Genomic DNA, 72,089 nt, shown 5'->3' on the forward strand with positions numbered 1-72,089 from the left:
GTTTTTCCAGGATAACCTTGTCTGCGACTTGATTCATACGTCCTTCACAAAGTTTAATCTGCTGAATTCCAGCCTTGCTGAAGCATCCCTAGATCATCACCAATCCTCCACCAAATTTCACAGTGGGTGTAAGACACTGTGGCTTGTACGCCTCTCTAACTCTCCGTCTAACCATTAGATGACCTTGTGTTTGGCAAAGCTGAAAATTAGACTCATCAGAGAAGATTGTGTGACGCCCTAGCAGCAGTCGGACTGCTCGGCAGACACTTTGATGAAAAACAAAAAGGTTTTTTACGGGGGAGAATATTTGTGACGCCACCTGCGGTGTGCGGTAATAAGGAATACCGCCGCTGCTGTATGGGAGTGCCGGGGCTGATGGTGTTGGGGCAGCCTGGTGGTGATTCCCTCCGCAGGTAGGGGCCCCGGGACTCAGGGTAGGGAATAGGTAGGAACAGCCTATATTGATATAGGGCCGGCAGGGCGCTGGGGAGCCAGGGTACTCACTCAGGTGTGATGACGCATTCAGTGGACACAGACTCTGAGGTAAACAAAGTCTCTTGGTACTGCTGCACTCGGTGACTGCACGTGCGGTGGTCTCTTTCAGTGATTCTGTGGTGGACTGGAGCCTTCCTCCATACACTGTATACTGTGTGTGTCCCTGGCCCCGTTGGCTTGAAACCTTCGGGTCCCGTCCCTCTTTTTAATTGGGACCTGCTCTTAGCAGCTGGCACGTGGGATTTTCTGTGACTGCTCTGTGTGGGAAGTCCTATCCCTCCGCTGTGCTGACGCCGCTAATCTCTGAGCCGTCAAGTACAGGCCACTGTCTGCGACCCAGCCAGGCTCTCCTCAGGGAGCTCTTAATCACCAGGTCCTCTCTCTTTTTCAGTTACTACCAACTGTCTAACTGACTCCTCCCACCAGCCTGTCTGACTCATAGGTGGGCGGTTCCTTTCCCAGCTGGAACCACGCCCCTGGTGTGCCTGACAAGTGTAGTGTTTGGGTGACTAGGATTTGTGCTGTTAGTACAGAATCACTGTTGCGGACCCCGGAACCAAGGAGGGTGGGCCCTGCACCAAGGATAGAGAATAGTGCAGTTCCCTGTGACACCCTGGACTAGTCCAGGGGCGTCACATTCCCCCTTGGTTAAACGTAGCTCGTCCCCGAGCTACAGTGCACCCAGAGTGTTTATTTTTATCTGCAAAAAGTGAACATTTTAATAAGAAAAACATATCTATCCATCCCACGCAGGGGAGGCACTTGAACCCAACGTTTCGCTTTCCCAATCCTTCATCCCACCCCCAAAGTTCCAAAAGGAGGCAAGCCACCGCTCCTGTTGGTGGCCAGACCTGGGCCATATGTCTCCCAGGTCTCTCCTCCACCTGTGTCTTCTCCTGTAGGTGGGGATGCAGTCCGTGGCTATGAATGGGAAATAACCATTTACAATAGCACCAGTTCGTGCTGGCTACCACCAGTCCTGTAGCCAAAGGTCCATTTTCAATAAAACTTATCATTGGTCGTCAATCAGGTCATGAATCCAGGTAATTAAAATAAAATCAACATTCTTCTTATCAACACTCTATATCAACATGTCTTACATGACTATCTTTAGCATGGAAAATAGTAGAATTAAAAGCATGGAAAATACTAAACATTTTTAAATTTACTCTATATTTAGACTATTTACATTAGGGTAGAGTAGCCGGGTTCCGCTACCATTCCTCATCTCTGAACCTATGTGGGGGCTGACCAAAGTTCACACGGGTGGACCTTCTCAGCTCCTGGCTTCCCTCTAACCCTTGTACTGTGGTGTTTGCTACTACCTGTTCCCCACTACTGGTGCTAGGTGTTGTAGGTGGTAATCTACGTGTTCGTGGTGCTGGTATGGGTACTTCTCTAGGTGCAATGATTTCAGGCCTCCTTGGTTCTGGTTCTTCCGCGGGTTGCGGGAATGTGAGTACAGGCACAATCACTGCTCCATTGTACATAGGCCAATCTTCCGGGAAGTCACCTAGGATGGTGTGGATCACTCTCTTCTTTTTCTCAGTCACTTGAGGTTGGGGCTGTTCTTCCTTCTGGATGTTCAGGGGTTCAGGGCACTTTTTCAAGTGGTCACGGGAAATTACAGCTGTGGTTCTTCCTTGGTCCTTGCTGACAAGACAGGTCTTCTGGTTGTTGAAATTGGAAGGCTGGACCACATATGGCTCTCTTTCCCACTGGTCGTCCAGTTTATGCATCTTTCTTTTTCTTTTTAAGACCACTTCTCCTGGTGAAAATGGAGGGGCTTGGGCTTGCTTGTTAAAGCTTCTTTCTTGCTTTTCCCTACTTTGGTCCAGATTCTCCTCGACATACTCTTGAATTTGCCTGTATTGAGCTCTACGCTTGGTATCCCAATCTGCATTTGGGGAATAAACTTCAGGCATCTCAACTTCCATCTCCAGATCCACTGGCAGTCTCCCAGGTCTAGCCCTCATGAGATAAGCGGGTGTGCATTTAGTGGAACTCACAGGAATACTATTGTACATGTCCACAAGATCTGGCAATTTTTCAGGCCACTCGTTCCGCTCCTCAAGGGGTAGAGTTTTCAGCAGGTTGATGACTACATAGTTCATCTTCTCACACATCCCATTTGTTTGTGCGTGGTAGGGGGCAGTGCGTATCTTCTTACACCCATACAATTTACAAAATTCCTGGAAGATTTCTGCTTCAAAAGCGGGACCTTGATCTGTTAGGATGTGATCTGGGTAACCGTGGGGTCTGCAGAAATGTGCCTGGAAAGCCTTCGCCGCAGTGCTGGCAGTTAGATCTTTGACAGGTACCACCACCAGGAATCTTGAATAGTGATCTACTATGGTGAGTGCATAGGTGTACCCATTCCTGCTTGGTGTGAGCTTGACGTGGTCTAAGGCAACGAGTTCTAGAGGCTGGGTAGTTACTATTGGTTGCAATGGCGCTCGCTGACTGGTGCTATCTTTTCTCCTTAATGTACATGGACCACAGTTCCTGCACCAAGCTTCTATGGTATCTCTCATCCCAGTCCAATAAAAGCGACTTCTCAGCAACATTTCCAACTTCTTCCAACCAAAGTGCCCAGCTCTATCATGATAGGCCTCCAACACCACTGGTGCATATGCTGTGGGTATTACTATCTGGCATATTCTCTCATGCGTTTTTGGATTAATGAGACTTCTGCACAACTTGCCTCCATGGAAACACAGACGACTTCTTTCTTTCCACAATTTCTTAGCTTCTTCTGGAGCATCTGGTTCAAGGTGTGAATCAGCCTCGGATATCAATGCCTTTATCAATCTGATTGCAGGGTCATTATCTTGGTCTTCTTGCCAACCATGGTGGGGCAATGGGTTGAAGGTCGCCTCTTGCTGATCACTATAATATCGGGGTTTCACTCTATCAGTAGGGCGATGGAAAGCAGGTATCTCAATCTCCTCCAGGTCATCTTCATGCCTCCCATCATCACACAACTGGGGCATCCTGGACAACGCATCAGCGTTAGCGTTCTTGCGACCAGCCCTGTACTTTATAGTGAAATCGTAATTTGCCAGTCGTGCTACCCACCGCTGCTCCAAAGCTCCAAGCTTCGCCGTGTCCAGGTGTGTCAACGGGTTATTGTCTGTATATACGGTGAATTTTGCAGAAGCCAGGTAATGCTTAAACTTCTCTGTCACTGCCCAAACAAGTGCTAAGAACTCCAGCTTGAAAGAACTATAGTTCTCAGGATTTCTTTCTGTTGGACGGAGTTTCCTGCTGGCGTATGCAATCACCTTTTCCTTGCCATCCTGTACCTGGGATAGAACAGCTCCCAGCCCCACGTTGCTGGCATCAGTGTACAGCACAAATGGGAGGTTATAGTCGGGATATGCCAGAATCTCATCTCCTGTCAAAGCTGACTTCATCCACTTGAAGGACTTCTCCTGCTCCTCACCCCATGTGAATGGAGAGCCAGAAGTCTTGCCGTGCTTTCTTTGTCCGACTAGGAGATCTTGTAAGGGGGATGCCATCTTGGTATAGCCTTTCACGAACCTCCGGTAGTACCCCATCAATCCCAGGAATTGGCGCACCTCTTTGATGTTCTGAGGCCTGGGCCAGTTCTGGATAGCTGTGATTTTCTCAGGGTCCGGAGCCACACCTTCGGCACTTACCACATGCCCCAGGTATTGGACTTTGGGCTTCAGCAGGTGACATTTGGAGGGTTTTAGTTTCATCCCGTACCTGGAAAGGGCTTCAAATACTTCTGCCAGATGTCCCAGATGCTCCTCATAGGTCTTGGAATATACAATTACGTCGTCCAGGTACAGCAGGACAGTCTCGAAGTTGCAATGGCCTAAACAGCTCTCCATGAGTCGTTGAAACGTACCAGGTGCATTGCACAGCCCGAATGGCATGCTGTTAAATTCACATAATCCCATCGGGGTGGCAAAGGCGGTCTTCTCGCGATCCTCCTCAGCAACGGACACTTGCCAATAACCACTAGTGAGGTCAAGGGTAGAGAAGTAATTTGCAGATCTTAATGCAGTCAAGGACTCTTCAATTCTGGGCAGTGGATAGGCATCCTTATGTGTGATGTTGTTAATTCTCCTATAGTCCACGCACATCCTCATAGTGCCGTCTTTCTTCTTCACTAGGACTAGCGGGGCTGCCCAGGGGCTGCAACTATCACGGATGACCCCAGCCTCCTTCATACTTCTCAGCATGTCTTTGGCACACTGGTAGTGAGCAGGTGGTATGGGCCTATACCTTTCCTTTATAGGTGGATGAATGCCTGTGGGCATATGATGCTGAACCCCTTTCACCCTCCCAAAGTCTAATGGGTGTTTACTAAACACTTGCTCATACTCCTGAACCACCCTGTAGACCCCTTGTTTTTGATGTAGTGGAGTGGAGTCAGTACCTACATGTAACTCTTGACACCACTGTTCTTGCTGAATCTGGGAACTGTCTGTGGCTGACTGATCTGGTGTGGCTGAGGACTTTACTGTCTGGATGAAATTCTCACTCACAGTGTACAATTTGGCTATGGTAGCATACCTGGGCAGTCTAACCTCTTCCTCCCCGCAATTCAACACTCGCACGGGCACTCTCCCCTTACGGACATCGACTACCCCTCTGGCTGTCAGTACTGTAGACCAGTGCTCTGAAGGCAGGGCCTCTACCACTGCCTGGTAATTCTGTCCACGGGAGCCTACAGCTGCCCTGCACCATATCATCATCTCACTCCGTGGGGGCACTACCACAGGAGCTGCATCCATTACCCATACACCGCCAATTTCCCCACCAGACAAATTTACCTGTTGCCTCTGCTGGAGGTCTCGAATCTCTCTTTGCAGGACCCTCTGGCGTCCCGTTCCTGCAGTTTCAGAGAGCTGTTGGAGAAGAAACAATACTTCCCCCATACAATTCTCAATAACATTAGTCCCCAAAATCATCTTAGGGTTCCGGTCACTAGGGTCATTCTGCACTACTATGAGTCCTTGGCGTGCTAACTCCACCCTGCCCACCTTGATGGTTACCTCCTTGAACCCGAGTTGTGTTACTGGTAAACCATTTACAGCATAAATGGTGAGGTCATTGTCCGGTGGGGCGAGTTCCTCAGTTGACCAGAATTTGGTATACAGTACTTGGGGTATAGTTGTTACCTGGGAGCCGGTATCAAGAAGTGCTGAAGTCGGAATCCCATCCAAGGTGATGGAAACGATGGTCCTTCCTCCAACATACCGCTCCCGCCAGTCTGCTGGGCCTTGTTGATTTAGTCCTGGGGAGTGGCCCTTGGCCCCAGGGGTGGCCCGTTTAAAGGACAATAACGGGCGTAGTGACCAGTCTTGTTGCACCTATAACAAACAAGGTTTTCATACCGGTCACGGTTCCTTCCTCTGTATGTCGAGGTCCTCCCTCTCATCCAAGGGACGTCATCTGGGCAGTTAGCAAGCTGGATCTTCTCCGCCGGCTTGGTCTTGGGCTTGAGCTGCATTGCCTCTAGGATCCTTGCAACATCACTGCTCAGCTGCTGCACCTGTAAAGACAAATCACTGGTATCGCCTGCAGGCGCTGCTGGGGTCTTTGGCTCTGGCAGTGCTCTAACAGGAGGTGGCACATGTAGAGGAGAAGTGCCGGCTTGCCAGGACGTAGCAGGAGAATCAGTTGGCTCTGGGGTTTGCAAAGCCTTGATGGCTCGGTCTTTTAAAACAGCAAAGTCCATTGCAGGATATTCCAGAGTCCACAGCCGTAGCTGCTTGCGGTCCTCCACTGACCCCAGGCCTTGCAGAAACTGTTCAACAAGCACCTTGTTTCCTTCAGCTTCACTGATGGGAATGGTTAGTTTGAGAGTCCGTAGCGCTGATTGCAGCCTCAGAGCATAGTCTCTAATGCTTTCTTGTGGGCGCTGCTTGCAGTTGTAAAACTTTATCCGGAGTTCTGCCTCAGTGCGGTTTTCAAAGGAAAGTCGCAGACGTTCAAAAATGGCAGTTACTGAGGCCCGGTCCTGATCTGTCCAGGTCTCCGCCTCCAGCTCTGCGGCGCCTGATAACTGGCCGAGTAGTACAGACGCTTGCTGCCGGTCATTCATCCCAAACATATCCAGGAGTGTGCGGATTTTTCTTTTGAATCCTTGCAGAGTGTCAGGGGAACCATCATATTGTGGTAGCCAGGTAGCGCCTGGCACATACGGTAAAGTCATTGGCATTATCTGCGCGGTCGCTCGTGCGTCCATGTCACCTTGATCTTGAGGGGGAACTGCCGCTGCGCTCGCTTCACCCGGCGCCGACATCTTTCTATGCCCCCTTGGTTTTCAGCAGCAAGATGGCGGCAACTGAATTTTTTTTTTTTTTTATTCACTTTGGGCTCAACAGTTTTGGAGAAGGCGCACGTCACCCAGGTTAGTGGGTCCAGTCCAATCCTGTTCGTGACGCCAAAAATCAATGTGTGACGCCCTAGCAGCAGTCGGACTGCTCGGCAGACACTTTGATGAAAAACAAAAAGGTTTTTTACGGGGGAGAATATTTGTGACGCCACCTGCGGTGTGCGGTAATAAGGAATACCGCCGCTGCTGTATGGGAGTGCCGGGGCTGATGGTGTTGGGGCAGCCTGGTGGTGATTCCCTCCGCAGGTAGGGGCCCCGGGACTCAGGGTAGGGAATAGGTAGGAACAGCCTATATTGATATAGGGCCGGCAGGGCGCTGGGGAGCCAGGGTACTCACTCAGGTGTGATGACGCATTCAGTGGACACAGACTCTGAGGTAAACAAAGTCTCTTGGTACTGCTGCACTCGGTGACTGCACGTGCGGTGGTCTCTTTCAGTGATTCTGTGGTGGACTGGAGCCTTCCTCCATACACTGTATACTGTGTGTGTCCCTGGCCCCGTTGGCTTGAAACCTTCGGGTCCCGTCCCTCTTTTTAATTGGGACCTGCTCTTAGCAGCTGGCACGTGGGATTTTCTGTGACTGCTCTGTGTGGGAAGTCCTATCCCTCCGCTGTGCTGACGCCGCTAATCTCTGAGCCGTCAAGTACAGGCCACTGTCTGCGACCCAGCCAGGCTCTCCTCAGGGAGCTCTTAATCACCAGGTCCTCTCTCTTTTTCAGTTACTACCAACTGTCTAACTGACTCCTCCCACCAGCCTGTCTGACTCATAGGTGGGCGGTTCCTTTCCCAGCTGGAACCACGCCCCTGGTGTGCCTGACAAGTGTAGTGTTTGGGTGACTAGGATTTGTGCTGTTAGTACAGAATCACTGTTGCGGACCCCGGAACCAAGGAGGGTGGGCCCTGCACCAAGGATAGAGAATAGTGCAGTTCCCTGTGACACCCTGGACTAGTCCAGGGGCGTCACAATTACCTTACTCAAGTCCTCTATGGTCTAATCCTTATGGTCTTTGACAAACTTTAGCATGGCTCTCCTTTCCTTCTCATTGATGAAAGGCTTTTTTCTAGCTTTACATGAATTGAGCCCTTCCTCTAGGAGACTATTATGAACTGTTCTTGCCAAATACTTCACCTAAGCTGCCATTTGCCATTCCTTTTCTAGGTCACTTGATGTCATCAGGCAGCTGCTGAGTGAAATTCGAATAAGATGACAGTCATCCTGGAAAGTGGAGAGTCGCTTTCGCCCTCTGCCAGTCTGTACTCTGATTGGAATTCAACTTACACTGGAATGGAATGGCTGTCAGACACGTAGATAAGCTGATTTTTATAAAAATGTGCTGTGGTCTCTTAATTTTTGCTAGAGCTCTGTGTATATATATATATATATATATATTATATATATACACATATATTTTCCTCCATAATTTCTTGAACAACTATCAATATAAATGTAAATATATGCCTCAGACATTTTTGTGACTATATATTTGGATTTATAAAGCCATGTGGGCAATATTTTGTGTAATACATATTTATTGTATGTTTTAAGTGTCATTACTAACAATATATGTAGTCACTACTGGATTTTATTTTTAATTATCTGATGCATGACGCGTTATGTTTTTTTTAATATTTTTAACAAAATTAAAAAGGTTTTTTAACAGATATCTGATCAACCAACTTTTGTGGGAGCGCTGCCATACCTGAAATTGTTTAATTGGTCTCTCGGCTACAAGGAATACTCGATGTCCTTAATAACATATTTATGTTGTTGGAAGAACAGTTTGTATATGTTATAATATTCTTAATTTCTGGCCTCAGAGATCTGTGCCTCTGGCATCTATTACAAAGCTATATCTTCATAACTTCAGAACAGTAGCTGTCCAGTGTGGAATAACATGTGCTTGTCTGAACTGGTTCAGTGGGACCAATGTGAAAATATGAGAGCTGAGCATACCAAGAGAACCTTGCAGTTACACTGTGCATTTCCAAAAGAAGTGCATACCCATGCATTAGGAGCAGACAGGGACCTGTCCCTGATGGCTACATCAGCTCTAACTTAATAGCATTCTTTATTATTGATTAACACCTTTGTAAAATGCCGGAGGGGACAGTTGTAACCTTGCATTAATTAAAGGCTGATCAGACTCTGCAATGAGTAAAACGATACTGGCTGGTGGAGCCATTTTTAATATTTTAAGTGTGAGAAAGCCATTATATATTGCATTTTAGTATATTTTGCCTATATGTGATATTTTAGAAATTAATATTATGTAACTTTGCATCATTTTTCAGTATATTGCATATCCAATTAATTTATTTATACTGCATTTACCAGGGTTGATACTCCCTCAGTCAAGCAGATGTAAAAATGAATTATCTGAATGTGGGGTTGAGCTCTGCTTTTACATGCCGCTGTTGTGGTAATCGCAGTGATTAGATCACCAATTTATTTTATGAAAATTACACAATGATTGCATCTAATGAAATTTTGCATGAGACTAAGTGTAACCTCATCTTTAAAACTTATGCACATGACTTATCCCAGATCCATATCGCACAGATCCTGAATATGGTGGTAAATTTGTAATGCATTTTTATGAGGATATATACTAATGTTTAAACATTTGCAAAAGATCGTGGAGATTATTTTTTGTAATATTTAGTGTTTTCTGCCATGTTTAAAGTCCATTTGAGAAGCCTATTGAAAAAAAACTGAAAAGATAAAATAACTTAAAGAATTGCAACTATTTTACCCACAAAACATTGCAGAAACCACAAAAATGTTGTGCATGTAGCCATTTCAATATGTTTCTGCAAAATTTTAAATAATATCTGGTTACAGTGTTTTTTGAGTGAAAAAAAATCATTAAAGAAAAGGTTAACAGCAAGACTGCGAAACCTAAAGGGGCATTCTCACTGCAAGATAATTGTGAATAAGCGTTTTTAACACTCATTTCAAGATTCTTTTGCTTGTAAACATGCTCGTTCATTAGGTGAAATTATCTTTTTTTGCAGCATAAAATATCATGGTTCAGGGTGATGCATCGTCTTCTGTAACCAGGGCCAGCACAGCTGCAGCCTATAGTAGAGATCGCTCAGTGCATATTGGTTGCTTTGCTCCGCCTGCATTGTTACTGTTTTGCCCCTACAAATGTAAATATAATTTTAATTATTTTCTAAATCCAGTTTTGACTTTCAACACCGCTTGAATCTACCTGGGTATGCCCCCTATCAGATTCAAGAATATCTCAACTGAAATCTGATCCCAGGTCTTTTCAACATGTTTACCAATGTTGGTGCATACTGGTCAACTCAGTTAGCTATAAATTCAGCTTTTTCTTCAACTCTACCCATTAGTCTTTGATTGTATTGAGATCTGGGGATAATGGGGACCAATCTAGCAGGTCTACCTCATTGTCAGTTAACTATTTCTTTATCAATCTAGATGTATGCTTTAGGTCATTGTCCTGCTGGAACACTATGTCGTCCTTTTCATACCCATATTACTTAAGTGTACAAATTGTCTCTTCAGTGAGGATGTAGCCGAACTCTAGTTCCACCTATTGGAGATTGCAATCTTAAAAGTCAAAAGTGACGCTTTTGCGAGCCTTGTCATGTGCCATAGGATTTATGCCAATCCAAAGTCATATAACAAGGCTCGTTAACGGATCACTTTTGAGTTTTAGGATTGCTACCTACAATAGGTGGCATTAGAGTTTGTCTACTTCCTCACTGAAGAGACAATTTCCCAGAGGAGCATTCTGGCTTAAAGTCTCCTCACCACTGGCTTGCTGGAATAGTGTGTCTATCTCCACAAGGAGAACAGCTTTCCCTCAAGTGTAGAAAGTAACTCATCTTGTAGGATAATCACATAGAGCTCAACATTGAACCCATCAATCCTTGTCAAGTATCCAATGCCTTTGTCTGTGAAACAGTCACATATCATTAGGCTTCCGCCACTGAATTTGATAGTTCCTTCAATTTTTAGATTCATTAAATCCTTTTTCCTTTGTTTCTTCCAGACCCATTTACACCCATCAGAGCCTAGTCTATAAACTTTCATCTCATCGCTCAAAATCACCCGTTTCCAATCTTCTACTAACCACTTTAAGACACTTCTTAAAACTATATTGAAGTCAAGGCTTCTTCCTCTTTTTTCAGGACATGATTCCAGACCTGTGTGCAACTGTGATCTCACTATGATGAAGCATATGAGCCACCTCTACTGCCGTGTTTATCATGCCAGAACTGATAGACCTTGTGATGAGCCAACTTGTCTCCAATATTTTACCTGGACATCCACCTCTTGGCTTTTGAATGTATGGATTGACTTCATTTCATATTCCTACAGCTATCATGGCACTCAAATGATGCAGTTTTGCAATTTTCTTGGCCGAGAGACTGCTATCGATCAGCTGGATGATAGTGTTTCTCTTTTCTTGGGCAATCTTCTTCATGGCTGTGTCTTGATTTGAACCTTTCACTTAGGATTCAACCTAATAACAGACCGAGTGATTAAAGATTATGAGAACAGGTTGTATTTAGTAGTACTGTATACAGGAAGAAAGCGACTTTTTCATTACCAGAAACAAAACAGTAATAATGCAGTGACATGACAGGAATCTGCATAACTAATCATATACTGAAAGTCAAATGTATGCATGAGATAGCCAAGATGATTGTCTATTAAATCAAGGTAGTATCACGTCCTAAGCTATAGAGGATGGTGACATATGCAGCCTGAAAGCCAAAAGTTCAAAACATTTTTACCTTTTTGTTCGTCAGTGTACTATTAGTGATGGGCGGACCCAGACTGTAAAAGTACAGATCCACGTGGTTTCAAAGGTACCTGGGTTCTGGACCTGGGCATATGATTCCAGATATTGATCCAGATCTGGCACTGCGGAAATGAAAAAAAAAAATAAAGGAAATAAAAATGAAGCGAGTACTTCATACTTACGAAGTCTTCGGCGTGGCTGTATGCTGCTCTCGCACAGCTGTAACTGCTCCGGCGGCCTCTCTTTCACTTCCTGGGCCACTCATCATTGCTCATCCACATGCACTGCTTTCCCCACCCACTGTCCGTCCTGGCATCTGTGATTGGTTGCAGTCAGTTGCGCCCCCAGACTGTGTGTGAGCGTCTGAGTGCAACCAATCCCAGGTGCCAGGATGACCGGTGGGTGAGGAAAGCAGTGAAACAGTCTTCGGGTCAGTATTGTGATGTAAAAATAAATAAATAAATAAAACAATTGGCATACAGTCCCCCCATATTATGATACCCAGCACAGATAAAGCCTACGGCTACAGGTTGCAGCGTCCATCCCTGTGCTCATCTTAGCTGTGTATCAAAATAAAAGGAACCACATGCTTTTTTAGCATTTATATAAATAATTTGGAAAACCGGCATTCGGTCCCCACCTCCAAGTTTGATACCCAGCCTTGATAAAGCCCAACAGCTGGGGCTGGAATTCTCAGTCTGGGGAATCCCATGGTTATTTGGACCCTTCCAGGCTAAGAGTAGCAGCCTACAGCCACCCCGGAATTGTCGCATCCATTAGATGCGACAAGCCCCGAGCTTTACCCAGCTCTTCACGATTCCCCTGGTGCGGTTGTAATCGGGGTAATATATACTGGTTAATAAGAACCCACAGCATTCACTAAGCTTCAGATTAGTAATTGCAGGCATCTATGACTCCCCCATCACTAAACTGTAAGGCTCAATCTCTGATTGGCCATGGTCCAACACAAGGCACCACCACCAATCAGCTGAAATCAGTACTGGTGGCGGTAGCGGGCAGCAGGAAATTCTGAAGTTTGAAGCTGCCTTGTCAATTCATAGTGGCCGTGGACAGGTACTGCACATTTGCCTCACATTCAAATCAATAGAAGGTGGATGTGCAGTACTTGGCTGTGGCCGCTAAAAGAGGATGGGACTACTCAAAACCGGTATGGAGTACAGCTGATCGTCATGGGTTCGGGGTGTTGGACGTAGATGACCTATCCTAAGGATAAGCCATCAATGTAAAAGTAGTGATCAACCTTTTCATGCAATGTGACCTTTTCTTATGTTATACTCAATTTAAAGTCAGCTGAATATACTGATTTCAGAGGGATCAGCTAACAATTAGATGGATATTGGGGGCCTTCGTACCCTTCCTCAATATATAATGTTAAGCAGAACAGTTGGTAGCTTGAATTCAAATGCTGATATTTTTATTCTTTAGCTAGACAAGCCACTAACAGAGTTAGCCAATTCTAACCAGAGAGAACACATAAACACTCAATTGATCAGATTGGACATGTGTAAAAAGAATTTGGGAAAAATAGCTGGTTGGCCAACAGTTATTTAAGATATATTATGGGGAAGTACCACGCGTATGGTGACAGGGAAGGGAAACCCTGTGTCTAGGGAAGGGAGAGATGGTGATCTCTGACCAAACTTTTCGTTAGCCCCTGGCTCCCCTGACCATCCTAGATAGGTTCTGCACATTTGCGCTGAGCAGGATACTTGACTCTGACTGACCCTAGAACTGGGCTCTAGCTAGGGAATAGATGAGATGAGCACTTAGTCTTCCCCACTAAGCTCACAGGGAGCACACAGAGGGGAAAACATACAACTTATCTCCAGGATGATTCATAGAGAGTTACAGTAACAAACAACAACGTTTCTTCAAATGGATACAAGCCAACTGCTTGCATCCAAAGCCTGTATAGGTTTTAAATCTATCACCAGCAAAAACCAAAAGGGAATGAGAGTATTTAAGGACACAAAGGGAAGTGCTGATGATTAACAGTTAAAAGGTGAGGAAATCTGCAGGGTCCTAAAGGGAAAGAGATTAACCCCAAGCAAATTTTAACAAGTACAATGTGTGCGGGATTACGTAATCAGGGTTAATAGGAATATTCGGAAAATCCCTTAAAGTCTAAACTTTATTTAATATTACTAAATTAAAACCACCCAAGTGAACAAAACATCATAGCAAGCAAACATTAATCAGAGGGTAATAATACACAGACTACAAACAGGGCCACAGATATAGTTGGCAATGGGTGGCAGTAAAAGCAGAAAATTAATTTTATATATGCAAACACAGACCCTTGAATGGGGCTGTGGATAAAAGTATCCCTTTTGATACCCTAGGGCTCGCTTGTACCTCTCAACGGAGGGTATGACACCCTAACTTAGCTTGGTGACCCGTTCCTCGTTGACTCAACCTACTTTGCCCTGGTGTAGCCCTATACAAGGGGGGGGGACAAACACTTCTCTCCACCCAAGTGCCCTACAAAGGACAAAAGTCAATGTTACAATAAACAAGCTAGTGCACTACCTTATACACAGAGCCCTTCAAGACTATTGTAACTGAACAGACTAAAGATAAAAGAGAGGGGAACAACGCATGCTGAAGTCCCCAAATCAAAAGCAGGATTTAGCAAATTGTGCATAATGATAGTAAACAATCACAAAATACATACTGCTACAAATGCCTTGTGCCCACTGTGAATTTTAGGTTTCAGTGCACTATATCATACCTTACATAGGGCTATATCAGGGCAAAGTAGGGTGAGTAGACGAGGAAGGTGGATGCCAAGCTAAGTTAGCATGTCATACCCTCCTTTGAAAGCTAGGAGCGAGCCCTAGGGTATCAAAAGGGCTACTTTTATTAACAGCCCCAATCAAGGGTCTGTGTTTGCATATATATAATTCATTTTCTGCTTTTACTGCCACCCACTGCCTACTATATCCATGGCCCTGTTTGTAGTCCCTGTCTATTATTACCCTCTGATTAATTTTTGTTTGCTATAGTGCTTTGTTCACTTGGGTGGATTTAATTTAGTAATATTAAATAAAGATTAGATTTTAAGGGATATTTCAAATATTCCTGTTAACCCTAATTACGTAATGCCGCACACATTGTACATTGTTTTTTGAATAACCCCAAGCAGAAAAGAGGAGAATGTCAGGGAGCAGTTTGTGTAGTCAAATGCTGCAACCTTTTACAGACGGAAACCACAGGACTACCGTATATATCAAGCATGGCACACCTGTGACATATAGACATCCTATTAAGTCTTCACTCATGAACTTCACACTTACTTAAAGTCCATTGTCACAGACTGATTGGTAGCACGATAAGAACACTGATTGGTAAACAGGCCCCCTAGGGAAGAATACCGAAATGTATGTCGGGGCTGGGCACCACATGGCCACATCTCCATGGGCATCAGCTGCTAGAGCTCCAGATAATCTACAAGTACATTTACTAGTGAGTAATTTGTTTTATTGGTTACTGCATTTCACATAATTAGATGTGTTCATCAATGTATGTATAGGACAGCAAGGCAGGCACTTGGTATTATCCAAAGTATTCTCATAGGACAGCACTACTGTCATTGCTTAATTTATATAGCATAGTTATACTTTAAGATTGCACTTATTTTGCAGAATTTTTATATCACCTTAAAGACATTCCTACATTGGAGGTTGCAGCAGTGATATCCATAGTGAGTTCGCACTAAAGCACTTTGTTGTGGTTTTGCACTTTAATTGGGAGTTTTTTTCCTTTTGTTATAGTGGCAATAGCCACAGGGCAATGTGAATATAGCCATAAACTACCATTTATTCACTAGTTAATTACTATTTATTATATATGTCAATTATCTTATGAATTTTTGTTTTATTTATTTATTCATTTATTTATTTATTTACTAGGGCATGCATTATATAGTACTGTGCTATTCATTAATGGTTGATCTGGTCACAGTGAAGCCTACGTTGGAAGTTCCTTATAATATTTATATTATAATTATAATTATAGTTATAATATCCCCACCTACTGTCTCCTCCCCATAATCCTATAGAATGTAAGCCCGCAAGGGCAGGGCCCTCTTCCCTCTGTACTAGTCTGTCTACTGTAACTTGTATATGTATTTTGTATGTAACCCCCTTCTCATGTACAGCACCATGGAATCAATGGTGCTCTATAAATAAATAATAATAATAATAATAATAATAATAATAATAATAATAATATTTATGTTATTTTATTGTGTGTCAATTTTTGAATTCTATATTGTAATAAAGTTATGATTTATTAATTCTAGTGTTACTATATTTCTAAGGGTTTCCCTTATTTATATTGGTTTTACCAGTGTGAGATTTTTGATTATTATTTTTTTATATATGCCTTAAAATGAACCTGTGATCACATGATTTATATTTCAAACTAATGGCATGCATGTAAAAGCACTTTAATACTGATTAAATTGTTTGTACACATTTGTTTGAGTCATCTATAGTTGAAATTGTATGCTAACAATGTGTAAGTGCAGTGGGTTGGTACTGCACTTACAGTAGTTCTATCTCTCGCCCCAGCCCATGCCTGCTGCCTGCCTCATGCTTCAATGAACTGTCAGAGACAGGAGGTGTTCAATACAGTTTCAACTATAGATTACTCAAAAACAACAAAATAGATTTCTACAAGAAAGATAAAGATTTAATCAGCCTTTACAACCATTCCATTAGTTTTGGGGTATACAATTTTGCTGACAGGTTCTCTTCAATAATAAGGAATAAGCGTATACAAGCAATTTCAACAGAATGTGATTGATGGTCTCAAATTAGCTTTTATTTTTTTTTTGTTTTATTAGAACTATCATATTTCTGTCCATGAACAATTAGAACTATCATATTTCTGTCCATGAACAAAAAAAAGCGTGTAGGAGAGCCTATAGATAATCTAACAATCTCATGTGTATGGAGACTTCCAAATGCTTCCTTGATATCTGATTTATGGGAGAAATGGAACAGACATAGTGACTTTTTTAATTTATTTTTTTATTCACAAAAGTCTTTAATTTTGGGGGGGAAATAATTCCCCCTGCTTTACTGAAATTAAGGAACCAGGGTTACAAATAGTTTGCTTAACAACTAACTTTGGGCTATATTATACCTCTGTATTCATTCATTCATTCATTCATTCAAAATTGTAGCCTGAAGTCTCACATGCCAAATTATATAACCATTATCTCTGAAATGTATGTTTTGTATGTTTTTAGGAGGAGAATAACAACATTGTGCAAGCAAAAAAATTATACAGCACCGCATTGACTAGTTAATGGCTGCATGGACACTGTATGCCTCAAAAAGTTTACTGAATATGGCTTTGCCTTGTCCATGAAACTGTATGGTGCCCATATCCCTTACATGTATGTTGACCAAATTTGACAGGATGAGCTACCCATCTAAAGTGTTTAGGGGTGTCCTGATTCACCTTTGACGGCATATGTTGGGGTAAGAAAAATCAGGCCCCCACATTTACTAAAGTTGTCCTAAACTGCCAACATTGGTGGATTTGACCAACTGTTTAATATATATGGGAGCTGCCCGATTCTCCCTCAACAGATGATATCAGGAAAGGGAAAGCTTCAGCCTGTATGTTATTGAAATTTTCAATCCATTTGTTCTCCAGGAGATAGGCAGCTGGCAACCACTCTCATAGAGCTAAACATTCCTGTGAATAGGAGATTAATGGATTCGATAGCTAATGTCCAAATATTCTTTACCTATATCATACAAACAACATAAAAGTGAATTTACATTGCAAGATAATTGTGAACAACTGTTGGTAGATACGCTGGTTTCACAATTATCTTGCCATATAAACTGGCTGCCGATCATCCAATGAGCAAGAAAAATGCTCATTTATTGCGTGAGATGATCTTTTATGCCGCATAGAAGGTCCAGAACACCATCCAGTAAACAACTGGACTTGCACTGCCAAATACCATGGTAGCTTATGTGCACTGGGTAATCTAGTATAGATAACTTTGTGAGCATCATATATTTTGTTTTGCTTGTGTAAACAGGAATTCAAACAATCACCGATCAGTAAAAGTTTACCGATTGGCAGTTGTATCGTGTCTCCGGTCGGTCTGTGTATATGGACCTTTAAGATCTCCATACACAATAGATTACTGTTGGTCAAACCAGCCAATAATGAATGATTAGGCCAACCATCCAATCTGTATGTGAATCTTCCTAATCTCCCATGACAAATGATTCTAGGGAAGATAAGGGTAGGGAAATTTGAACTCAAACTCTCAACCCTTTTGTTCTTTGGGAGATAAGTGGCATGTGCTGTTCGGTTCCGAACACGCGGATTACTACTACGGTATTGGACTCTGTTCACATTGCATAGTCCAACATGCAGCCTAGTCTCTCTAAAGGTACCGTCACACTTAGCGACGCTCCAGCGATACCACCAGCGATCTGACCTGTCAGGGATCGCTGCTTCGTCGCTACATGGTCGCTGGTGAGCTGTCAATCAGGCAGATCTCCACAGCGATCAGAGATCAGCCACCAGCCACCAGCGACCCATGTAACGATGCTGTGCTTAGTAGCCATAGTACACATCGGGTTACTAAGCAAAGCGCTTTGCTTATAGTTACCCGATGTGTACCTTGGCTACGTGTTGAGGGAGCAGGGAGCCGGCTTCTAGAAGCTGCGGACGCTGGTAACCAAAGTAAATATCGGGTAACCAAGCAAAGCACTTTGCTTGGTTACCCGATGTGCACCTTAGTTACCAGCGTCTGCAGAAGCCAGCTCCCTGCTCCCTGCACATTCAGATCGTTGCTTTCTTGCTGTCAAATACAGCAATGTGTGCTTCACAGTGGGAGAGCAATGACCAAAAAATGGTCCAGGAAATTCAGCAACGACCGGCGACCTCACAGCAGGGGCCAGGTCGTTGCTGGATGTCACACACAGCAAGTTAATCCTTTTTGGAGCAGTGTGCAACTCTTCTGAGAGCCAGGCTCCTTTTTACCATCTCCAGCTTGTCTCTTCCAATTTAAGGCTTGTGAGTATAGTAAGAGGTCGCCGAAGACAGCATCAGTGATCTCGGTCTCAGTTCATGATGCACAACAGTTGCTTTGTTGCATGGTGTGAACGTTCCTCTGTTGTGAGTTTTTCCCTACCCTTTTCTTTATTCCCCAAGTACACAAATTGTCCCTCCTTTGTGTGTAAATGCAGTGTGTACGAGGTTTTTTCCTCCCTTGTCCGTGTCTTTTCTGTGGGGTTTGGTTACTGGGTTTCCAGCCCACTCCCAGGGTTGGGAGGATTAAGATCAGGGCTCGGACAGGAGACAAGATCAGGTCGGGTACCCGGGCCTCATTACCTTCAAGGGTACTCCCGGGGTGAGGCTGAGTGTAGAGGCCCCAGTCTTAGTGCCAGTTTAAGAACCCCTGGTCTGTCAGTACCTTCCCAGTGACAATGAGCCAATGCAAAGCTGTATGGCAGTGGCTTTCTCCTACTTTCTCCTTTGAAAACACATGAACACTCAACCAAGCCAAATATTCTTATCTGTAGGAAATGTAGGGGAGATAGCTGTTGGCTGATTGAGCTTTGGGCTGACAGCTAACTTATGTGTCTGGCCAGCTTAGATTGTAGTGCAGTATCCTCAAAGTATAGTAGGAATACAAAGAAAAAGTAAAAAGGTTTGATTTCAATCCAACATTCTGTATTAACCTTGCTTAAATACCAAGGGTGAACATCTGATAAAGGCATATACATAATTAGCAGACCTATCTATATCTCAAGTAAATGATTAGAACAAAGTGTCACATTTAAAGGTAAATTGTATGGAACATCACTAGAAAAGGAGGCTTGGCAGAACCGAGTCTGAATACAATGCACATAGTCTAATAAACTTGCAGAGCAGCAGATTTCATTACAGATTAGAAAAAGGGACAGGCATATAAAGGTTCCATGTACAGGCAAGCAGCATACCAAACACTTTTTGAGCAAGCTTATGCAGCAAATTAAAATATCAAGCCTTCCAACTGATTTTAACAATTTTGTCAGCTTTATTGTCATTCTATCATGTGCCCTCCTTTGCCTGGCAGATAATATAGTGTTTGCAACTTTGTTAATTTACACAGCCTTTAAATCTAATCTCGGAAGCCAGCCTAAAGGGTTTCTTCAGCCATTCAAATGCCAATATAATTGAAATTGTCTACAAAAGGCAGCCACGCAGTAATGAGTATTTCACTGTGCTGATTGCATGTCAGGGGTATGTGTGGAGGTGTGAACTGAATTAATCCTAGGACACCACATTGTCAAAGCTCTTTAGTGTGTGGCTATGCACTAAACTTGTGTACAATATTTAATGTGTCCTTTATTCAGCGTTCTTCCAAGTTAGCTGACACCCACCAATCTGCTACTGTTGTGTCCTTTTCTAAGAAACCTGATTATTGTAGGCCCCCAAAAGATAAAATAAAGTCTGGGAAAAGTGGAATATGAATGTTTCCTTTTAGAAAGCAGCAAAACAAACTTCTATTCAAGAAGACAAAGTATAACAAAGAGACCTTTGTTGGAACAGTGACTTCCATGTATAAGGTTGGTCCCTTGGCCCAAAACTATTGTGCTCTTTGCAGTGCCACATTAATCTATGTTGGGAAGTGATTTCACAGATTGACTTATATTGGCCACTAGAGACCAGCCATAAAATACTGCACTGTTTAAAAATGCTATTAGTGATGTAAATCTCAGAACATAGATCATGGCATTGGTTTGACACTCCTCTGTGACTTATATATTGGAAACATTTTCTATCGTAGCAGAATTTTCCTAGAAAGGCATTTGTGGTAGAAAAAAGATCAAGGCTTAAGAAGCTTATGTATTTTTTTACTATGTAAAGGCAGCTACCTGCCTGTTGTACCGGGTGCTGACTCAGAGTGATCACTGACCACGCGCACTTGCCAGTAATACAGCTGACCCATGTCAGCAGAGCAGATCTTCTTTTCCTCCCTACTATTCTATCGAGCCATGACTGCTGACCTCATGCTCATTGATAGTCGGGTCCCCGCAGTTAGGCAGCGGAGAGCTGGCTGTCAATCAGCATGACATTAAATGAATATCATTTAATTTCATTTGTGTAACCACAAATAAGCTATGAGGGCATCATAGAAAACTACTGCTGCAGCACCCCTATGTAGGTAAGAAAGTTGGACAGGTATGGGATTAAGCTGTACTGCCATGTGAAAAGACCAAGCAGAATAAATTCCAAGTGATTTTATTAGTCAACGCATTTCATCGAGAACCTTTCCTGTATCGTGGTGGTTTGCTGTAATTCAGTTGGAGGCTTCTACCTAATCCCTCTGGCCAGATCCCACAGAAGGTGTTCCAACATCTTCACACAGACAGAACCCCTGAAACACATTGACTGATAAATTCACTTGGAATTCATCCTGGTTTTTCTTTCCACACGGCAGTGCTGCATATTCCCCATATTTTTCTGGCTTTCTTAATCAGCATCACTTTGGCTGACTCACCCCATCAATAGAGCGGAGAGGAAAAGAAGTTGCCACTCTTGACACCAGCAGAAGCCGTTGAATCGCCAGCAGCAGCAGTAGTCTGCAGACCTCTGCGCGAACCACAAAAGGCAGGTAGTTATGAGGCTTTCCATCTCATATAATAATCCTTTTAACTGACTAACTTTCTAATATCCTTTCCAAAATGTGAAGCACAAAAGTGCATCCCATATTCTAGATGTGACCTAGTTACAAGTGATTTATAAAGGAGTAATAATAATATATAATATTATCACCATTATTATCCACCCTAAAATCTTGTTTTCTTTAGCAGCTGCTACCTGACATTGAGTGCTGCTGCTCAGCTTATTTGTAACCAAAATACCCAGGTCCTTCTCCTGTTCTGTAGTCCTGAGTTTACTTCCATTTAATGTATATGCAGTAATACAATTAGTCGGTACATTACTTTACGTCTATCAACATTACTCATCAGCCAAGTGTTTGCCCATGCAGGCATCTTAACCAGATCTTTATAAAATAATATACTATCAAGCTCAGTTTTTATTATCCTACATAATTTTTTGTCATCAGCAAAGACTGATACTTTACTCTGAATCCAATCCATGAGGTATTTTGCATAAAAAAATTGTATGTATATCCATGTATCTACATATCTACAGTATGTAGTTCCACATTGATCAATGCAGGGAAGTGATTTAACATTTTGATTTATATTGGTCACCTCGGACTAGCTAAAATACTGCCACTGCTTTAAAAAGCTATTTGTGATGTAAATCTGAGAACATACTGTAGATCGGGGCATTTTTTTTACTCTCCTCTGTGACTTGTATATTGGAAGCATTTTCTACTGCAGCAGAACGTCCCCAGTAGGGAATTTGTGGTATAAAAAAGACCAAGGCTTAATGAGGCTGTCCATGTTTTTTACTATGTGCCTAAAAACTAACAGGCAGGTGGTTGCTAACAGAGGCAACTACCTGCCTATTGTACCCGATGTTGGCTCACAGCTGATTCACTGGACCTTATTCCTGTTCCACCAGGATTCTCATCCCAGGCATTAGCACAGTGTATTGTACCCATCCTCACTACCTGACTCAGCCTCAACTTACCTCTTTGGCACCAGCATAATTTTCTTGTACCCACTTTCACTGCTTAACCCTATATCAGTCTACCTCAGGATAATATTGCCTTGACAACAGCTCAGAATGAGGTGAAACATTGGCAAAGGCAAATAATGAAAAGGCAAAAATAAAGACATTGTTACACAATCTATACGTGTGCCAGAAATAATTTCTTTATTATGATTGGTTGCAGTCAGACACGCTGTAACACACGCTGGGGGGCGCGTCTAACTGCAACTAATCAGAGACGCAGGGACTTCCAGTAGGTGGGAAAAGCAGTGCTTATGGATTAGTGTTAATGATAGACCCCGGAACAAGAGTGAGCGGCCGCGAGGGAGCAGGTATGTGGTGCCCTGTGCCTAGTCGCACAGATAACTACATGTATATTGCCATCTGTATGACATGTATTGTTAGCCTTAATGAGGATTTGGTTATCTCTGCTGCTCACAACAGAACACACATTTTTATACACTCCCTTAGGGTGGTGTCACACACAGCGATGACGACAACGACGTCGCTGCTACGTCACCATTTTCTGTGACGCTGCAGCGACGTCCCGTCGCTGTCGCTGTGTGTGACATCCAGCAACGACCTGGCCCCTGCTGTGAGGTCGCCGGTGTGAGGAAAGAGTTAACCTTTTTCACTGCCTTAGAAAAATAATGGAAAATCATTCTCCCTCGCAATATCAAACCAGACTTACTTACGTAATAAACTGAGACCAACCTCAAGGACACAGAATGTTTTGACTTAGAAACGACTGACAAACATCTTGTTATGGGAATAAGAACGCAACAGTTTGTTATGGGAGTATAAGTCATTATGTTAATTTCTTTTCCTGGGAATATGTAATTCACGCCTTTAATGAATATGTATGCTGCATAGTTACGCCCTAATGAAATCTGTATAACTTTGTAATGTAAACAAAATAATACAGTTTCCTTTTTGGGAGCCGCACGTCTCCTAGCCTTTACGTGTATAACGGTGTCTGCCTGTTTTCATTGAAGGCTAAAGGGAGGGCAGAGGGGGGTCACCGGTACCCTCTCTGTATTCGGACATCGCTGGCAATAGCTGTGACCGTTAGGTCAACCTAACATTATCTGGCGCCCGAAAAGCAGGGACCCGTGTTTCTAATCCCAGGACGCAGTGGACTGTCTTGCCATTCAGAGGAGGAGTGGACCAGACGTGGGGACCAGAAACACCTGGCCAGGTAAGAGTTGAACCTTATTCTTCTCTTTATGCTCCCCACATCTGATCTCCCCTCTCCTCAACGCGCAAAATGGTACACTGTGAGTAGAAACTGGGTTATTGGCGGGTTTCCACTGAACTCTGAGAGAGCCTTGCCAGCAGATGTTTTCTGTGCCTTGTTTGGTTGTTTGTTTGTTTGTTTCTCTGTGTTTCTCTGCCTCTCCGTGTGTCGCGTGTCTGCTCTCCTGCGCTTTGCTTCTGTGCTGTTGTCCTTGTTGGTTGTCATAGATCCCATACATCAGTGAGTGTTGAAAGGGAATAGTGTACCTGCTCTGTCAAATGGATGTGATATTCACTGCCCTAGTGTTAGTGGGAATAGCCCTGTTTGCCATTGCTATCGGATATAGAGTGTATCTCTGGTACAAGAAGGGTAACCCAGCGCCATTCAACATTCTCAGCCCCATCTGAAGTTAGGACACCACCTTTCAGTAGGAATACAAAAGGAGTTAGTCTCTGAGTATCTCCAGGAAAGGTGGTTCTAGACCTCACCTTAGGTAGGAATACAAAAGGAGTTAGTCTCTGAGTATCTCCAGGATAGGTAGGTTTAGTCCAAAGGACGTTCAAGGGTCTAAAAGCTGAAGAAGATAGAAGAAGAAGAATGGGGCAAGGAATATCAAAAGACAGAAGAGCTGGATGCACCCTGCAACATCTCATTACGTGTTATCATGGCAAAAGAACAGCCAGTCAGTCCAAGGAAGTTTTTAAGACATTTGGATTGAAGGGAAAGGATCAATTGGACCCCAACAAATGGGATACAATAACAGCTACTAGAGCAGGAGTGATAGCAGATAAATCATGGACTAAACTGATCAGAACTCTTTCTGACATGGCAAAAACAGCCCACGATCAAGGTTGGATATACCATGAAGAATCAGACACATGGGAAGAAGCTGGGAAGAAGGCTAATAAGGATCAACAGCAGCCTCCTCCGTACCTGTCAGCTACTCCTGGAACAGCTTCAAAAATAGCAGGATCCCCGGGATGGACCTGCACAAACTGTGGCCAACAAAATCCAGACTGGAGTGAAACATGCCTAGCCTGTGGAGCCCCACAGCACAAGCTACAAGCTACAGCACCAGTGCCTCTTTATCCCGTGGTGGAAAGAAGAGTTCTGATAAGACCACCTGTTAATCCACAAAATCCAGATGCTCCCAGAGATGCAGTTCCTCGTATGTATGATGACTACGTACCCTGGACTCCAGCCGAGCAGATGGCTTTCCTGCAAAATGCTCCAGACCCGACTAGAAACCCAGTCAGTTTTTCACGTTACCTGAACCAAATACAGGTCTCCTACAGAAGCACTTGGTTGGACATGGAAGGTTTGTGTAGAGTTAAAATGTCTCCCGAACTGTATGCCAAACTCACTGCCCACCTGACAGGACATGTTCCGGACGATACCCGTAATGCGGAATCGGGCCAAGATTTCATGATAAGACTCAATCTCTTCTGCTATACATAAGAATAAGGCTGCACATCAAACTTAGATAATGGTATAATGCCTCAAGCATATGGAAAATTATTGGAATATACAATGAAAAATGCTACTTGCTAATTTGAACATGTGAATAATGAATTGCATACCTGCTATGAATATTAGGAAAAAGGAGATATTTAGCAATCGCATTGATCAATGTAACTGAGCCCCAAGGCCTCGTCAAGGCATATCTCTATATTGGAGTCCCTAGCTCTGTGACCCTAACTGTGTGTCATCTCATTGCAATTAAAAACTGCTATGGGTGGAGAGGGGTAACTAAGGACTTTCTTATATAGGAGATGGAAAAAACATGGCCGAAAGGGGCGGAGCTGTGTTCACATTCAGAAAAAAAACTACATATAACTGAATAGGATAACTGAAGTGAGCACTAATATATATATATATATGAGTGCAAGCCAAAAATACATACTATACATAAGAATAAGGCTGCACATCAAACTTAGATAATGGTATAATGCCTCAAGCATATGGAAAATTATTGGAATATACAATGAAAAATGCTACTTGCTAATTTGAACATGTGAATAATGAATTGCATACCTGCTATGAATATTAGGAAAAAGGAGATATTTAGCAATCGCATTGATCAATGTAACTGAGTCCCAAGGCCTCGTCAAGGCATATCTCTATATTGGAGTCCCTAGCTCTGTGACCCTAACTGTGTGTCATCTCATTGCAATTAAAAACTGCTATGGGTGGAGAGGGGTAACTAAGGACTTTCTTATATAGGAGATGGAAAAAACATGGCCGAAAGGGGCGGAGCTGTGTTCACATTCAGAAAAAAAACTACATATAACTGAATAGGATAACTGAAGTGAGCACTAATATATATATATATATGAGTGCAAGCCAAAAATACATACTATACATAAGAATAAGGCTGCACATCAAACTTAGATAATGGTATAATGCCTCAAGCATATGGAAAATTATTGGAATATACAATGAAAAATGCTACTTGCTAATTTGAACATGTGAATAATGAATTGCATACCTGCTATGAATATTAGGAAAAAGGAGATATTTAGCAATCGCATTGATCAATGTAACTGAGCCCCAAGGCCTCGTCAAGGCATATCTCTATATTGGAGTCCCTAGCTCTGTGACCCTAACTGTGTGTCATCTCATTGCAATTAAAAACTGCTATGGGTGGAGAGGGGTAACTAAGGACTTTCTTATATAGGAGATGGAAAAAACATGGCCGAAAGGGGCGGAGCTGTGTTCACATTCAGAAAAAAACTACATATAACTGAATAGGATAACTGAAGTGAGCACTAATATATATATATATATGAGTGCAAGCCAAAAATACATACTATATTTTTTGGCTTGCACTCATATATATATATATTAGTGCTCACTTCAGTTATCCTATTCAGTTATATGTAGTTTTTTTTCTGAATGTGAACACAGCTCCGCCCCTTTCGGCCATGTTTTTTCCATCTCCTATATAAGAAAGTCCTTAGTTACCCCTCTCCACCCATAGCAGTTTTTAATTGCAATGAGATGACACACAGTTAGGGTCACAGAGCTAGGGACTCCAATATAGAGATATGCCTTGACGAGGCCTTGGGGCTCAGTTACATTGATCAATGCGATTGCTAAATATCTCCTTTTTCCTAATATTCATAGCAGGTATGCAATTCATTATTCACATGTTCAAATTAGCAAGTAGCATTTTTCATTGTATATTCCAATAATTTTCCATATGCTTGAGGCATTATACCATTATCTAAGTTTGATGTGCAGCCTTATTCTTATGTATAGTATGTATTTTTGGCTTGCACTCATATATATATATATATATTAGTGCTCACTTCAGTTATCCTATTCAGTTATATGTAGTTTTTTTTCTGAATGTGAACACAGCTCCGCCCCTTTCGGCCATGTTTTTTCCATCTCCTATATAAGAAAGTCCTTAGTTACCCCTCTCCACCCATAGCAGTTTTTAATTGCAATGAGATGACACACAGTTAGGGTCACAGAGCTAGGGACTCCAATATAGAGATATGCCTTGACGAGGCCTTGGGGCTCAGTTACATTGATCAATGCGATTGCTAAATATCTCCTTTTTCCTAATATTCATAGCAGGTATGCAATTCATTATTCACATGTTCAAATTAGCAAGTAGCATTTTTAATTGTATATTCCAATAATTTTCCATATGCTTGAGGCATTATACCATTATCTAAGTTTGATGTGCAGCCTTATTCTTATGTATAGTATGTATTTTTGGCTTGCACTCATATATATATATATATTAGTGCTCACTTCAGTTATCCTATTCAGTTATATGTAGTTTTTTTTCTGAATGTGAACACAGCTCCGCCCCTTTCGGCCATGTTTTTTCCATCTCCTATATAAGAAAGTCCTTAGTTACCCCTCTCCACCCATAGCAGTTTTTAATTGCAATGAGATGACACACAGTTAGGGTCACAGAGCTAGGGACTCCAATATAGAGATATGCCTTGACGAGGCCTTGGGGCTCAGTTACATTGATCAATGCGATTGCTAAATATCTCCTTTTTCCTAATATTCATAGCAGGTATGCAATTCATTATTCACATGTTCAAATTAGCAAGTAGCATTTTTCATTGTATATTCCAATAATTTTCCATATGCTTGAGGCATTATACCATTATCTAAGTTTGATGTGCAGCCTTATTCTTATGTATAGTATGTATTTTTGGCTTGCACTCATATATATATATATATTAGTGCTCACTTCAGTTATCCTATTCAGTTATATGTAGTTTTTTTTCTGAATGTGAACACAGCTCCGCCCCTTTCGGCCATGTTTTTTCCATCTCCTATATAAGAAAGTCCTTAGTTACCCCTCTCCACCCATAGCAGTTTTTAATTGCAATGAGATGACACACAGTTAGGGTCACAGAGCTAGGGACTCCAATATAGAGATATACCTTGACGAGGCCTTGGGGCTCAGTTACATTGATCAATGCGATTGCTAAATATCTCCTTTTTCCTAATATTCATAGCAGGTATGCAATTCATTATTCACATGTTCAAATTAGCAAGTAGCATTTTTCATTGTATATTCCAATAATTTTCCATATGCTTGAGGCATTATACCATTATCTAAGTTTGATGTGCAGCCTTATTCTTATGTATAGTATGTATTTTTGGCTTGCACTCATATATATATATATATTAGTGCTCACTTCAGTTATCCTATTCAGTTATATGTAGTTTTTTTTCTGAATGTGAACACAGCTCCGCCCCTTTCGGCCATGTTTTTTCCATCTCCTATATAAGAAAGTCCTTAGTTACCCCTCTCCACCCATAGCAGTTTTTAATTGCAATGAGATGACACACAGTTAGGGTCACAGAGCTAGGGACTCCAATATAGAGATATGCCTTGACGAGGCCTTGGGGCTCAGTTACATTGATCAATGCGATTGCTAAATATCTCCTTTTTCCTAATATTCATAGCAGGTATGCAATTCATTATTCACATGTTCAAATTAGCAAGTAGCATTTTTCATTGTATATTCCAATAATTTTCCATATGCTTGAGGCATTATACCATTATCTAAGTTTGATGTGCAGCCTTATTCTTATGTATAGTATGTATTTTTGGCTTGCACTCATATATATATATATATTAGTGCTCACTTCAGTTATCCTATTCAGTTATATGTAGTTTTTTTTCTGAATGTGAACACAGCTCCGCCCCTTTCGGCCATGTTTTTTCCATCTCCTATATAAGAAAGTCCTTAGTTACCTCTCTCCACCCATAGCAGTTTTTAATTGCAATGAGATGACACACAGTTAGGGTCACAGAGCTAGGGACTCCAATATAGAGATATGCCTTGACGAGGCCTTGGGGCTCAGTTACATTGATCAATGCGATTGCTAAATATCTCCTTTTTCCTAATATTCATAGCAGGTATGCAATTCATTATTCACATGTTCAAATTAGCAAGTAGCATTTTTCATTGTATATTCCAATAATTTTCCATATGCTTGAGGCATTATACCATTATCTAAGTTTGATGTGCAGCCTTATTCTTATGTATAGTATGTATTTTTGGCTTGCACTCATATATATATATATATTAGTGCTCACTTCAGTTATCCTATTCAGTTATATGTAGTTTTTTTTCTGAATGTGAACACAGCTCCGCCCCTTTCGGCCATGTTTTTTCCATCTCCTATATAAGAAAGTCCTTAGTTACCCCTCTCCACCCATAGCAGTTTTTAATTGCAATGAGATGACACACAGTTAGGGTCACAGAGCTAGGGACTCCAATATAGAGATATGCCTTGACGAGGCCTTGGGGCTCAGTTACATTGATCAATGCGATTGCTAAATATCTCCTTTTTCCTAATATTCATAGCAGGTATGCAATTCATTATTCACATGTTCAAATTAGCAAGTAGCATTTTTCATTGTATATTCCAATAATTTTCCATATGCTTGAGGCATCATACCATTATCTAAGTTTGATGTGCAGCCTTATTCTTATGTATAGTATGTATTTTTGGCTTGCACTCATATATATATATATATTAGTGCTCACTTCAGTTATCCTATTCAGTTATATGTAGTTTTTTTTCTGAATGTGAACACAGCTCCGCCCCTTTCGGCCATGTTTTTTCCATCTCCTATATAAGAAAGTCCTTAGTTACCCCTCTCCACCCATAGCAGTTTTTAATTGCAATGAGATGACACACAGTTAGGGTCACAGAGCTAGGGACTCCAATATAGAGATATGCCTTGACGAGGCCTTGGGGCTCAGTTACATTGATCAATGCGATTGCTAAATATCTCCTTTTTCCTAATATTCATAGCAGGTATGCAATTCATTATTCACATGTTCAAATTAGCAAGTAGCATTTTTCATTGTATATTCCAATAATTTTCCATATGCTTGAGGCATTATACCATTATCTAAGTTTGATGTGCAGCCTTATTCTTATGTATTCAATCTCTTCTGCGTCCAGGAGCAAAGAACTAGGGGCACAATGGGCCAGTGCATCAAGGTCCTGTGGAGAATGTCAGCTCATTTTACTACAGATTGATGCAGTCATTCGCAGATGAAGGGCTGGACTTACAAGCGGGTGCAATACGTCGCCTGATGGTAAGATCCTTCATGGATGGAATACATGCACCTCTGGCAGAAAGATTGAAAGCGTGCTGCCCAAAATGGAGGAACATGGAAGACATAGATCTTCTAGTCAACAAAGCAAGTGGCTTAGAAACCGACGCAAAGGATAAAAGGAGCAACAAGAAAGTTGTCATAGCAGCAGTGGACGGTCAGCCAGAACGTACAAGAAGGAAGGCACCGAACTGCTACTATTGTGGAGTCAGAGGACGTGATCAGAGACTGTAGAAAGAAGAAGAGGGACACTCAAAACCAACCCGAGAGTCAGGAGGAGAAGACTGCCTGACTTGCGGCAGCACGGGATAGGGATGCCAGAGGTCCATTTATACATGTCCCCCTTCACATTGGCAACAAGGAAATAAGAGCTTTAGTGGACTCAGGAGCCTCTCGCTCCGTACTCCCCAAGAATCTGGTGCCTGAAGGATCCATCTCCTCTGAAGCTACTGTAGTATCCGGAGTTGATGGACAAGCCCAGATAATCTCAATAATACATCCACTGAAGGTGAAACTGGGACCATACATGTTCGTGTCTAAATTCTTAGTGTCCCCCCTGGGTGGAGATGCCCTAGTTGGAGAAGATCTACTATCAAGACTACAAGCTCAGATTGTCTACAATGAAGATGGATCTGCTATCCCGCAAATTCCAGAAGATATCCCAGAAGAAATCCTGTGCACTCTCCAGATGATAGAAGACCAACCAGAATCTGAAGTTACACATGAAGTAAACACGGACCCAATACTTCTACAAGTTCCTGGAAAACTCTGGTCCACATCAAAAACTGACCTCGGCACACTACCCGTGCCCACAGTAAAAGTTTCAGTCAAGCCTGGAATTACGCCACCGCAGCTGAGACAATCCCCCCTAACAATCCCCCCTCCCGCTACCTCTCGCAGTACATCTATCAGTACGTGGATGATTTACTACTGTGTTGCCCTAGTGAAGAAAAATGCAAAACGGCTTCAATAAGTCTTCTTACCTTTCTGGCAGAAGTAGGATGCAAAGCGAGCAGAGATAAGTTGCAGTTCTGCAAAACGAGGGTCACTTTCCTGGGTCATTGCCTTTCTGCGGGACAAAAACACCTCAGCCCAGACAGACAAGAAGTTATCAGGAAAGCAAGCATTCCTAGAAATCTCAAACAACTCAGAGGATTTTTAGGGCTAATATCATTTTGCAGACAGTGGATTCCCAATGCATCGCTACAAATGCAACCGCTGTATGATTGCACAAAGAATGTTCCTTTCTCCCTCACAGAAGAAGCTCGACAAAATTTTCAAAAGCTCAAGGAACTAGTGATTGATGCACTTGCTCTGGCACTACCAAACTATGATCTCACCTTCAATCTGTTCGTAGCAGAGCTTCAAGGATTTGCCGTAGGAGTACTCACCCAGAAGACGGACAAACATCACATAAACTACTCCTCTCAACTCGACAACGTCACCAGAGCAGCACCAACCTGTGTCCGTGCCGTTACAGCAGTTTCAAATATACTGCAGAAAGCATCTGAAATCTCACTCGATTTCCCGACTACCATCCTTAGCAGCCATGACATCTATGCTGTTCTCAATCAAGTGCAGTTGAAACATCTCTCCATGGCAAGACAAGTCAGACTTCAGTGCACGGTGTTGCTACCCCCAAACATCTTATTTGCTCGAGTTATAAGTCTAAACCTTGCTGATCTGCTGATCTTTACAAGTTTAGAAGGGGGGACAGAAGAGAGTGACAAAAGAGAGGACAGAAGAGAGTGACAAACGTACCAGTGCACCATTTGATCATGATTGTCAGGAACTCATTGAACATGAGGCAAAGCCCCTGCACAATATACAGGCAACACCGCTTACAAATCCAGACTTTGAACTTTTTGTGGATGTAGCAGATACGCTGATGAAGTAGGCAAGTTCCACACCGGATTTGCAGTAGTGACTCTATATGCAGTCTTAGCCAAGCAACCGCTACCTACACGCATATCTGATCAAGAAGCAGAACTTCTTGCCCTCATCTGGGCAATTGAGTTTCTGGAAGAATGAACAGCGAACATCTACACGGACTCAGCCTATGCACACGGCATTGTGCACGATTTTGGCACCATCTGGCAGACTAGAGGATTCCTCACAGCAACAGGAAATCCTATCAGGCATGGAGCCTCAGTGAAGAAACTAATGGAAGTAGCCTTGATACCAAAACAGCTAGCAATCATAAAGGTTGCTGCTCACACCAAGCCTCAAACACCCGAGGCAAGGGGAAATCGCTTGGCCGATCAAACAGCAAAACAAGCAGCCTTACTCCCTTTGAAGGAGACGGAAACAGTGTCAACGATGGAGGAAGAAATGCAGAACCTCTTTGAGACACAAGAAAACGCCTCTGAGGAAGAAAAGGCCGGATGGCTGGCCAAGGGGGCAGAAAAGGTGGAGGGGATTTGGCGCCTAAACGGGCTTCCCGTCCTGCCACGCAGTTGGTTCCCTGCCATTTTCCAAGTACTCCACTACCCCACACATGGAAGCACAAACTCAATCATGAACCAGATGCAACCTTATTGGGTAGCCCCCGGCTTCAGACAATACGCCTCCCAGAGAATAAAGGATTGTCACATCTGTCAACAACACAATCCAGGCCAGCTAACTAAAACCCCGCAAAGACACATGCCAAAGACGTTTGCCCCATTTCAAAGAGTACAAATAGACTATATACAGTTGCCAAAACATGGCATCTACGAGTTTGTACTTGTCTGTGTAGACCTCTTCTCAGGATGGCCAGAGGCCTACCCTGTCAGCTCAGCCACGGCCCGAATTACAGCAAAGAAATTGGCCTGTGAGCTGGTACCCCGGTTTGGACTCCCTGAAGTCATAGAGTCAGACCGAGGTACTCATTTCACTGGACAAGTTTTCCAGAACACCTGTGCCCTGTTAGGCATTCAGTCAGCCTTACACACACCTTACCACCCACAGTCATCAGGGAAAGTGGAAAGGTTAAATGGAATGCTAAAGCTCAAACTAGCCAAGGCAGTGGAGGAGACTGGTAGACCATGGACAGAATGTCTCCCCATAGCTCTTTACTCTATAAGGACTACCCCGCAGGGAAAGCACAGGCTCTCACCATTTGAAATACTCTTTGGTAGTGCACCCAGATTAGGATGCTACTTCCCGCAGGAGTTACACCTGCAATGTGATAGCCTAACGTCTTATGTTCTTTCCCTGCAGAAGAGACTAACTGAAACCCACCAAAGGGTCTACTCTTCTCTACCTGATCCTGATGCCATTCCAGGAACCCACTCTCTAAAGCCTAGTGACCGGGTCTACCTAAAGAAGCACGTGAGAAAGACCCTTGAGCCACGATTCGAAGGGCCTTTGACTGTCCAGCTGACCACTCCAACCTCCGTCAAACTTGAGGGGAGATCGACATGGGTCCATGCCAGCCACTGCAAGAAGGCCTAATACTGCTGATAAGTATTTCTATGTGTACTCCCTTTTTGGGGCCTTCTACACCACGGCAGAATTCATTTGAGACCCATCATGAAGTGTTAGCTGAAAAACTTGAGATCACAGACTGCTGGATATGTACACACGCACCTGTAACAGCCTCTTCCATGCGATACTTAGCCATACCAGTCCCAATAAACGAAGTGTTTCAATGGGGAGGCTGTTACAACAGACTATCAGTAAATGACACCAAGTGTTACTCTGTTTACTAGTTGCTTATGTAGTGTTCAAGTTGCTAATGGCTTTGTTTTCCCGCTGCTTGAAGCAATGTAGATGCAATGATTATTCAGCACCCATATGAAATCACTAATATGCCTTTTTTCTCTTCTCTAATCTTTCCTCTAGAAATCACCTTGGCGTATCATGATGAGACTCCTATCGAGAGGCATGCAGGCAGTCCTGGGTGACGGATGTGAGACGACACTCCCTGAGCAAACCCGCGACTCAGAAAGTATCTGGAGACTAGCCTGCTCGCTCTATAGTCCACAGCTTCTCGATGGCCCCCTGTCCATCAATCACGCCAATAGGGGGGATTGTGAGGAAAGAGTTAACCTTTTTCACTGCCTTAGAAAAATAATGGAAATTCATTCTCCCTGGCAATATCAAACCAGACTTACTTACGTAATAAACTGAGACCAACCTCAAGGACACAGAATGTTTTGACTTAGAAACGACTGACAAACATCTTGTTATGGGAATAAGAACGCAACAGTTTGTTATGGGAGTATAAGTCATTATGTTAATTTCTTTTGCTGGGAATATGTAATTCACGCCTTTAATGAATATGTATGCTGCATAGTTACGCCCTAATCAAATCTGTATAACCTTGCAATGTAAACAAAATAATACAGTTTCCTTTTTGGGAGCCGCACGTCTCCTAGCCTTTACGTGTATAACGGTGTCTGCCTGTTTTCATTGAAGGCTAAAGGGAGGGCACAGGGGGGTCACCGGTACCCTCTCTGCATTCGGACATCGCTGGCAATAGCTGTGACCGTTAGGTCAACCTAACACCGGTCATGCTGAATGTCCAGCTTCATTTTTTGGTCGTCGCTGTCCCGCTGTGACGCACACATCGCTCTGTGTGACAGCGAGAGAGTGACGAAGTGAAGCGAGCAGGGAGCAGGAGCCGGCATCTGGCAGCTGCAGTAAGCTGTAACCAGAGTAAACATCGGGTAACCAAGGGAAGACCTTTCCCTGGTTACCCGATATTTACCTTCGTTACCAGCGTCCGCTGCCAAGTGCCGGCTCCCTGCTCTCTGCACATGTAGCTGCAGCACACATCGGGTAATTAACCCAATGTGTACTGTAGCTAGGAGTGCAGGGAGCCAGCTCTAAGCAGTGTGCGCGGCTCCCTGCTCTCTGCACATGTAGCACAGCGACGCATGTCGTTATGATTGCTGCTACGTCTGCTGTGTTTGACAGGTAAGTAGCAATCATAACAGCGACTTACAAGGTTGCTGTTGCGTCACAGAAAATGGTGACGTAACAGCGACGTCATTGTCGCTGTCGCTATGTGTGAACCCAGCTTTAGTGAAGCTGTCTCTTGAGATAAAACTAACTCTTGAGTGATGAGCCCTTAAAGGAGAAAGGGGAGGAGTTTAGTTGTGAGGTAAATTTTAGTCAGGAGCAGTTGGTCATTGTGTGAGATGAAGTGAAGAGTGTACTGAGGAGAGGTCCTGTTCTGAGGTGATTTTTAGAAACCTCTAGAGGGCCAGCTACAGTTGTCAGGGTATCAGTCCCTAGGTCATCGGTGCCTTCAAAGTCGGTGACAAAACTGAGAGACTGCAGCCTTTTTATAAGAGGCAGTGACATTTGTCTGGGAGAACAGTGGCCCTTGAGAGTCTGGAAACTTCTAGAATAACTAGAGAGTTTTCCTACAGGATTCCAGTCACCTGCTCGCCAGAAGGGAGTACAAATCTGGATGATTCTTGTCTTGGAAGTCCAAAGATACCATGATACCTATTCCCAGATAGGGAAACAGCAGCAGAGGATGAGTACACTACAACCATACAGCAGAGAAGCCAAACTCCCATCAGGGCAGGAAGGACTGCATCATTGTAAGGCTGAAAAACTGTTATACAAAGCTTCAGTAAAAGGTAAAAGCTCCCTGTCCTGTCTCTGACTGAATTATTCCCTGCTGCGAAATCCCTACCTCAACACATCCCCAGAAACCAGCCCTAGTTTGGGGGAGCAAGGAGACAATCCTCTGGCACTGCACATCACCACCTAACTCCTGGGGCTCACCAGCAGTGCCCGGCCATACCACAGCCGAACATCCGAACTGGCGTCACAAACTCTTTATTTATTTTATTTTTCTTTCTCCCCTTTTAAAATATTATTTTTTTTCCCCCATTACAAAAAGCCTGTTGCTCGAGCCCGGTACGGCCACATCACCACTCTGAGCCACCGCCGTGACATTAGAGGCCTCCGGGGTGGCACAGTAACAGCCACGCTGGAGTCTCAGTAAGTATAGCACACTTTTGTCTTTCCATCCTTTCTTCAATATATGCTGTTTCCCAGTTCTGTATGCTGAAAAACAGCCACACCATTATGTTCCCACCTCCAAACTTGACTGTTACTATGCTGTTATTGGGGTGATATGCATTGCCTTGAGGTCTCCAAACATGGTGTGTTTTATGGCATCCAAACAGGTCAATTTTGGTCTCATTTGACTAGAATGCATTCTCCCATTATTTCACAGGCTTGTCTAAAAGTTGAGCAAACATTAAACACGCTTGAACATGCTTTTTGTTGAGCAATGTAGTGTGCATACAGGCCATGGATGTAGAGTGCATTACTTTCAGGTTTTTTTTTTTAAATAATTGTACCTGCTTATTCTAGGTTTTTGCACAGGTGGTTCTTGGCTCTTTGACATATATTCTAAATTCTTTTCCCTCTTCTTTCTGAATCCTGCAGGTAGCACATGATCGTAGCTGGTTTATGCTTAAATAATGTTCTTTCCACTTACGAATTATGGCCCCCATAGTGTGGAACGTTCAGTAGTTTAGAAATTTTTCTGTAGCCAATGCCATCAGTATGTTTTGTAACAATAAAGAACAATAAAGTAGCAAAGGTCTTGGAACAGTTCACTGGTTTTACCATGATGAGAGGTTTCTTGTTTGGCACTTTGGTAATGAGACACCTTTTTATAGGCCGTCAGTTGTACTAGGTGATATCATTTTACATAAACTGGCAGGATAGCTTTCTAATTACTGATAGATTTCAGCTGGTGTCATGAATTTTCATGGATTTTTTCTCTTCTTGCTCATCATTTGTTTAATACTTTCTCCCCGTCTTATGTCTCATTATTGCACATCACTAAATTTATGGGTATCTATAGTTTAAATTATTTACCTGTATCGATTGGATGGGTAGTTACTGACATCTGGTGATAAATTCATGTCAATAGCACCTTTAGAAATAAATTTACTTATAAATTGGTGATGTGTTAAATATTTATTTCACTCCGTGTGTATATATATATATGTATATATATATATTGCTCACAAATTTCTTTAAATCTGTGTTATTGAGCACTTTTACTTTGCAGTTGTAATCTATCCACCTAATAGGTGTGGCATATCAAGCTGCTGTTTAGAAAATATGATCATTGCACAGGTGTGCCTTAGGTTGGCCACAATAATAGGTCACTCTAAAATGTGCAGTTTTACAGTTTTGTTAAGGCCGGGGAGGTAAGTTAACCAATCGGTATCTGGTGTAACAATCATTTGTCTCAAGCAGTGCAACACATCTCCTTCACATAGAGTTGATCAGGTTGTTGATTGTGGTTTGTGGAATTTTGGTCCACTCCTCAATGATTGTGCGAAGTTGCTGAATATTGGCAGGAACTTGAACACGCTGTCATAAACGTTGATCCAGAGCATCCCAAACATGCACAATGGGTGACATATCTAGTCAGTATGCTGCCATGCAAGAACTGGAATGTTTTCAGTTTCCACTTGTTTACAAGCCCTTGCAAAATGTCATTATGATGTTACAACATGAGGAGATGGTCCTGGGTGAAAAGCAAAACAATGGGCCCCAGAATCTCGTCATGGTATCTCTGTGCATTCGAAATGGCATCAATAAAATGCACCTATTTTCATTGTCCATAAGATACCTCAGCCCACACCATAGCTCCACCGCTACCATGTGACACTCAATTCACAACATTGACATCAGGAAACCACTCAACCACAAAACACCATGTACTCAGTCTGCCATCTGTCCTGTACAGAGAAAATCAGGATCTATCTGTTAATGGATCCGTTTTCCAAAGACTCCAATGCTAAATAAAAACGTATCCGGTAAAAATCAGTTACTTAACAATGGACAAGAAAGTTGTGTTTACACACTTTTTTACCTAGGGATCCCTGCAGGATCCATTCTAATGGATGATTACTGGACATGTGAACTCAGCCTAAGGCTATGTGCGCACTGGAAAATGGAATTTTCTCAAGAAAATTCCGCAAGCACTGAAAGACTACCACACCCGCGGTAAAAAACCGCGGCAAACCTCACCCGAAAACCGCATGCGGTTTGCCGCGGTTTGCTGCGGTTTTACCGTGGTATTGTTCGCGGTATTGCGGTTTTGCCGCGTGTGGGTTGGTACATGTGCTTTATTGCATTCAATGCAATAAAGCACATTGAAAAAAAAAATCATTTCCTTCTGAGATAGATAGTAGATAGATAGATAAATAGACAGATAGAGGGATAGGTAGAGGGATAGATAGATAAAGGACAGATCGCTGCATTTCTCACGGTCGGTAGTGAGTTCACATTACCGGCCGTGGGAAATGCCCTGTGGTTACCTCTGCTGCCTCGCTGCGAGGCTGCATTCAGCGCTGTGTGTCAGTCGCGGCTGGATGCAAGCACCGCAGGACCTGTGAATTACGTCGGAGCTTTGTTTCGGGAGGGGTTAATAACAGGGTGAACAAGGCTTATTTGTGTTTTTTTTTTAAAATAAAGGATTTTTCGGTGTGTGTGTTTTTTTCACTTTACTTACGGGTTGATCATGTTAGCTGTCACATAGACACTGCCATGATCAAGCCTGGACTTAGTGGCGGCGATCCGCCGCCATTAACTCCTTGTATTACCCTGACTGCCACTGCATCACGGCAGCAGGAAGAGCCGGGGATACTCCGGTACTGCCGCATAATGGATGCGACAGTCCCAGGGCAGCTGCGGCTGATATTCTCGGCTGCGGGAGGTGGGAGGGAGGCGGGGGACATTAACCCTGCCCCTCGCCCTCCCCAGCCTGAGAATACCGGGCCGCCGCTGTGTGCTTACCTCGGCTGGAAGGTAAAAATATGGCGGAGCCCACGTAGTTTTTTTTCTATATTTCCGTTTGCTTTCTATGTGTGTTCTATATGTCTGTGTCTGTGTTCTATGTCTGTGATGTCTGTGTGTGTCTGTGATCTGTGTGTGTGTGTTTACTCTCTGCTCCGCTTCCTCTTCCTGTCATAATGACATCACTTCCCTGCAAAACCGCAGGCAAGCGATGTACATTACCGCAGGTAAACCGCGAAATAGGGAATAACTCAGGAAAACGCAGTGAACCGCACAGAATTTGCTGCCTGCGTTATTCCCTGCGGGATTTCACGATTACATTGGAGTCAATGGAGTGAAATCCCGCAGCTACCTGCGGAAAAGAAGTGACATGCAATTGTTTTTGTTAAGGAAAACAAGTGATCCAGCTCAACTGGGGCAAAGTTCGGCATGCAGGGATAACACTCTGGCAGTGCAAGGGTCCAGTAGAAGAAAGAAAAATCCAGCTTCCGGAGTAGTAGTAAAACTGATGCAATTTTATTAGAGGACGTAAGAATTAATGCGATGACAAAAATAGGGAGCCCATGTGCGGCGTAAGGCTACGCGTTTCGAACGCTGCCTGCGTTCTTTGTCAAGCCTGAGTGAACATGTCTTGCTCACAAGCATTTAAACTCACTCCTACCAATGGGAGGAGTGTGTTTAATCAGAAAACACATGTGCCAGCATGGGGTAGATAACATACAAAACAACAATACAAAAAATCAACAATAAGTGAACAGGTTTTTTTTATATATATATATACAGAAAAGATTTTTAATATTAAAATTCCACATAAAAAAGAAAAAAAAATTGTTTTTGTTGCAGGAATCCCGCAGCAAAACATGCAGCTGTCAAATTCCGCATAGTGCGCACAGGATTTTTTTTTCCCATAGGTTTTGCTGGTGAATCACTGCAGAGATGTTATGAACATTTTCTGCAGCGAAACATGCAGCAAAACCGCAAAAAATCCGCGGCAAAAATTGGTAAGTGCGCACAGGGTCTTAACAAGTTTTTTTCCCTTAACACAGAGCTGGCCTCACATATACACAGCTCAGTACTGCTGCATCATTACATCACTGCTGCTGATTGTCTCTGTGTGCTAAGGAATGAAGCGCTGGAATGCACTTGTTTTTGATGTGGTGTTTATAGGAGAAATCATAGCAGCTAGTCCAATCCAACCAGTTCAGGCTTAATTGCAAAGCAGGTTTTAAAGCCTACAGAGGGGAAAACTGGCTAAAATGCAGGATACAAGTCAATATTGGAGAGATATAGTGTTATTATTCATGTACACACACAGAACAGCCTATTCTGAAAATGTATGTGAATGTACAGTTATACTTTAGACTTGCCAAATAGCATTCTTTTTGGCGTCATCTACAGTGGTGAAATGTATTGATATTGTACAGTATACATCTAGATTCTCCTATTTTAAATATAAACTCCTGTCTTATAACGGCACATATTCAGGTGCCAGATATGTGAAAATCTATTGTTAACCATGCATTAGATTTTATCAAATATGTTTTATAAGAATGGGCAAAAATACCATCATTACAGAAGTTAATCAATATATAATCAGCAACGTCATACAATATATTATTCAAAGCATCAATAAATATTTGCTATTGCTGGAACTGCTACATTTGGTATATCCTGTTTAAGGGTATTTCTCACATAGCGAGATCGCTGCTGAGTCACAGGTTTTGTGACGTACCAGTGACCTCATTAGCGATCTCGCTGTGTGTGACACTAAGCAGCGACATGGCCCCTGCTGTGAAATCGCTGATCGTTACACACTGTACCGGTTCATTTTTTGGTCATCGGGCTCCCGCAGGGCAGCACGCATCGGTGTGTTTGACACCTTGCCCAACGACCTCGTTCGCGACTCACGTAGGCGTACATTTTCGTTGTTTTCGCGCCCTCTCTGTTCCGATTGGTGATCGCTAATACGTTCGGATTGGCCGCTTTCATCCTCTGTTCTGGCTTGTAGATCGCAGTACATGTCAGAGGGCTGAATTCACTTGTCCCGGACCGCGTGTAGCAGCAGATCGTAATACAGTCTATTATGCATCGGGACTGTAGGATGAACAAGGATAGAGAAGAATAGAAGCGCTATTATGTTGCCGTCTCTAAAGGCAAGGCCGCCCAGTCACAGCGCAGTTATGACCACCAATCGGAGCAGAGGGTGCGCGGAAAAGGCAATGTAGATGCACGCTATGTGACAGGGTCCCAGCGACCGCCGTATCGTTGCTGCGTCGTTGGGAATATCTGACTGTTTGACAGCTCACTACCGAGCCTCTAGCGACGTACCAGCGATCCTGACCAGGTCGTATCGTGGTCAGAATCGCTGGTACGTCGTTTAGTGAGACGGTACCCTTACATTAGTTATATGATAAAGACCTAATTCTGTAAGATCCCAGGTCTTTGTCTATTATTTTCAGTGTTAACTAAAACAGCAAATGTCCATTTCAGCTTAAAAGATAATGATAGCCTCTCCTGGACCCAGCAATACACCTATATTGTTGGGAGCCTAATTCTCTCATTCAGTGTGTTCTTAATAGTAGACAAAATCCATGATGTCTCCACTTAATTGAGGCAAATAACCAGTGCTAACAATAGAGGTTTACAAAAGGTGACTCCAACTGTTTAGTGTTAGGACCTAATTGATTTGAAATGATAATGATGTTTACATTAGGAATCCAAACCCTGTCTTTACCTTAACATTAGAAGGTACAAACACTGTCCTCTTCTCAAAAACAATTCCATTGTCATTTCTTGCTCATTGTTTTGTGTGCACATAAACATGTCAACAGGCTAATTAAATGGATTTTTAGGCTGAATGTTGGAATATCAACCAGCTCTAAATCATGTTAATCCCAATCTCATTGTGTAGTCATACAGTTCAAAGTGACACAATGTAGACTGTAGACTGGAACAGTAAAGCTACCAGGTCAAAATGCAGACGACAATAAAAGAATACTGTAGAAGGGAATAAACTGCTCTTCCTTGAGCTATTCTTACAAACTTACTTGGAAGTATCACCATAAAAGTTGCAATTCTTTATAAGTGATTCATTTCATACACATATAGAATGCAGAGTGGAGGAGTGGGCAGGATGCAGCTTGAATGATTGCTTAATGTATTCATTGTTGTATACATAAAGTTTGTGAGTAACCTTTCATTACTATTGCACCTGTTCTTCATGGTTATTTATTTTTTCAGATGCTCATCTTTCACCATAAATTGAAGCTGTCACCAGGTTTTTGCTAATTCCTATGTGAAAACAGTATGATGTAGTATGATGTAGTGGTAGGGACGCTGATTCCATTGGTGTACCACTTACTGGGTTGCTTGTTGTATTTGTGATAAAATCACTGTTTTCTCTTTTGCAGATCTACCAGTTCTCTGAATGCTGAGCTCTGTGTAACCCCACCCAGACCATTGAGGTCATGAGTCTTCCAGCAGGACAATGACCCCTAAAATACTTCAATAAGCACCTAGAAATGGATGGATATAAAGCAAAAGTTCTAAAGTGGCAGCAATAAGCCTGGATCTAATTCCCATTGAACACGTATGGAGAGATCTTAAAATTGCTTTTGGGAGAAGGAACCCATTAAAGGGAACCTGTAACCGGATTTTTCCCAATGCAACTAAAACTACCATCTTTCTGCAGATCTTGGGCCACATTCTATGAAGGTGTGGCTTGTATCTGGCCCCCTTTTCAGACCGCAAAAACAACTTTATAAATATTACCTTTTCGTATGTAAACTTTTTAGTAGGGCCTAAAGGGCGGGCTTTCTTTCTCCTTTGTTCCCCCTCCTGCCGCTGTACGCCGTCCCTTGTGTTGATCTGAATTGATGACGACGGTCCCGTCATCCTCCACGCTGTGCCGAATTCTTGCGCATGCGCCGTTAACGTAGGCCACTATCACGGGCCTTAGCACAAACTATTACTCGCACACGCCCGGGATGTATTTGCTCAGGCACGAGATTATGGGCGGCGCTGTGCATGACCTCACCAGTGTCATGCTAGTACCCGAGGGTCATGAGGGTCATGAGGGTCCTGGAGCAGTTTGCAAAAGAAGAGAGGCTCAAAATAACATTTGAGAGATGTAAGAAGCTTGTTGATGGTTATAGGAAGCAATTGATTGCAGTTATTTATTCCAAAAGTTGTACAGACAAATATTACGTTGAGGGTGCCAACAATATTTTTCTGGCCCTTTATAGAGTTTTTTGTGAAATTTTGTCCAATTTGCATTTTTTTTCCAATACACACAAAGGAAAACAAAAATGTGTAAAATAAAATATGTTTTTGTATATTCATGTGTTTGAATGGCCTAGTAACAGTCCAGACCTAAATCCTATTGAGATTCAGAGGGATGGCTTGAAAACAGTAGTGTAGCTATCGGGGGTGGTGCAGAGGGTGCGGTTGCCACACACCCTGTGCTCAGTGGGGGGCTCACTCAGGGCTACAATATTATTAACTGTTTCAGTGACACTGCGCCTTTAAATATAGTGGCTTGGCCGCATCACTAGGTTGAGGACACACCCATGTCCTATCAGACGGCCGCGCATCTGTCTCCAGAGGATTCCCGACTGTTCCTCCAAGACCTTTGTGGGACTCAGTGCCAGCTCCGCCTCCCTCTTCCTCTGCTGCACACCTTGGGCTGCTGGTGAGATGCAGCTCGCATCTAAGATTGTGTACAGTGGGGGAGGGAAGTGAGGTACTGTGGTTACAGGTGGCAATGTCCATTACTGTGCAGTGTGGGGGCTTGATAACATGTATGTAATGAGGTGGTGTGTGTGGTGGAAGGGGGCTATATTTAACAAGGGCCTGATAACTTGTATATAATGAAGTGGTGTGTGGGGGAGGGGGGTTATATATTTTATAAGGACCTGATAACTTGTGTATAATGAGGTGGTGTGTGTGTGGGGGGAAGGCGGCTATATAGTATAAATGCCTGATAACTTGTATATAATGAGGTAGTGTGTGTGTGGGGGGAGGGCGGCTATATAGTATAAATGCCTGATAACTTGTATATAATGAGGTGGTGTGTGGGGGAGGGGGGCTATATAGTTTATAAGGGCCTAATAACTTGTATATAATGAGGTGGTGTGTGTGGGAGAGGGGAGTTATATATTATAAGGGCCTGATAACATGTATATAATGAGGTGGTGTGTGGGGGGAGGGGGGCTATATATTATAAGGACCTGATAACTTGTATATAATGAGGTGGTGTATGTATTTGGGGAAGGGGGTCTATTACACTGTGCACCCTTATCTCTGTACTGTGTTACTGTGGTGCACTGGATACTTACTTTGTGGTGTTGGTGGGTATTATACTATCTGGGAGGGGATATTTTAAGTACTTTTAGAAAAGTTATTTTAAATATTAAAGTAAAGAGATACACATTAAATATGAAATACAAATTTGGTTTTGGAACCCCCCCTCTGTAATGTGAGAGGTCCAGCATCAGTCTCCTGTGGGCCCATCATACTATCATACTCTGTATAGATGAAAAGGGGAGTTATGGGCCCATCATACTGTGTGCAGGGGAGGTGTGGGGCAATCTGCATATAGGAGCTGTGGACCCATTATACTGTGTGTAGGAGAGTTGTGGGCCCATCATACTGTGTATAGAGGAGCTGTAGGCCCATTATACTGTAAACAGGGGAACTGTGGGCCCATCATACTGTGTATAGAGGAGCTGTAGGCCTATTATACTATGAACAGGGGAGCTGTGGGCCTATAATATTGTATATAGGGTAGCTGTGGGCCTATTATAATGTGTGTAGGGGAGTTATGGGCCCATTATACTGTGTATAGCGGAGGTGTGGGCCCATCATACTTTGTATAGGGGAGCTATGGGCCCATTAAAATGTGTATACTGGAGGTCTTGGGCCCATTATACTGTGTATAGGGGCGTTATTGGCCCATTAATCATACTGTGTATATGGGAGCTGTGGGCCCATCATACTTTGTATTGGGGAGCTGTGGGCCCATCATACTGTGTATAGGGGAGCTGTGGGCCCATCATACTGTGAATAGGAGAAGTGATGCAGTCTCAAGGTTTTTACTCACAGTAGCAGGTTCCAGGGTAACATGACATGCCAGCGAACGCCTTTGGAGTGCTGGGGCTTTACTGTGATGGGCTTCAGCCAATCCCAGGTAGTTCGGAGGTTGACTCTGGTGCACCTTTCTTAAGAGTCCCTTCCCTGGTCATCTTCCTGCGCTTGCTTCGCCCTTCTGCCTTGCACCCTTACTCACTAAACCCTGTGCCAGTGCCCGTGGACCCAGTTGGGTGGCGTGAAGCTCTATCCCTTGGTCCTTTTTGGTCACCTTCCAGAGAATTTGTGTGTTTATGAAGTCACCTCAGCTGCTGGTTTTGCTAGTGGAGTACGTAGGTCCTTCTCCTCTAGCCTAGGGACCAGTCCCCGTGTTGCAACCTAGTCCTTCCACCCGTAAATTATATGTGGAACAAGGCCATGAGAGGTTACCTCCCATGGTCTCTAGGACCCCTTCTGTCTGTGCCCGGGCCAAGCTGCACCAGCTCCAGGCCGCAGGTCTTTGCTCCTCCACTGCTCCTCTCCTTCCTCCTCACTGACTGACTCCACACTTCACACTGTGTTCCCACTTGTACTATTGTGTTCCCACACCTAAGACTCCACCCCCCCAGCCTAGCTTCGGGTATAATCATGCCCTTGCAATGTCTAATGAGGTGTTTCTGAGCCTGAGTGTTGTGCTTTCGTGTGAACCGGTGATGACCTCCTCCTTACTCAGGATGGAATACCACACCTCTGGATAAGGTGCAGTACCTCTGTGGTGACTGAAACCTCAGGGGCGCCACAGAAGCATGGCAGGTGCAGCTTGTGTTACCACTCAGTCCACAGTGAGCAGCATGTTTAACCATGTCCCAGAACTGACTGCCAGCTGGCTTTGAACTGATGCCCTGGTGAGCCATCTATCAGTCAGTGCCAGGAGCATGGTTACAGCCACTCACTATGCATAGAGCACTGACAGAAATCACATCAGTAGCACCTTTAATACTGAAATTAATTTCCTCTCGGCAGTGGGGCTGTCAGTGCGGAGTCCGTTATAAACTTGCGGGTTCAGATTAGTAGCATTTTTTTACATGACATGATCCCTTTAATCTGAGTGCTGAGAAGATAATTAGTAGGGTTCAATCAAGTGTTTTGGTTCCTCAGCACTTTTCCTGATAACCAGGAAGGCCTTCTTTTTCTTCAACAAATGTAACTTTCTGAGAAGATTACGTAATGATTCCCCCTTGCTTATATACTTGATCTTTTCTTTATTCTTGATAGGAAACCATTAGAAAAATTGTATATACCTGACCACAGGGGTGTCCACAGTATTCCTATAGACTTCAACATACAACAGTCAGAGATGTGATTCACTCTACAAGCGATATATTTAAAACCTAGAATCTTTGGAAGTTGAGGCCCATGTTTCATAAGGTAAACCTGTGTTGGTTAAACAATAATAAAAATGAAATGTTTGATACACATCTGTCAAGATCTACCAGTAACATAGACCCACCACAGACAAATGTCACCATTTACAGATATTCATGTATGGCCTGATCTGTTAAATCTCTGTATTTCACCTACATATTTTTGATAAATAGTAGTAACCTCCATACTTGTCAAATCTTGTCAAATCTTATTCTTGTCAATAATGTTCACAGAAAGAAGTATTTACCAGAAGGTTTTAAAGATAAACCAACATCTGCACAAGCTCTTTAATCCCAATATCGATGCAGATGTTACCATTGTTACTCAGCTTTCACTAGTCTGCTACATTAAACATTTAATTAGTACCTTATAAAAAGTCTCTTTATGATCACAACATGAATGAATGCCTGTGTTATAGCTCCTTTAGACGAATTAACAGAAGAAGACAATTTTATTACTTCTTAACAGCAGTAATAAACCAATTCAGGAAGAAATGAATTCCCTTAAGAATCATCTGTCACCCGCACATGGCTCATCCAATAATAGATCTACTGCTGGTATACCATAGTGTGCACTTTTTTGTGATTTAATTTCAATTTGTTCACATTAGTGTCTTGGCTTCTATTTATCACTCTCCTGATGCTTTTCTGCTTTCCCATTTAAATGGATTCTGCTATATCTGAGAGACACTATAGACTTATAATGGTGTTTGACAGGTTCCCCTTGGGGTTTCAGTGTTTTTGAAAGCTTGAATAGCACTGGAGACTGCACAATTCTTGTTGGTAAAACATACTATAGCACCAGATATAAAGCACATGATGCGTACAAGGCAAAAGACATCCCTAGCTCTTTGTCGAGTACAATGAGTAGTTTATTGATTAGTGAGTTATGCTGGGCACATTAATTAAGAGTGAAAATAAGTACAACCCCTGGCAAAAATTATGCAATCACCTGGCTCTGAGGATGTTCATTCAGTTGTTTACTTTTGTTTTAAAAAAGCAGATCACAGACATGGCACAAAACTAAAGTAATTTCAAATGGCAATTTTCTGGCTTTAAGAAACACTAAAAAAAAATCATGAAAACATAATGTGCTAGCCAGTAACGGTTAATTTTCAAGACCAAATAGGGGGGTAAATTATGGAATAACTCAATTATAAGGAAAAAATGATGGAATCGCCCTGTAAATTTTCATTCCCAAAACTAACACCTGCATCAACTAAGATCTGCTTGTTAGTCTGCATCTAAAAAGGAGTGATCACACCTTGGAGAGCTGTTGCACCAAGTGGACTGATATCTCTCATGTTGAAGCCATGATTCATGTCAATTGAAACAAAGGAGAGAATTATCAAACTCTTAAAAGAGGGTAAATCATCACGCGATGTTGCAAAAGATGTTGGTTTTTCACAGTCAGCTGTGTCTAAAATCTGGACCAAACACAAAAAACATGGGAAGGTCGTGAAAGGCAAACATACTGATAGTCCAAGGAAGACATCAAAGCATCAAGACGGGAAACTTAAAGCACTATGTCTCCAAAACAGGAAATGCACAACAAAACAAATGAGGAACGAATGGAGGAAACTGGAGTCAATGTCTGTGACTAAATTGTAAGAAACCGCCTAAATGAAATGGGATTTACATACAGAAAAGCTAAACAATAAAAAGATGACTGCCTGAAGAGAACATGTAAATTTCCACAGTCTTTGATGATATGGGGCTGCATGTCAGGTAAAGGCACTGGGGAGATAGCTGCTATTACACCTTCAATAAATGCCCAAGTTTACATTGAAATTTTGAACACTTGTCTTATCCCATCAATTGAAAGGATGTTTGAGGATGATGAAATCATTTATCAAGATGATAATGCATCCTGCCATAGAGCAAAAACTGGGTAAACATTACTTGAAAGAAGACACATAAAGTCAATGACATGGCCTGCAAATAGTCCAGATCTCAATCCAATTGAAAATCTTTGGTGGAAGTTAAAGAAAATGGTTCATGACAAGGCTCCAACCTGCAAAGCTGATCTGGCAACATCAATCAGAGAAAGTTGGAGCCAGATTGATGAAGAGTACTGTTTGTCACTCATTTACTGACATGCCTCAGAGACTGCAAGCTGTTATAAAAGCCAGATTTGGTGCAACAAAATACTAGTAATGTATTGGAGTGTTCTTTTGTTTGGTTTTCATGATTCTATAATTTTTTCCTCATAATTGAGTGATTCCATAATCTTATCCCCCTGTTTGGTCTTGAAAAGTAACCATTACTGGCTGGCACATCATGTTTTTTATTAGTGTTTCTTAAAGCCAGAAAGTTGCCATTTGAAATGACTTTAGTTTTGTGCCATGTCTGTGATCTGCTTTTTTTAAACAAAAGGAAACAACTGAATGAACATCCTTAGAGCCAGGTGATTCCATAATTTTTGCCAGGGGTTGTATAATAGGATATCATATATGGTACAACTTTCCATAGTCCATAAATAGCGGGATACCAAGGCTAGCTCAATCTAGCCTGTTAATAATAGTAAGATGTCAACAGTTGGTGTGCCAAGGATGGAAACACACATAAATACAAATATAGCCTTGAACAAATATGAATATACAGGGTGGGCAATAAGTATGTATACACCCTGATAAAATGGAAGTGGTTACTGATATCACCTTACTGTTTGTGGCCTGAAACACACATCCGTTAAACACGTGCGTGTTTGTCCCATTTCTGTATGTACCGGAGACACGGACAAACGTGCACCGATGTTAATCTATCATTGAGGTCACACGTGTGTGATTCCATAAGGTCCGTGTGTCCGTGATCCGTATTCGTTTGTGTTTTGCACGGAAGCATGTCTGTTTTCAGCATGGAACACGCACTCACGGACCCCATGAAAGTCAATGGGTATGTGCGCACAATAACGTGACACGGATGCATCTCTTTATGCTCCGTGTACGTTTTGTGCTTTTTTGTAGCGATGTCGGTCATTCTTTCTTTTTCTGTCTATGTCGGACAATCTCCCTCAGTCCGTCGGTCGGTCTCTCTGTCTGTCTGTCGGTCTCTCTGTCTTTCTGTCCTTCTCTCACAGTCTGTCAGTCAGTCTCCCCCCTCTCTCATACTCACCGTTCCCCGATCACCGGTGCGGCGCTGCAAGGCTGTTCAATAAACTCCGGCGGCTTTTACTATTTTGAAAAAGCCGGACGCTCATTATTCAATCCCGTATTCCCTGCTTCCCCGCCCACCGGCGCCTATGATTGGTTACAGTGAGACATGCCCCCACACTGAGTGACACCTGTATCACTGCAACCAATCACAGCCGCCGGTGGGCGGGTCTATACTGTGCAGTAAAAAAAAAAAAAAAATAATTTAAAAAAATGACATGCGGTCCCCCCCATTTTGATACCAGCCAGGGTAAAGTCACACGGCTGAAGGCTGGTATTCTCAGGATGGGGAGCCCCACGTTATGGGGAGCCCCCCAGCCTAACAATATCAGCCAGCAGCCGCCAGGAATTGCCGCATATAATAGATGCGACACTTCTGGGACTCTACCCGGCTCTTCCCGATTTGCCCTGGTGCGTTGGCAATCGGGGTAATAAGGAGTTATTGGCAGCCCATAGCTGCCAATAAGTCCTAGATTAATCATGGCAGGCATGAGACACCCCCAATGATTAATCTGTAAGTTACAGTAAATAAACACACACAGTGAAAAAATCCTTTATTTGAAATAATTAACACTACAAAAAACCTACGTTCACCAATTTATTATGCCCCAAATACCCATCCATGTCCGGCGTAATCCACGGAGGTCCCACGTCGCTTCCAGCTCTGCTACATGAAGGTGACAGGAGCTGCAGAAGAACACCGCCACTCCTGACAGCTCCACGCAGCAACTGAGGTGAGCCGCGCGATCAGCTGAGCTGTCACTGAGGTTACTCGCGGCCACCGCTGGATGCTCCACCTGTGACTGCAAGTCGCCTGAGTGACAGCGATGAAGTCACAGGTGAGTTGCGGTCACGGGGGGGAGGATCCAGCTGGCCGCAGGGAACCTGAGTGACGGCAGCGCTAATCGCGCTGCTCACTTCAGTCACTCAGGGGATTAGCGGTCACCGGTGAGTCCTTCACGGGTGACCGCTAATCAGGACGCGACACCCAGACAGAGCCGCAGGATGACAATGAAGTCAGGTGAAGTTCACCCGAGTTCATTCTCAGCGCGCGTCACTGTCTGCTGTCAGCAGACATGTAGTAACTACATTTTACATCACACACGGACATTTCACACGGACAACACACACATCAGTTAGGTTTCACACGCACACACGGCTAGCATACATAGTTCACACAGATGCCATACGGACCATAAAAACGGACACAAAAATGGGACACGAACCCGAAAAATGGACGTAACACACGTGCGTGTTTTTTCACGGATGTGTGTTTCAGGCCTGTGGCATATTAGTACATGGGAGGGGCCAAATATTTGAGGCCAAGTGATGCCCATAGCGGCCATCTGCAAAGCCGCCATTTTGAATTTAACTTTACTTTTTCAATGGGAATGGGGTCATGTGACACATCAAACACATAGAGAATTGCACAAAAAAACAATGGTGTGCTCATTTTTAACGTAGCTTTATTCATTATCAAGTTATTGACACGTTTGTGACATAGAGGAATGACAGGAACCCACTAAAAGATGTGCTCAAAGTACTGCCCATTGTATTGAGTTGTCAACGTGATTCTCTTCTCCCATGTACTGATTTGCAACAAACGGTAAGGTGATATCAGAAACCACTACCGTTTTATCAGTGTGTATCCATACTTATGGCCCACCCTGTACTTGTCAAATACTGTGCAATTATTTACCCTAAGGCATGTACAAATGTGGTAAAGATTGTCTTTACTTGTCACAGAAGAATATTTTACCATTAATTGGTGTCAAGTTAGATGTTGGATTACACATTTTTGTGCAGTAATTGTCACGCTTGTCGAGTGTAGATCAGACCTCCAAGCGTCTGATGCACAACATAAAACACAGGAAAAGGGGGGCACCAGGGACACAAAAGCAACGGGAGGCCCGGGAACTTGTGAGAGAGGTAGGTTGGCACCTCCTAACCTCACCTGCAACTGTCCATTCTCTCCTCACTAGTCCCTATACAGTCTCCGCAACTGTTGCCGAACAGGAACTTGGGACCTTCGGAAGACCCTATAGTAACCCTAACTAGCGAGGGGCAGGTGGGGTTCACTAGATCTCACTGCTGCACTAACAACATACCAGGGATGTAAAGACAAACGGGGTAAATTAACGCCTGAGCACTAGAAATTGACTTGCAGAACATTCCTCAAAGGCGGCCAGGACACAAATGACTTTGTATCTTCATCATGGAATGCTGGGATACACCACTATTTAAAGCTGAAAGGCGTGACTACTTAGTAGGTGCAGCTGATCACTCAGCAAGGAACTGCAAAACTGGTACTTAACCCCACTTCAGTGGCAAGAGAAATGAAACCCATTTAAATGAAGAGAGCCAGATGAGAGGGTCCAGTCCAAAGGCCGTCACTGGTCTCAGTATGCAGGGACACGATCGTGACAGTAATATCCCAGTGCCGTGAGTCAGAGTAACCTTTGCTTGATCTGTAGGAGTGAATTAAAGCCAATATCAATAAAGCAATTCTTCTAACTATCTGGCATAATTTGTGAAAAAGGCATTAAGTCCAGTCAAAAATTAGCCTGCTCAGTACTGATTAAGGGCAAGATGCCTGAAATAGCTATGTACAGGGTTTTTTTCCCTTTTGGAGCACAACTTAATTTTTTTCCCACAAAGAAATTCATAAAAGCAAATTACACACCAGCTGGAGCTCTCCAATGAAAGCAGAATCCCCATCACAACCAGAACTGCATCAAAGGCATCTCATGCAGCCAACCATTGCCCTGCTCTGTGCTGCTCAGGGCCAACAACTTCCGGACAGCAGTCTGCAGATGGCCATTTGGCTTGGCTAGTATGAAATTGTAATTAATCAGATAAGCAAATTAAAAATGATTAATTTAGGGGGAGTGTGATGATACTGGCATAAAGAAAATAGCAAGTGTGGATGGGCACCACTAAAATGATGAAAGGAGCAGTAAATACTACCCACAACAAAACACTACGAACAAAAGGCACAGTAGCTACGTAAGAATGATAGGCTGCTTGTGCACTGAAATAATATAGTGAAAGTGCGTTATTTAGAACACTCGTTTACAATGTAAAAAATGTAAATGGCTGCCAATCACACAATGAATGATCAAATTGATGGGGTGAAAAGATCTTTTCCGCAATTCCCGGAGGTGCATTTTCTTATGTAAATGATGACCAACTATGCGTACTGAGCAATCTATTACACTGGGGAACAAATGAAAGAAAAAATGTTTGGTGCAACATGTATTAGGCTTTATTTTAGGTATATTCAGTCCTGTGAATCAGAATATGTCATTCATTTTTTCGTAGCAGCTCTACTTTTTGAGATAATGTACAGTTGTCCACATATGAATTTGGGATTTTTTTCCTCGACAGCGGTATTAATTATTGAACCAAAGATGGTCTATAGAGTATATGACAAATACTTGACAGCTTATTAATGCAATGTGCATTTAGATAAGTAATAAGATATAGCGCTTGCTGATGAAAAGGGGCATATTACAATATCAACCAAGCGAATGGCGGTCGTCCATGACAGTTCTCAATGGAGTCTACAATGTGCAATTTTACTCAAGGGAAACAAATATGGATCAACCCCAATAGGTCACTCAACTAAGATACAGCATCTGTAGAGAAAAACACAATTACTCTGGCCCTACGGAAAAAATCATACCATGATCACCTGGGCCAATCCATGTGGATCTAAAAATGGTGAATATTGTCCTGGGACAGCAGATACACCAAATATTCCTTTTTTTCTGTCTCTTGGATAGTAAATAAAAAAATGAGCACTGAATGAGCAAACAGTGCCTTCTGAGAACACATTGTAGTAGGAGAAAACAATGTAACTGCAGAACAATTGGTTGACAGGAATAATATAATTTTACCACCACTGCACATTTAATAAAGCAGACTGTAAGTGCTCTAAACAAAGAGGGAAGATGCTTTGACTATGTCTGTGGAACATTTCCAGCGTTCACCATGGAAAAGCTAAAGGCAGGTATTTTTGAAAGTCCTCAAATCAGAGGACTCATAAAAGATTCACACTTCAAAGATTCATTGAACGATAAAGAGGCAGATGCATGGTATCCTTTCACTATGGTTGTACAGAATTTTTTGGGGGAAGTCTAAAGTAGATAGTTACACTGAACTAGCAATAGCGGGAAGAATGCTATCTTGTTTCTGTCACCTTGGCTGTGCAATGAGTACAAGATATATTATCCTCCACAGCCACTTGGATGTTTCCCAGAAAACCTTGGTAAAATGAAGAGCAAGGTAAACGGTTCCACCAAGCTTTAAGGACTGTAGAAGGAAAATACCAACAACACTGGGATACCCATATGATGTTGGATTACTGTTTGTCTTTTCAAAGTGATTGCCCTTGCACAACTCACTGAAGAAATCTTTAAAGTGATGCTTTTGCTAAGTATCTTAGTTAATGAACAATGTCTCAATCAACTTTTTATGGATGTTTATTTCTTATTTTGAGATGAAAATTCTTCATAAATTAAATAAATCTATATGAATTAATTTATTTTAATAACTAAGAACGCAAACAAAATAAATTTTAGTAGACAGCAGTCTTAGTTTTGATCACCAGTGACTATGTAAGGGGAATATATGAAAAGCAGAAACTGCTGTGTGAATACTGACATGAAAAATCCAATAGCTATATGTAAGAATGAAAATATTAAAAATGGAATCTGCATTACTGCCATGAACATATGAATAAAGAGAAATTTAGCTATTGAATTCATCAATGCAACAGAGCCCCAACACTACGCCAAAGTATTTCTCTACGTTGGGGTCCCTAGCTAGTGTGCGTCCTCTCATGCAGTTAAAAAACTTACCATGTATGGGAAGCTGAGACCCAGGCTATATATGCGTATAATGTGGAGTGGCAATAGGTGTGGGTGGGGCCGGGTTCACAAACAAAAGACTACAAATCAATCAAGAAATAACGTCTGGAACACCATTCTAAGTCTGAACTGGGTGCAAAAACCTAAAAAATCTACACTATATGGAGAGAAGGTATGCACACCAGTGACTATGTAAGGGGAATATATGAAAAACAGAAACTGCTGTGTGAATACTGACATGAAAAATCCAATAGCTATATGTAAGAATGAAAATGTGAAAAATGGAATCTCCATTACTGCCATGAACATATGAATAAAGAGAAATTTAGCTATTGAATTGATCAATGCAACAGAGCCTCAGTTCAGACTCAGAATGGTGTTCCAGACGTTATTTCTTGATTGATTTGTAGTCTTTTGTTTGTGAACCCTCCCCACCCACACCTATTGCCAGTCCACATTATACGCATATATAGCCTGGGTCTCAGCTTCCCATACACAGTAAGTTTTTTAACTGCATGAGAGGACACACACAAGCTAGGGACCCAATGTAGAGAAATACTTTGGCGTAGTGTTGGGGCTCTATTGCATTGATCAATTCAATAGCTACATTTCTCTTATTCATATGTTCATGGCAGAAATGCAGATTCCATTTTTCATATTTTCATTCTTACATATAGCTATTGGATTTTTCATGTCAGTATTCACACAGCAGTTTCTGCTTTTCATAGATTCCCCTTACATAGTCACTGGTGTGCATACCTTCTCTCCACATAGTGTAGATTTTTTAGGTTTTTGCACCCAGTTCAGACTCAGAATGGTGTTCCAGACGTTATTTCTTGATTAGTTTTTTGATCAGTCATATGCATAACCATAGTGTAAATCACATCTCATTAACTAGAGCTGATAGAAGAAAAATAAGGGCATATTTAGAATCAGAGACAAAACGCTACTTAAAAATAGGTTTAATTTTGCATGTGTCGCGGGCGGGAAGGGCACCGCGCTCACCACGCTCGGGTCCGGCGCTGCTGCGGCTGCTGCTCGGTGGCTCGAGCGGTGGGCCGGATCCGGGGACTCGAGCGGCGCTCCTCGCCCGGAGTGAAAGGGGGCAGTTTGGGTTTGGGGAGTTAGTCCGTGACGCCACCCACGGTTTGTGGTGAGGTTGGGACACCACCGCTGCTCTGGACGGGGATCCCGGGAGTGATGACAGGGAGCAGCCGAGATGTTTCTCTCCCCTCCGTGGGTAGGGGGGTTGGTGGTCCCGGGGCCCGATAAAGTGTCAGGGAGGCAAGGTTGGCGAGGTGCAGGGTCAGCCCAGTGCCAGGTGGCACGGTGGTACTCACTCAGCCAAGAATGGATACAGAGTCTCCGGTAAAACAAACGGCTGGATGGACGGGTCCCGCAGCCGGCTGCTGTGGTCACTCCCGGAAGGTTGGTGGTGGCTGCCTTTCCCTGCACCTGTTGTGTATCTTCGGTCCCGATGGCTTCCCACCGGTAACCCGCTCCCCAGCTTGGATATGTGCCAGAGGAGCCCCTTTTGCCCGCAGGCTCTGGCCCTGGGAACTCCAACTTTGGCGGTAGTTGTATTTCCCTTTCTCTGTTTGGACGGTTGCCTTCAATCGGGTCTTTGCTGCTAGGAAACCTCGGAGGTTCCGGTCGCTAACGGATTTGACCTGTTTAACGGCGACTGCAAGCCTGGTCGGGGTCCGCAGGCCCTGCCGGTTTGTGCTGGCTTCTCTTCGCTCCCCGATTCGGTACCGGCAGGCCACCACCCGTCCCCGGTCCTACGGTTTCGCGTCGATCGGCCTCTCCTGCAGACGGCCACCACCATCTGCCAACCTTGCTCTCGGTGCCCGGGCCACGTACCCGGACACGGTCAGTCTGCTCCTCTACTACTACTTCACTCCTTTCCTGACTCCTACTCAGATCTCAACTAACTTCCTTTCCCGCCTCCAGGACTGTGAACTCCTCAGTGGGTGGGGCCAAAGGCCTGGCTCCACCCCACCTGGTGTGGACATCAGCGCCTGGAGGGAGGCAAGAAGGATTTGTGTGTGACTGGTGTGCCTATCTCGGGGTGTGGGGTGTGTTGTTGCAGTACCTGTAACGACCTGGCTTGTCCAGGGCGCCACATTCCCCCTTGGTTAAATGCAGACCGTCCGCGGGCTGCCCGTCCACCACCGGTTTTATTTTTGTAAAACTGTAAAAGAGGTAGAAAACATGTAAACAGTTAACACAAGTATTTTTTTATGAAACTTCCCTTAACGGGAGTCACAGTACTTTAACGTTACTAACACATTTTATTAGCAGCAACGGTCGGCTTCCGCTCTCTCCCGCCCAAACAACCTGGCCCTGATGCTGCCCCTAAGAAGTGGGCAGCAGCCCTTGACCCCAGGCTGCCCGAGCGGGTACGGGCACGAAGTTTCGCACCCTACGGTCACTTCAGGGGACCCACGTCCATGGGGAACCCCTGACCCCGGAGGATGGCCACCGGTCCAGGTGGTGGCCGGGCCCCAGCCTACTCTGCTGCAGGCACTTCCTCCAATCTGCCTCTCCGGAGGCGGCTACGGAATCATGCCAGCATATTTACATTCCACAAGTTTGTGGTTGCCCTGCGAGTTCTCGGACATGTCCATAAGTAGTTCCTTACGCACAGTGCAAAGGGTCCCTACGGGGACAACTTGCCGGCAAAGGCCGGGTCAATCACAGTCGACAATCAGGTAACATCTTCGGTTGATTATTTTCATTTGCTTATTCACACACACTCAACATATTACGGTACTGGTGGTCCCAACGGGGACAACGGTGAAACGGAGGGACCGCTGCCTTATTTTAAATGCACTACGCAAGCCGGAGGAGGGGGCTGGGCCGATGCCGGGGCCTCCTGGCCTCCTCTCAGTTTGGCGTCCAGAGCAAACCAGCCCCTCTCACCACAATGCTGCGTGTAGGTAACTAAGTCACCTGGGAGCAGGTTGCGGCCCGGGTGGTCCTCTGGCAGGTGGGGATTCACGTCCCGATGGGCCATAAAGACTTCGGCCTCCAGGCCCGGCTCGAAGATAAATCCGTACCCCCGACGGACATCGAACCTTCTCACTTGCCCCTCATGGTTTGGGCCCCGTACCCGGAAGGTGGCTCTGTGGAGGCTCTCCTTTTCTTGGATGGTGCGGGCTATCAACTCAGCCCTCCACTTTTTCCTCTCCGCAATTTCTCGGCCCAGCGGGGTCGGTTCCCTGTCCCAGTAAGGGGCTACTGCGTGCCCCTGAGCGCGGGTCGGGCCCCGCTGGATTTCCACCACACTGCCCACTACTGGCGTCCTCTGTGGAAGATCCCACGGTGTCATGGCCTGGGGTGCTGCCTCACAGCAACGACCCGGCGCAGCCTCAGCCGAGGCATGGGGGATGGGTACAGGGGTCCTCTCCTGCTGGACCTCCGCCTCCTCCTGCACGGGACGGACTGCCGGTGCCGGAACAGAACTAGGCACGGTCACTGCGAGTGCCACCGGTACATCTTCGCAGGCGGAAAATGTCTTCGGCAACTTCCAGGGAAGCGGTTCAGGGCGGCTACGGGCTTCTACTGCAGGTCGGTCCGCTTGGGCGGACGGGCAGGGTTCCGCTACCGGTTCTGCGGGTAGCGGGCCTAGTGGTGGGGCGGTAGCTGCTAACACGGGTAGCGGGGGAGGCAGCAGGTTGAGCGGGCGCAGGACGGGCCCCTCAGCCGCAGCGGCCGATCCCTTGGGAATACAGGGGCGTGGGTCGCTTACCCACTCCTCCAAATCTTCCTCCACCTCGCGTCTCCGTATAGCCGCCACCACGTCCGCCATGTCGGCCTTCCACTCCTCCAGGAGGAGCTGCATTCGGACCTGCAGGCGGCTGCTCAACTGGACGGTCTGGACTTCCACCCACGCTGCGGTACCAGGCGTGGGCGCGGGGACTGCGGTGTTACCGGACGGACTGTGCATCTTGGCAACGGTATCTTCCAGGAACCAAATATGGCCGCAGAGTCCTGGCGTCCCTGCTTTTATAGCCGCGGTTTACATGCGGCCGGACGCCATCTGTCCCCCCTTGGTCTTTTCTCAGCACCTCCTCTTCAGGGGCAGAGCTTCGGCTTTCGCACCTCCACTGCTCGAGAAGATGCTCGAGCGGAAAAATCTTCGCGCCCAAGATGGCGGCTTCTGAAATTTTTCGGCCGGACACCGCTGGCGGTTCACAAGGTGCACTTCTACCAGCCGGTAGAACGGTAAGATCCTGTTCATGGCGCCAAGTTTGTCGCGGGCGGGAAGGGCGCCACGCTCACCACGCTCAGGTCCGGCGCTGCTGCGGCTGCTGCTCGGTGGCTAGAGTGGTGGGCCGGATCCGGGGACTCGAGCAGTGCTCCTCGCCTGTGAGTGAAAGGGGGCAGTTTGGGTTTGGGGAGTTGGTCCGTGACGCCACCCACCGTTTGTGGTGAGGTTGGGAAACCACCGCTGCTTTGGACGGGGATCCCGGGAGCGATGACAGGGAGCAGCCGAGATGTTTCTCTCCCCTCCGTGGGTAGGGGGGTTGGTGGTCCCGGGGCTCGATGAAGTGTCGAGGAGGCAGGCTTGGCGAGGTGCAGGGTCGCGGGGGCAGCGCGGTGCCAGGTGGCATGGTGGTACTCACTCAGCCAAGAATGGATACAGAGTCTCCGGTAAAACAAACGGCTGGATGGACGGGTCCCACAGCCGGCTGCTGTGGTCACTCCCGGAAGGTTGGTGGTGGCTGCCTTTCCCTGCACCTGTTGGGTATCTTTGGTCCCGATGGCTTCCCACCGGTAACCCGCTCCCCAGCTTGGATATGTGCCAGAGGAGCCCCTTTTGCCTGCAGGCTCTGGCCCTGGGAACTCCAACTTTGGCGGTAGCTGTATTTCCCTTTGTTTGGACGATTGCCTTCAATCGGGTCTTTGCTGCTAGGAAACCACGGAGGTTCCGGTCGCTAACGGATTTGACCTGTTTAACGGCAACTCCAAGCCTAGTCGGGGTCCGCAGGCCCTGCCGGTTTGTGCTGGCTTCTCTTCGCTCCCCGGTTCGGTACCGGCGGGCCACCGCCCGTCCCTGGTCCTACGGTTCCGCGTCGATCAGCCTCTCCTGCAGACGGCCACCACTGTCTGCCAACCTTGCTCTCGGTGCCTGGGCCACGTACCCGGACACGATCAGTCTTCTCCTCTACTACTACTTCACTCCTTTCCTGACTCCTACTCAGATCTCAACTAACTTCCTTTCCCGCCTCCAGGACTGTGAACTCCTCAGTGGGTGGGGCCAACCGCCTGGCTCCACCCCACCTGGTGTGGACATCAGCCCCTGGAGGGAGGCAAGAAGGATTTGTGTGTGACTGGTGTGCCTATCTCGGGGTGTGGGGTGTGTTGTTTCAGTACCTGTGATGACCTGGCTTGTCCAGGGTGCCACACATGCACCAATTTTGTCATTTCCCAGTGTTTATAGATCGCTTTGTTCGCATCATTTACGTGGTCTGCCTATGTAAACAGGCTATTAAACAACCACTGAACAGTAAATGATTGATGTTAGTGCCGCCTGGTTGGTCTGTGTATATTGACCCTTAGGTACTCTATAAATAAAGAAAAAATGAATGTGTTCTTTATTATATACATTACAAAGACAAGCCACACCAAAAGGAACAAACACTTAAAAAAGGTGATTGCAAATACCTTATAACATTCAACAATCGAGGCATACAGTCAAGAGCAGAGTTCCCTCCTGATTTCATTGATTAAAATCTCATACAAGTCCATCTCAATAAATTAGAATATTATCAAAAAGTTAATTTATTTCAGTAATTCAGCACAAAAATGGAAACACATATATTATATAAAGTCATTATAACATAATGATCTATTTCAAGTGTTTATTTCTGATAATGTTGATGTTTATAGCTTACAGCCAATGAAAACCCAAAAATCATTATCTCAGAAAATTAAAATAATTACCACAAAACACCTGCAAAGGCTTCCTAAGCATTTAAAATGGTCCCTTAGTCTGGTACAGTAGTCTATACAATCATAGGGAAGACTGCTGACTTGACATATGCCCAGAACATAGTCATTGACACACTCCACAAGGTGGGTGAGCCACAAAAGCCCATTACTAAAGAAGCTGGCTGTTCACAGAGTGCTGTATCCAAGCATATTAATGGAAAATTGAGTGAAAGGAAAAAGTGTGGTAAAAAAAGGTTCACAAGCAACCGGGATAACTGCAGCCTTGATAGAATTGTTAAGAAAAGACCATTCAAAAATTTTGGGGAGATTCACAAGGAGTGGACTGCTGCTGGAATCAGTGCTTCAAGAGCCATCACAGACAGATATATCTAGGACATAGCTACAACTGTCGCATTCCTTGTGTCAAGCCACTCATGACCAATAGACAAAGCCAGAAGTGTCTTACCTATGTCAAGTAGAAAAGAAATTAACTGTTGCTCAGTGGTCCAAAGTGTTGTTTTCAGATGAAAGTAAATTTTGCATTTCATTTGGAAAACAAAGTCCCAGAGTCTGAAGGAAGAATGAAGAGGCCACAATCCAAGCTACTTGAGGTCTAGTGGGAAGTTTCCACAATCAGTGATGGTTTGGGGAGCCATGTTATCTGCTGGTGTAAGTCCACTGTGTTTTATCATTAACAAAGCCAGCGCAGCCGTCTACCAGGAAATTTTAGAGCAATTCATGCTTCCCTCTGCCGAAAAGTTTTTTGGAGATGGAAATTTCATTTTCTAGTAGCGCTTGGCACCTGTCCACACTCTCAAAAGTACCAATACCTGGTTTAATAACCACAGTATCACTGTGCTTGATTGCCCAGCAAACTCGCCTGACCTAAACCCCATAGATAATCCATGGGGTATTGTCAAAAGGAAGATGAGAGACACCAGACCCAACAATGCAGATAGCTGAACGCTGCCATCAAAGCAACCTGAGCTTCCATAACACCTCAGCAGGGCCACAGGCTGATTGCCTCCACGCCATGCCGGATTGATGCAGTAATTCATGCAAAAGGAGCCCCGACCAAGTATTGAGGCATTAGCTGTACATACTTTTCAGTAGACCAACATTTCTGAGTTTAAAATAATTTTTTCAGTTGGTCTTCTATAATATTCTAATTTTCTGAGATAAGGACTTTTGGGTTTTCCTTGGCTGTAAGCCATAATCATCAACATTAAAAGAAATAAACACTTGAAATAAATCACTTTGTGTATAATGTCTCTATATAATATATGTTTCCTTTTTGTGTATTCTAATTTATTGAGATGTACTTGAACATACTGTGTTTCCTCGAAAATAAGACAGAGTCTTATATTATTTCGGCTACGGCTTATTTTCGGGGGATGACTTATTTTTTTCACATGAACAACAATCCACATTTATTCTTAAACAAAAATATCAACATGTATTCAAATATAATCATATTACATTCTGGAACATCAACATAACTCGCTAAACCTTGTGTGTAACATGTGTATCTATCTATCCATCTATCATCTATCTATCTGTCCTTCTTTCAATACATCCTATCTATTATCTATAGATTTATATATCTCTTATCTATAATCTATTTATCTATCTATTTGTTATGTATATCTATCACTAATCCATCCATCCCTCCCTCCCTCCCTCCATCCACACACACACACACACACACACACACACACACACACACACACACACACACACACACACACACACACACACACACACACACACACCAGCCTGTCTCCTCTTCAGCTTTAGATTCCTGTCATGACCTTTGGTCACATGATGTGATGTTAGAAAGGTCCTGAAGCAGTGTTATCATAAGGATATAAACCATGGTGGCCCTAGGAGAATGAATGTGAGCCCTGTGAAATTTCCCAGTGTGCTCTCCCATCCCCCTAATGTAAGTCCTGCATACCAGCCTGTCAGTTCTTTTAGACATTAAGTCACATGACTGTGAAGTCATCACAGGTTTTTAAACAATATGAACCTCGGAATACAACTGCTTGGGCCCCTAAGAGAATGGGGCCCTGAGAAATTGTGAAGTTTGACTCCCCTTAATGCTGGCTCTGAATGTAAGTAGAGCTTATTTTTGGAGTAGAGCTTATGTTTCAGGTATACTCCAAAATCCTGTAAAATCATGGTAGGGCTTACATTCGGGGTGGCTCTTATTTTTGGGGAAACACGGTAGTACCAAAAAGGGACAAAAGAGTATAAAACAATCACAAACTAAAGCCAAAGTCACATGTTAAGGAATGTTTTATTTGAAACAGATACACTACACATAAAATCTGGATCAGTTTCAAATTGATGAAAAACTGTTGCACTCTTAGGGGGGCTTTACACGTTGCAACATCGTTACCGATATATCGTCGGGGTCACGTCGTTAGTGACGCACATCCGGCGCCGGTAGTGACATTGCAACGTGTAAATCCTATGTGCGACGATGAACGAGCACAGAAGCGTTAAAAATCGCTGATCTGTGTAACGTCATTCATTTCCATAATGTCACTACATCAGGAGGTACGATGTTGTTTGTCGCTCCCGCGGCATCACAAATCGCTATGTGTGAAACCGCAGGAACGACAAACATCTCCTTACCTGCCTCCACCGTCAATGCGGAAGGAAGTAGGTGGGTGGGATGTTATGTCCCGCTCATCTCCTCCCCTCTGCTTCTATTGGCTGGCTGCTTAGTGACGTTGCTGTGACGCCGAATGCACCTCCCCCTTGAAGGAGGGATTGTTCGGCGGTCACAGCTACTTCGCCGACCAGGTATGTGCGTTTGAAGCTGCCGTAGCAATAATGTTCACTACGGCAGCGATCACCACATATCGCATGTACGATGGGGGCGGGTACTAGCACGCTGGACATTACTAGCAAATGCTAGCGATGTCACAACGTGTAAAGTACCCCTTAGGGTACGCTCACACTTAGGCGGGCTTTGCACACTACGACATCGCAGCTGCGATGTCGGTGGGGTCAAATCGAAATTCCCGCACATCTGGCGTCGCAGTCGATATCGTAGTGTGTAAATCCTTTTTGATACGATTAACGAGCGCTAAAACGTCAAAATCGTATCATCGGTGTAGCGTCGGTCCTTTCCATAATTTCAGAAGGACCGATGTTACGATGTTGTTCCTCGTTCCTGCGGCAGCACACATCGCTGTGTGTGAAGCCGCAGGAGCAAGGAACATCACCTTACCTGCGTCCTGCGGCTCACGCCAGCTATGCGGAAGGACGGAGGTAGGCGGAATGTTTACGTCCCACTCATCTCCGCCCCTCTGCTTCTATTGGCCGCCTGCCGTGTGACGTCGCTATGACGCCACACGACCCACCCCCTTAATAAGGAGGCGGTTCGCCGGCCAGAGCGACATCGCAGGGCAGGTGAGTGCATGTGAAGCTGCCATAGCGATAATGTTCCCTACGGCAGCTATCACCATGATATCACAGCTGCGACGGTGGCGGGGACTATAGCGCTCGGCATCGCAGCATCGTCTTGCGATGTGGTAGTGTGCAAAGTGCCCCTTAGTGTATAAAAAAAGGGTAACATTTTCATCTAGAAAAGTTAGATGTTTTTTATCTAAGTAGTCATCCGTGTAGTGTCCGTATACAATACCCTTTTGTTTCTAAGCAGCTATTCATTCACAATCATGTACATGACCTTTTTCAGTGTCCTATGCTACAGAATTGTATTACTGTATATCCATTAGGAACAGATGCCATCAAGATGGTCCATGTGGCATCCAATTTTTTTTATTGTACCCATAGACTTGGTGAATCTTGTCTGATTTTCACCTCCATTAGTCACACGCTGCAATTTCTTCCTCAGACCGAATATAGCTCAGAAAAAAAATCCAGATTTGCACTACCTGATTTAATAACATGGGTCCGAATGCAATCCCTTTTTTTCGTATTGCACTCATCTGAGATTTATATGCCAGTGTGAACATACCCTAAAACTGATTTATTCACATTGTCTTCAATGATTTCATAAGCAGTGCTGCAATCATTTTTTGGAGCCATTCAAAAAATTTCTGCTGACCATTTTTTGATTCAGCTAAAAAACAGATTGCAGCTGGATTGAAGTCAAAGGAAAACATTTTTGGACATTTGTGTGCCCATTAAAAAGAAATTTTGCTTTACTTGAGCATTTTATTTGCATTTTTCACATCTCACAATGGTTAAAAAAAATGGAAATAAGTACTGGATATGTGAACATTGGCAAAGTGGTGTAAGGAAATGGACAACAATCATTTTACTTGTAATAATAATAAAAATAGTATAATTTACATAGTGACAATATATTTAGCAGCACTTTACAATTGAGTAAGGAGTTGTACTGATAATAAAGGTAATATAAAGTAACATAGTTCAACAGTTACATGAGGAGTGAGGGCCCTGCTCGTAAGCTTATAATCTATAAAAAAAATTGGGGGGAAGGGGCAGAATAGGCAGAGCGTTCATGTCAGGTATGGTCCAGACATCATTGTCATGAATAGGGGTGTTCTGATACAGCTGTATAAGCCGGTCACCAGCCAGTGTCTGTCTAAATGCAGCTACCAAGTGCTGTTAGGTGTATGGGTATGTGCGCACATTGCATTCTGAGCAGTGCGGAAAAGAACGCACCCTCAGAACTGTAAACACTGCGTTTGTCAAAAAAAATACATCCAAAACGCATGCATTTTAGATGCATTTTGCATATGTTTTGCATGCATTTTTTGCAGTGCGGTCCCATGGCAATTGAGCTCTGCTACATGTCCGCTGACAGCAGACAGAGTTGCGCGATGAGAATGAACTCGGATGAACTTCACCCAACTTCATTGTCATACCGCGGCTCTGTCTGTGTGTCGCGTCCTGATTAGCGGTCACTCGTGAAGGACTCACTGGTGACCGCTAATCCCCTGAAGTGGGCAGTGCGATTAGTGGTGTCGTCACTCTGGTTACCCGCGGCCAGCTGGAGTCCTCCACCCGACACCGCAACTCACCTGTGACGTCATCACTGATCGTGCAGCTCACTTCAGTCACTTGGGCGACTTGCTGTCACAGTTGGAGGATCCAGCAGTGGCTGCGGGTAACCTGAGTGACGTCATCGCTGATCGTGCAGCTCACTTCAGTTGCTGCGTGGAGCTGACAGAGAACGGTCTGGTCTGTGACCACTCCTGTCAGCTTCATGTAGCAGAGCTTAGAGCGTCATGGGACGTCGTGTGGATTACGACGGACCTGGATGGGTATTTGAGGGTTAATAAAGTGGTGAAAGAGGGTGAGTTTTTTTGTCTTTTATTCCAAATAAAGGATTTTTTGGATGTGTGTGTTTATTTTCTTTAACTTACAGGTTAATCATGGAAGGTATCTCGGGGAGACACCTGCCATGATTAACCTAGGACTTAGTGGCAGCTATGGGCTGCTGCCATTAACTCCTTATTCTTACCCCGATTGCCACCACACCAGGGCAATTCGGGATGAGCCGGGTAGAGTCCCGGGACTGTCGCATCTAATGGATGCGACAATTCCGGGCGGCTGCTGGCTGATATTGTTAGGCTGGGGGGATCCCCATAATGTAGAGCTCCCCATCCTGAGAATACCAGCCTTCAGCTGTGTGGCTTTACCCTGGCTGGTATCAAAATTGGGGGGGACCGCACGTCATTTTTTTTTAATTATTTATTTATTTATTTTACTGCACAATATACAGTATACCCGCCCACCGGCGACTGTGATTGGTTGCAGTGACATGGCTATCACTCAGCATGGGGGCATGTCTTACTGCAACCAGTCATAGGCACCATTGGGCGGGGGAAGCAGGGAATATGAATGGACTAAGGAGCGGCCGGCATTTTCAAAAAAGGAAAAGCCGCCAGAGCGTTGTGACAGTCGTGCAGTGGCGCGCTTGTGATCGGGGATCGGTGAGTATGAGAGAGAGGAGAGACCGACCGACCGACAGAAAGAGGGACAGAGAGACCAACAGACAGAGAAAGAGACCGACCGACAGACAGAGGGAGATTGATCGACATCCACAGACAGAGATTGACTGACATTGACAGAAAGAGACTGAAAAAACCTATGTTTTGCTTGTCAAAAAATTAGTATATTGTTCTTCTGAAATTATCTGTGGTTGTTTTATGATAATTATATGCAAGTGTAGCAGCTCTGGATGTTACAATTGGTATTCTCCTGCCAATTTATTATCCAGTCCGTGCCTGCCTCCGGTCTATAACTGACAGGTCACTGCTTTTTCAGCTGAAATCTCAAGCTGTCATTTCCATGGATTGAGCATGTGCAGTTACTTGCAAACAACATAATAGACCTGAGAAATCAATCTGTGTATGTGTGACGCCCCAGGGATGCTGATCCTCTTGAGGGACACCACAGGGCTTCTTCGATATGGCAACAGGTAATGTCAGTTTTTATATGTTGTGACGCCACTCACGGATTGCGGTCAAGGATGTGAATGACCGCCGCTGCAGGTTTTATGAGCTTCTGGGGCTGATGGGGTCTGCAGCCAGATGATGTAGCCTCCCGTGAGTGAGGCAGGCCCCAGGGGCTCGGGTGAGCAGAGTAGCGGGTCCGGAATAACACAGGCTGAGTCCAAAAGTCTTTAACTGTTTTTTACTCACTCTTTGTTGTTGCTGTGAGCTGACCCGGGCGTTGCTGTGATGAACCAGGTAGGATCAGGAGCTCCTTCGGGCCAGTCTGAGGGTAACCTGTTAGCTCGCCTTCCTAGCACGTCTGCGTTCGGATAACTCCCTGACTTGGAGTACCATGAGAGTCTATCCAGGGAGTCGCTACTGACTTTTCTCCCCTGTGTTTGGACCGTTTGCCGGCAGCGTGGACCAGGTGAGATGGCTTCAGGCTCTGTCTCTTTATGGGTCCCTGCATTGCTGCTGAGGCTCGGACTCTGTGTGGTTGGTGAGGTACTTGTAGTTCCCCTCACCGGCAGGTCTAGCAGATAGTTACACTGGAGTCTGCTTTAGGGACCTGTACCGCGTACGTGCCTAGTCACCAGGAGCACCTCTTTCTCTCTCTACTCGGTGACCGTTCTCCCCCACTAACTGTCACTACATGCGCAGGGTCTGACTAGTGGCAGCGCGCATGTCTACCTCGAACCGCCGCGCTCCACTACCAGACTGGTTCCACTACTTTCTTCCTGACAACGTCTGCACTTTAGCTCCCAGCCCCTCCGCTCCACCTCTTGAAAAGATTTGAAAGCTAGCCCCCTCTGGAGACTAACCAAGGGTCTCCTCTAAAGGTGTGGGAGACCTGGTTGCTATGTGTCTGTGCGTACACACCTCATTCTGGCTCTTAGGATTACCTGGAAGTACTGTCCCCTCATGGGTTCAGTACTCTGTGGTGCCTGACCAGGTCAGGGGCGCCAAATTCCCCCTTGGTCATCGACAGCACGTCCTCGGACCGCAAAGAAAAGAAAACAAAATACAAATTTTCCCATACAGGGGAGATATTTACATATAAACATACCAGGTACCATACCATCACCACCCACCACCCACGAGTCCTTAACCCAAGACCCGAATACGGAGTGATCAGCAGTCCTTTTGGTTACCTGGTCTCGGCCTGGTCCGCCGCAGACCATTCCGATGACAGTCCTCTTTGTCCTGGTGGCATAGGGTAGGCCCCATAAACAGGCCTACCTGCTTCATATTTGTGTTGGAGAGCAGACCTTATAAACAGGCGCGCCCCCTTGGTGGTGCAGAGCCATACCTCTCAACAGGCAGACTCTGAGGTTGGTATTACTGAGGTAACTATGTACACTGCGAGAGTTTGTGGTTATAGCCAGTTCATAACCTATGGTCCATATAAAGTGCACATAACCAGGTGCTAAGTATATTTAAAGAGTTCACGCAAAAGTCCTTGCGGGCATATTTTTCTGAAACTTTCAATAAACATATTAAACTATACTTTTTCTATACCGTAATAGAAGCTGACCAAGGTTGCTGCGGTTTGACCTATGCAGTACTATGGTGTCATCTGTCTGAGGTCGTGCCCTCCCACCCGGTGTATGTGTCTCAATGTGTATGATGGATGTACTGGGTGCTGATACCTGTGTATGGTCTTCTGGTTCGGCTACACCCGGCTCTTTTAGGTTTTGAACAGGTTCTTCTGGTCCTCTAACTTCTTCTCTGGGTTGAGGGAAGGTGATCACTGGGATTACAACGGCTCCATTGTATTGAGGTCAACTTGCAGGGAAATCACCAAGCACAGTGTGGATCATCTTCTCCCTTTGTTCTTCGACTGGCGAAAAGTTGGGGACTTCCTCAGGGATTTTTAGCTGTTCAGGGCACCTCTTAAGGTGGTCTCTGGAAACCACAGCTGTCGTCTTTCCTCCATCTTTGCTGATGAGGCATGTCTTCTCATGGCTAAGTGTTGACGGTAACACGGTGTAGGGTTCTGCTTCCCAGTGGTTATTGAGTTTATGTTTTCTCCTCTTTCTCTTGAGGACCACTTCTCCAGGCATCAATGGAGCAGCAGGTGCATTTTGATTGTAGGCTTTTTCTTGTCTCTCCCGCTGCTGGGTCAAGCTTCGCTCCGCACACTCATGTACTCTCTTATACTGGGCCTGGCGAGTGGAATCCCAGTCGACACCTTATAGAGGGTCTTTGAGGGTCTCAATTCCCATTTCCAGATCCACTGGAAGTCTTCCAGGTCTGGCCCTCATCAGATATGCCGGTGTGTAGTTCGTGGAACTCACGGGGATATTGTAATACATGTCCACTAGGTCAGGCAGCTTCTCTGGCCACTGGCACCTTTCTTCTAGTGGTAGAGTTTTCAGGAGGTCAAGAACAATGTGATTCATCTTCTCGCAAATGCCATTGGTCTAAGGATGGTAGGGTGTGGTACAGATCTTCTTGCAGCCATACAGGTTACAAAACTCCAGGAACACCTCAGCTTCAAAGGCCGAGCCCTACTCAGTGAGCACTTGGTCTGGGTAGCCATGTGGTCTGCAGAAATGGGCTTGGAAAGCTCTGGCTGCAGTCTGGCCTGTCAAATCCTTGACTGGTACTACCACAAGGAACCTGGAGTAATGATCAACCATGGTGAGGGCATAGGTGTAGCCCTGTCTGCTGGGTGCCAACTTTACATGGTCCAGGGCCACTAATTCCAGGGGTTGTTTGGTTTGGATCGGCTGCAGCGGTAGTCTCTGACTGTGATGGTCTTTTCTTCTGAGGTTGCAGGAGCAGCAGTCACTACACCACTTCTCCAGGGCAGCTCTCATGCCCACCCAGTAGAATCTCTCAAGGAGTGCCTCCAACTTCTTCCAACCAAAGTGACTTGCGCCATTGGGATAGGCTTCTAGCACCATCCGATCATCCTTCTGTGGCACAATCACCTGCCACACCTTCTCATGCGTCTTCGGGTTTGTGATGCTCCTGTAGAGTTTGTCTTGGAGGGTAAACAATCGACCCTTCTCTCTCCAAAGATGCTGTGCCTCAGGCGGGGCTTCTGAATCAAGGCTGGCGCCAGGTTGAGTGATCAGCTTCTTCACTAAGCCAACCGCTGGATCATTCTCTTGAGTCTCCCTCCAGTTGTAGTGAGGTAGCCGATTCAGGATTGCTACTTGGTGGCTGGTGTGTGACTGCTGGCACTGGTTGGCTCCACGACGATGGAACGCTGGCAGCTCAATCTCTTTAAGGTCATCCACATCTCCACCCTCGTCTGCTAGGTGGGGCATCCTTGACAGAGCATCTGCGTTGCCATTCTTGTGACCAGCCCGGTACTTGACAGTGAAATCGTAGTTTGCTAGCCGGGCTACTCAACGTTGCTCCATGGCACCCAGTTTAGCAGTGTCCAAGTGGGTTAGGGGGTTATTGTCTGTGAAGACGGCGAATTTGGTGGCTGCCAGGTAGTGCTTAAATCGCTCTGTGATAGCCCAGACCATGGCCAGGAACTCTATCTTAAATGAGCTATAGTTTTCTGGGTTTCTTTCAGTAGGCCGGAGCTTCCTGCTGGCATAAGCGATCACACGTTCCTTGCCTTTCTGCACCTGTGAAAGCACTGCTCCCAGCCCAACATTACTGGCATCGGTGTACAGCACAAATGGTAGATTGTAGTTGGGGTAGTCTAGAATCTCTTCACCCATCAGGGCCCTTTTCATTTTCGTCTGAAGGATTGTTCTTCTGCTTCTCCCCAGTTGAACAGTGGGCCGGAGGTCTTCCCCTTCTTTGCTTGGCCTACCAGGAACTCCTGCAAAGGTGCCGCCATCTTTGTATAGCCCTTGATGAACCTTCTGTAGTAGCCCACCAGGCCAAGGAACTGACGTACCTCCCGGACAGTGGTGAATCGGGGCCAGCTCTGGATGACTGTAACCTTCTCTGGGTCCGGTGCTACTCCTTCCGCACTGACCACGTGACCTAGGTATTGGACCTTTGGCTTTAGTAAATGGCACTTGGATGGCTTCAGCTTCATCCCATATCAGGATAGTGCTTCAATGACTTCAGCCAGGTGTTTCAAGTGGTCCTCATAGGTCTTGGAGTACACGATGACATCATCCAGGTAGAGTAGGACGGTCTCAAAGTTGAGGTGTCCCAGGCAGCACTCCATCAGCCTCTGGAAAGTCCCAGGAGTGTTACAAATAGAGATGAGCGAACCGGTCGCGGTTCGGCTCGAGGTTGGTTCGCCGAACGGACCTCCCGTTCGAGTTCGGTTCGTCGAACGTTCGACGAACCGAACTCGAACTGCATAGGAAACAATGGCAGGCAATCACAAACACAGAAAAACACCTAGAAAACACCCTCAAAGGTGTCCTAAAGGTGACAAACAACTCAAACACATTGGAAAGTGACAAGGACATATACTCATGCGAAAACAAAACAGCTGGACAAGGAAAAAGAGGAGGACACACAGATATAGGCATGGCACGCCCTTCTAAAATCATGTAAAACACCGCAAGGTGACTCCAAGCGGAGTCTCCATTTTTTCCAAAAATTGGGCCACACACACACCCACCCCTTCAGTGGCAGCAGTTGTGCCCCAGTTGTACACTTCACAGCTACATTTGCATCAAGCACATTCAAAAATACGCCATTCTTATCCATCCCCAGGATGACACCGGGGTAGGTAGCAAAGTCTTTGCTGACCCATGACTTGTTCATCTTGGCTTCTTTTAAAAACAATGTAGGCAAGGGTTACTCCAAGCGGAGTCTCCCTTTTTTCCAAAAATTGGGCCACACAGACACCCACCCCATCAGTGGCAGCACTTGGGCCCTAGTTGCAAACAGGATGTTTTGATTTGCATCAAGCACATTCCAAAATACGCCATTCTTATCCGTCCCCAGGATGACACCGGGGTAGGTAGCAAAGTCTTTCCTGATCCCAGCTCTGTTCATCTTGGCTTCTTTTAAAAACACATCAAGCAAGGGTTACTCCAAGCGGAGTCTCCCTTTTTTTCCAAAAATTGGGCCACACAGACACCCACCCCATCAGTGGCAGCACTTGGGCCCTAGTTGAAAACAGGATGTTTTGATTTGCATCAAGCACATTCAAAAATACGCCATTCTTATCCGTCCCCAGGATGACACCGGGGTAGGTAGCAAAGTCTTTCCTGATCCCAGCTCTGTTCATCTTGGCTTCTTTTAAAAACACATCAAGCAAGGGTTACTCCAAGCGGAGTCTCCCTTTTTTCCAAAAATTGGGCCACACAG

The sequence above is a fragment of the Anomaloglossus baeobatrachus genome, chromosome 4 (genome assembly GCF_048569485.1).
Source record: "Anomaloglossus baeobatrachus isolate aAnoBae1 chromosome 4, aAnoBae1.hap1, whole genome shotgun sequence".
NCBI classification, from domain to species: domain Eukaryota; kingdom Metazoa; phylum Chordata; class Amphibia; order Anura; family Aromobatidae; genus Anomaloglossus; species Anomaloglossus baeobatrachus.